Below are 51,795 nucleotides of genomic sequence, written 5' to 3' on the forward strand. Positions count from 1 at the left end.
AATAACCTACATGAGAAAAGAATCGGTAAAAGAAGAGATACGTGTATATGTATAACTGAATTACTATGCTGTACAGCAGAAACTAACACAACATTGTAAATGTTCAACTATATTCCAATATAAAATAAAAATTAAATTTAAAAAAAAAACAGGAAGGGACTTCCCTGGTGGTCCAGTGGTAAAGACTTTGCTCTTCCACTGCAGGGGGCACGGGTTCGATCCCTGGCCGGGGAACTAAGATCCCACATGCCTCACAGGGAGGCCAAAAAAGAAAAAGAAACTTATATTTTTAAGTCTTGAAGACTTTCATGGTAAGTTTCTGTTAAACAGGACTGTCTGGGATGAGAAGCAGCTGCCATCCAGAATCTTACCTGGGTCCCCCGCCAGCCACCTGGGATGACAGAGCTGAGTGCTCCGTGGGGGAAGGGCTCGTGACCCTGGCCTTGGCGAGGGGCCGCCAGGAAGCTGGCTGCACACGGCCTTCCCACAGCTGCCCTGGTTTGCGGTGACAGCGGCTCCCGCTCGTGCAGGGCTGTAAAATTATTCAGAAAAGAGCGGGGACAGTGTGAAGTCACCTCACCTCCTTGAAACTGGTCGACTATTTACTCCTGGGACTTACCAGATTCATTCATAACCTACCCCACCTTCCTCTCCCTTTACCTGCCTCTCGCTGCTCTGTGTAGGGACAGTTGTAGGAAAGGGATTATGGTTCCCTCCCACTGTGTTGGTGACATTCCCGTTCTGAAAATGTGAATCCTCCCCTCTCAACCACCCCCCCTTCCCTCCGTCAGCTCTTGTTCTGCTCCTTGCAGGCTGTTTGAACACGCTGATGAAGGAGCTGAGCCTTTTTTGAGATGAGTCTCCACTTACCAACATATGAAAAGCACACACTCAGGGACCCAAAACGTAAGCGCACGCAAACTATGTACAAAGTGTTCAAGAAAATCCAGCTGTTTGCCGTAACAATTCCATGCAACCAACGATGTAGACGAGCCCTCCTCCGCCGTTCTGTGTGTGCCTTGCAGCCCTGAGAGGCACTCCTCTCGCAAGATGCCACTGAGGTCACTGCGCGCAGCTGAGGAAGAGCAAAACAGGCCCCGTGTTCCCTTTGTCCCAACCCTGCCCCTGAGACGGCCATGGTGAGACATGCTCTCTGATGCAGTAAGGAGGCTGTTAGCAACCACCAGCAAACACCTGGTTCCCTGTACGTTCCAGGTATCTCACAGCTGCAGATCCTGAGAGATGTGGGCACTTATCAAAATTAACTTTCTCTTTTTAACACGTTCCTTTTTAGTTTTGGTTAGTCTTTTGGGGTTAAAAAGGAACGTTCTATGTTGCGTGGCTACTGCACAGACACACGGCATAGGAGTTCCTCTTGGCTAGCTCATCCCCTTGTAAGCTGGCAGCTGTCACGGGTCTTTTCACACCTTTTTCTCGGTAAAAAGGGAGAGGAACTGCTGACACACTGTCTGACAGAGCACGTGGAGCAATTTTATTTTCGGTTTGAATATTACTGGTAAGGACATTGCTGGAGTGACGCATTAGTCATTTTTTGCTCCCTGATGATAAGTGAATCAGAGACAAATAGTATTATTTATAATATTATTTACTGAAAAAAGTAAATGAGCTGTCAAGTCATGAAAATACATGGAGGAACCTTAAATGCATATTAGTAAGTCAGAGAAGCCCATCTGAAATGGCTGCATGAGATTCTAACTATATGGCATTCTGGAAAAGGGAAAGCTATGGAGACACTAAAAAGATTAGTGGTGACCAGAGGTCCAGGGGAAGGAAGGGTTGAACAGGTGGTGCACAGGAAAGGTATTTGCAGACAGTGAAACTACTCTGCTTGATACTGTAGTGGCAGACAGATATCATGTCACCATACATTTGTCAAAACCCATACAATGTACAATGCAAAGAGTGAACCCTAATGTAAACTTCAGATTTTAAATAATAATGTTTCTGTATTAGTTTACTGACCGTAACAAATGTACCACACTAATTAATACAAGATATTAATAGCACAGAAGCTGGAGTGCGTAAGGGAATAACATGGGAACCCTCTGTGCTTTCCATTCAATTTCTATGTAAATCTAAAACTGCTCTAAAAAAGTAAATTTTATGGGACTTCCCTTGTGGTCCAGTGGTCGATAATCCACCTTCCAATGCAGGGGACTCTGGTTCGATCCTTGGTCGGGGAGCTAAGATCCCACATGCCATGCGGCAACTAAGCCCGAGCACCACAACTAGAGAAGTCAGCATGCTGCAACTACTGAGCCTGTGTGCTCTAGAGCCTGCACACCACAACAAGAGAGAAGCCCCCATGTGCTGCAACGAAGACCCAGCACAGCCAAAAAAAAATTTTACTGGAGAACGATCAAGGTGGCCGAGGAGTAGGATGTAGAGCTCACCACCTCCCATAAATACATCAAAACTACATCCACACGTGGAACGGCTCTCACAGAACATCTACTGAGACCTGGCAGAAGACCTCAGGCTTCAGAAAGGGCAAGAAAACCTCCACGCAACTGGGTAGGACAGAAGAAAAAAGAAAAAGAAAGAGAGAAAAGTAAATTTCATTAACTAAAAATATCTGAATGACAATCATGAGTATAGTGTTTACCTATCTGAATACTATGCAGCAATTAAAATGGTTAATCTGGATGTTAAATGTATCCTCATAGTGGTAACCACAAAAAAAAAAAAAAGAAAAAAGCAAGTAAACACAGAAGAAGATAGTAATTCAGGAAATGTGAGACAAAAAAGCTAACAGGCATATAGAAAACAAACAGCAAAATGACAGAAGTCCCTCCATATCAGTGATTACTGTAAACGGACTTTAACTAATAGATTTAAAAACATGACTTAACTATATGCTGTCTACAAGAGACTCACTTCAGATCAAAAGACACAAAATTGGCTGAAAATTAAAGAATGGAAAAAGACAATCAATGCAAATCAAAAGCAAAAGAGAGCAGGAGTAACGGTACTGATATCAGACAAAATGATTTTAACTCAAAAAGGTTTAAAAGAGCAAAATAAAAGCATTATATTAATAAATGGCTCACACAGCAGGAACATATAACAATTATAAACATTTATGTACCTAATCACAAACACTCAAAATACGCAAAGCAAAAAATGACAGAACTGAAGGATAGTTCTACAATGATGGTTGGAGATTTCTACACCCAACTTTCAATAATGGACAGAAAACCAGACAGAATATAGGTGAGGGAATAGAGGACTTAATATAATAAATCCACTAGACCAACGATACAGGGGAACACTCTACTCAGCAACAGAACGCACACTTTTCAAGAGGACATGGGACACTCCCCAAGACAGTCCACATCTTACGCCATGAATTAAGTCTCAATGGAGTTTAAAAGATAAATATCATAGAAAGTACCCTCTCTGAATGCAACAGATGAAGTTAGAATTCATTAGCAGAAGGAAAAATGGAAAATTCACAAATATACAGAAATTATCCCACACACTCTAGAACAACCAGGTCAGAGGACAAATCAAGAGAAACTAGACTCCCACCCCACCTGGACCACAGCAAAGTGGGCAGCTGACCTGTGGCACCTAGGTCTCTGAAAGATGAATTTGGGTGAGATTTGTGACAATGCAAAGAAAGGAAGAGACTACGCAGTTCTTGGAAATTATGACTCATCAGTGGTATATTACTAGGGGTGATAACAGCACATTCAGAGACTCTGCTAGTCAATCGGAGACCCAGCTGTCACAGGCCAATGGCAGCAGGTTCAACAGGAATTCCTGGAAGAATATGAACAAGTTAAAAGTATTGTCAGCACTTTGGAAAGTTTTAAAATCGACAGGCCCCAGATTTCCCTGTGTCCTGTCAAGATGAACCATTTAGAGATCCTGCTGCTTGGCCGCCCCCTGTACATGCAGAACACAGAGCTCCACCTCAGATAAGGCGTCCCAATCGAGAAGACCTCTGAGCAAAGAAAGGCCAGGAGGAGGAGCCCAGGGAGCTGCAGGCCGAGCACATCCTGTATCAAAGAGTGGAAAACCCTCTACAAGTAGGGGCAAGGATTGTAGACAAGAGGGAGAGATGACAAGGGAAGGAAAAATATGCCAGATGGTGCAAGTGATGGTGAAATTCCAAAATTCGACGGTGCTGCATATGACAAGGATCTGGTGGAAGTCCTCGGCGAGACATCATCTCCAGGAATCCTAGCAGGAACCCTGTGGGATGACACAGCAGTTATGGAAGAAGTGAAGAGGCTGCTAAGGGAAGCTGCTGTTCTTCCCGTGTGGATGCCTGACTTTTTCAAAGGACCAGAAGGCCATGGAAGGGTGTACTGACGGTCGGTCCCCCAGGCACTGGCAAGACCATGCTGGCTGCAGCTGCACCACTGAATGTGACACAACACCCTTCAACAGCGCCCTGCTCCACACCGACCTCTAAACCCACAGGGGGGCCTGAGAAGCTAGTCTGTCTGTTGTTTGAAATGGCTAGATTGTATGTCCCCACCACGGTCTTCACTGATGAGACAGATTCCATCCGCAGTCGAAGAGGAGCCTCTGATGAACACGAGGCAATCTGCAGTCACGTCTGAGCTACTCATTCAGATGGATGGAGTTGCAGGAGCTTTAGTGAATGGCAGTCCTTCCAAAATGGTTATGGTATTGGCTGCTACTATGTTCCCACGGGACACTGATGAAGCTTTGCGAAGGAAATTAGGAAAAAGGATATATATATACCTCTCCCAACAGTAAAAGGAAGAACTGAGCTTCTGAAAATCAATCTTCGTGAGGTTGATTGGATCCTGATATTTACCTGGAAGATACAGCAGAGAAGACTGAGGGCTATTCTGGTGCTGATATAACTAAGGTTTGCAGGGCCGCCTCTTTAATGGCAACGAGATGGTGAATTAATGGCCGAAGTCCAGAAGAGATCTCTGCCCTTTCTAAAGAGGAACTTCAGATGCCTGTTACCAAAGGAGATTTTGAATTGGCTCTTAAGAAAATTGCTACACCTGTCTCTGCTGCAGAATTTGGAGAAGTATGAAAAGTGGATGGTTGAGTTTGGACCTGCTTGAATTTGTCAGCTTTCATTTCTGGTATTTTTGTTTATAAAAGGTGAAGAAATTCCAGCATTTTTTTTAAAAAAGCAGGTTTGGAACTTTTCCTTGGAGAGATTTTCTCTTAAAGGGGAAACATTTTAAACCACAAAGAATATAACCATAAAGCTAGTAAGAAAAGCTTACACAGAGAGCCTCATATCCACATACCCATGCATTACAATTGCACATCCAAACCAGAGCATCAAGGCCTGAAGAAAGCGACCAGTGTGCTACTGCAGAAACTTGTTTACAGAAGATTTAGAAGAACCTCTGTTTCTCCCTGGCATTTGTTGGTTTTGGGTATTTTTTTCTATTCTTTGCTCTAAACACGAGGGACCTATATCTGTTGACTTTTAACATCAGAACCGGGTTGGTGTCCGATCCATGATTTGTTAAGAACGATGGTTCTGGATTAACTAATGAATCCGCTAGTTACACCTTTAGAATCAACGCTTACAGTCTATCATGTAATTCCTACCTTCCCTTCCCTCACCATATGTTCGATTAGCTATTTAATCATTTATTGAGCTTTATGGGGGAATAGCCTCATGCTTTGTGGTTTCTGAATCATTTTGCCGGGTGGCTTTCTCTGGTCTTTAGCATTTTTCGCTGGCAATATTTCATATTGGAAGGATGGGAAGAATATCGTGTTTGCATAAGATGCTCTTCTTCATTCTAAGACTTCTGAGTTTGCTTTCACTTTTCCTTCAATATGCTCAATGGACAAACCTTTTATTTTTCTCAGCTTCAACACTGTTTTTTCCTGAATTTGCCTTTGGTATGCTAAATAAATGCTTTCGTATTCTAAAAAAAGGGGGGGGGGGTAAAGAGAAACTAGAAAATACTTGGAAATGAACGACAATGAAAACACTACGTACCAAAACTTAGGGGATGCAGAAAAAGCAGTGCTGAGGGAAATGTATAGCTTTAAATGCCTACATTAAAAAACAAAAAAAAAAGATATCAAATTAACACTTAACAACTTAAGGAATTAGAAAAACCAAACCCACATCTAAAGCCACACCAAATACATTATTTGATGTAACTAATAGCATAAAATATGAATAAAATCATCTCTAGAAACCTTCGCATTTAAATCAATCGAACCACGTGATGCAAGTCAAACACTGCGTTTGTCGTGCAGACTCAGGATGAGGCCACGGTCCCCGGCAGGTGACCGGAGCTGAAATCGAGCCATCGGTTTCCGGGTCACTTCGGACGCGCCCGGTGTGAAGGGACGTCGGCCTGCGGCATTAGGAACACCCCACATCACGCTGAGCATGACGTCCTTGATTTGGGAGGTGTGCTTGCTGCAGAAACGGTGAAGCCCTGAGGTACGGCTGCTGCGGAAGCCTGCACAGAAGGGGCTCGGCCCCCTGGGGTCAGGGTGCGTGAGGCCCTGCACCCCGCCTCCTCCTGCCCCTCTGCCGGACTTACTCAAGCAGGGAGGAAGGAACAGAAGACAGCACAGCTCACGAGGGAGCCCCAGGGCCAGTCGGGGCGTCACTGTCTGCTCCTTGGCTTCTCTTCCACCCAGAAAGCCTGACCTGGGGTTCCTCGCCTTATGGAAGGTTTCCCTCCCTAAGGAAGGCTCCTAGGTGCTTTCCAAGCGCCTAAATGTTGAAGCCTTTTAAAACACAGGGCTGGGCAGCAGCAGACTGACAGGAACAGTCCCGTTTCTCTTGTTCTGACCAGACCCCCAGTTTAGGTAAGTGCCGAGAGCTGCACTTCCTCTACACGCCACCGGGGGGAGCGCGTCAGTCACTGCTCCAGAGGCTGTTCTCTAGTAAGCCCAGGATGCGGATGCCGAGAAGGGCCGGGGTCTCCCTCAGGTCCGGGCTGTGGCTACAGGGCTCCCTCTGTGCTGAGCATGGACAGAACACGGCTCGCTCCGGGGACAGCGACAACGGAGAGGCCCGGCTCTCAGCAGGGTGGCTCCTATTCCCCTGCTATCCCTGGGGTCTTCCTTCATGTCATCAGGAGACTGTCTCCCCAAATCCCCTGGCCTGGAACTTGAACTGTCTTACAAAGACTTTCTTACATACACTGACTCAGCCTCATGCGTGATGGGCCCACGATAAGAAATTATTCTGTGATGCGATCTTACCGTATTGATCCAGACTCAGTATTTCAAACCCGTGGTAATTTCAACATGACAAAGAAAAGTTTAGTTTTCTACTTGTGAATAAGGACGTGCCGTGAAAATTAAGTCTAAAGTCCAATATTCAGGAAACTGTAACTGCCAGTTGATTATGCACTGCATTCAAATAATAAATATTATTACTCAGTCCCTAAAAATGTTTTTGTCACAAAGCAGATTATAAAGGTTTTAGAAAATACTTAATTTACAAAAGTTGAAATAAAACATCCAGAAATAACCAAGTTTAAATACTGGTGCCTATCTTCCCAATCTTTTTCTCATACATATACATGTACATTGTTATTCTTCAAACTGGGTCAGATGGTACACACTAACGCCTGGTCTGCTTTTGTAACTTTAAGTCATAAACATTTTGCCATATCAGTATATTTTCTTCTTTAACATTACTTTTATTTTTTTGGTCACACCGCGTGGCATGTGGGATCTTAGTTCCCGACCATGGGTCAAGCCTATGTCCCCAGCATTGGACGTGCAGAGTCTTAACCACCTGACCACCAGTTAAGTCCCTGTAACATTACTTTCCGAGTATGAAATAGAGACTGTTTAACCAATCCCCTATTTCATGTTTTTTTCAGTGTAAGAGTATAAACCACACCTTTGACTATGTATGTAAATTCCTGTAAGGAGTATTTACTGAGTATTTAATCACATGGTACATATACCATTTTGAGGCTTCCATACATAGTAAATATGCCAAACTGGACTCCAAAAAAAGTGCCATCAAGTCACACTCCCACAGCAGTGTCTGAGGGGATGACGTCTCTCCCTGATCACCTCACAACAGGTGGTTCTTACCCCCTGCACTGAGAAGAAGCTGTAAAAACACAGAAACGCCCAAGCTTCCTTTCGAACCCCCACTAGAGTCCACATAAAGGGACACAACCGCATCTCTTCAAAACGATGCTCTGCTCATTGGACAGCATCCGCCAAGGACACGAAGCCATCAAACACCTCCCGCTCCTGGGGCAGAGCCAGAATTCCAGCCCAGGACTGGTGCTGAGGCCACGTTCCAGGCCACCTCCACCAGGCCCTGGGGATCACGGTGGGCAGGTGGTCCCCGCAGGGAGGAGGGCGAGGTGCTTGGATTCTTAGACATCCCGGACCCAGTACAGGATGGCCCCCAAACTTAGCCCAGACATGTTCCCAAAGCAACATGGGCCTGAGCAGGACCACCCAGGTCAGCCCTCCACACGGCAGCTCCTTCCACAATCACAGCCAGCCAAAGCATGTCTCTAAAACCCAGAGAGCAGTTTAAAAAGAGACCTCAACATCTGGAGATGTCAGTCTTGAAATAAGTTAATTTCTCAAATTATATTCTTTCCTCTAAACAGACTAAATTGCTATTTCCTGACCTAGCGAAATTCTGCCCTGGGATACTTGTTCAGTACAGCAGCACCGTTGTCTCCCCAGGTCGCCACGTCTGCTACCTCCCCCATGGGAGGAAGGGCCACCCCCACTCAGCAGCTCTGCGGGAGCACCGGCCGAGGCAGACACTGAGCTGCCAGACGTGCTGACAGTCAGTAGGAGACCCGGCTTCGCCACTCCAAGGAAGGGCTCCTTCGGCCACATCTATGCAGAGAAAACCTGAGCCGTCCATAAAACCGTCCAAATCAGGTCTCCCTAAATGAACACTATGCAGAGCTGAGGTAAATTATACCTGGTTTTATGACATTTTAAAAATTGCATGTAAACTTACTTTATCATAGCAGATTTAAAACTAAGACATTCTTCACTATATGACATAAATCACAGCAAGATCCTTTTTGACCCACCTCCTAGAGAAATGGAAATAAAAGCAAAAATAAACAAATGGGACCTAATGAAACTTAAAAGCTTTTGCCCAACAAAGGAAACCATAAACAAGACAAAAAGACAACCCTCAAAATGGAAGAAAATATTTGCAAATGAAGCAACTGACAAAGGATTAATCTCCAAAATATACAAACAGCTCATGCAGCTCAATATCAAAAAAACAAACAACACAATCCAAAAATGGGCAGCTGACCTAAATGGACATTTCTCCAAAGAAGATATACAGATTGCCAACAAACACATGAAAGGATGCTCAACATCACTAATCATTAGAGAAATGCAAATCAAAACTACAATGAGGTATCACCTCACACCAGTCAGAATGGCCATCATCAAAAAATCTAGAAACAGGGCTTCCCTGGTGGCGCAGTGGTTGAGAGTCCGCCTGCCGATGCAGAGGAACCGGGTTCGTGCCCCGGTCTGGGAAGATCCCACATGCCGCGGAGCGGCTGGGCCCGTGAGCCATGGCCGCTGGGCCTGTGCGTCCGGAGCCTGTGCTCCGCAACGGGAGAGGCCACAACAGTGAGAGGCCCACATACCACAAAAAAAAAAAAAAAAAAATCTAGAAACAATAAATGCTGGAGAGGGTGTAGAGAAAAGGGAACCCTCTTGCACTGCTGGTGGGAATGTAAATTGGTACAGCCACTATGGAGAACAGTACGGAGGCTCCTTAAAAATCTAAAAATAGAACTACCATATGACCCAGCAATCCTACTACTGGGCATATACCCTGAGAAAACCATAATTCAAAAAAAGTCATGTACCACAATGTTCATTGCAGCTTTATTTACAATACCCAGGACATGGAAGCAACCTAAGTGTCCATCGACAGATGAATGGATAAAGAAGATGTGGCACATATATACAATGGAATATTACTCAGTCATAAAAAGAAACGAAATTGAGTTATCTATAGTGAGGTGGATGGACCTACAGTCTGTCAGAGTGAAGTAAGTCAGAAAGAGAAAAACAAATACCGTATGCTAACACATATATATGGAATCTAAGACAAAAAAGAAAAAAAAAAGGTCATGAAGAACCTAGGGGCAAGATTGGAATAAAGACACACACCTACTAGAGCATGGACTTGAGGACACGGGGAAGGGGAAAGGGTAAGCTGTGAGAAAGTGAGAGAGTGGCATGGACATATATACACTACCAAACGTAAAATAGATAGCTAGTGGGAAACAGCTGCATAGCACAGGGAGATCAGCTCGATGCTTTGTGACCACCTAGAGGGGTGGGATAGGGAGGGTGGGAGGGAGACGCAAGAGGGACGGGATATAGGGATATATGTATATGTATAGCTGATTCACTTTGTTATAAAGCAGAAACTAACACAACAATGTAAAGCAACTAGACTCCAATAAAGATGTTTAAAAACAAAAAATAAACTAAGACGTTCTTTCCAGATTCCCCAAATGGTTGGTTACTGTTAACTCTGAAACGTATTATTCTCTATTCTGGTCACGTAGCAGAAGTGAGGGAAAGGGAAATCAGAATTCGTGTGTTCGAATCCCATCCCTACCACCAGCGTTGTGGTGCAGGGCAGGTAGCTCGAGCTCCTCAGGGTCCATACTGCTCTGATCGCGACAGGTCCTGCCCACGCATCCTCCTCAGGACCACCGTGATATCTGATCCCGGACAGTAGGAGGCCAAAGGATGCATGTTAAACTCTTGAGAGACAAAACTTGAAGGCATGTTGTGTAATGCAGATGAGGAGATGTGCTCCGTTACTATTAACTTACACTAAAGAGCCCTAGATTATCTTCATTATACGTTAGAAATCATCATTTAAACAATCAGAAATAGCTAGTTTTGCAGATTGGTGAGTCGCTACCACATTTTTTTTTTTTTTTTTGCGGTACGCAGGCCTCTCACTGTTGTGGTCTCTCCCGTTGAGGAGCACAGGCTCCGGACGCGCAGGCCCTGCGGCCATGGCTCACGGGCCCAGCCGCTCTGCGGCATGTGGGATCTTCCTGGACCGGGGCACGAACCCGCGTCCCCTGCATCGGCAGGCGGACTCTCAACCACTGCGCCACCAGGGGAGCCCCACTACCACATTTTAACAGAAATCTACGTTTTATAAAACTATTTTCAAGTGTTGCTTCATTGTACATAATGAGTTTTAAACTTTATCACTGCAGCTGGAATTAATTTGCTATAAGCCACAGACAGGAGAGAGGCTTCAAAATTCAAATAATATCCTGATTCTGATTTTAAAGTGTTAGCTTAACAAAATATTACATCCCATTGGAACTAACATTAGTAAGCATTGGAAGGGTCATTCAAATACATTGGTTTTTACCAAACAATAGGAAAAAGACATAAAATAATTCTTCAATTTCGCTGATGTTCCATTTCTTCCTCTTATCCTAAGCAACTGCCTCATTTCTCAGTTCTGCAGTGTGATGCTGAAATAGCGTTTATGATGTCCACCCACACAGGACAAGTGCAACTCAATCATGAAAGCAATTATGATGCAGGATGCCTTTGGGAGGAGGAGAATGCAGGCCTGCCAGGACCTGCACCAGCTGTGACGTCCAAACAGAAATGTGGGTCCTCACTGACTACTGACCCTGACCGAAGTCTCGTTTGCTTCTCCCCTTTCCAGAATGGCAGACCCAATGCACTGTGGAAGAAAGAGCTGTGAGATGACAATTGGGACCACACCGGCCTCAGGGAGACACTGGGAGCTGGGGCAGCTGGACCACCTCACAGCACCACAGGGGCCAACTCCAGTCTCCATGGGCGTCATGACAAGGCCGCACGCACTGCAGCCCGACCCCAAGATGCTCTGCGGGGTCCGTTCTGGGGGACAGAGGTGGCAGGAGGGCCGTCCTCACCTTCTTGAGCTCCAAGCACATGGAAACTTAAGTGCCCCAGGCCTGCTCCCACAGTGATATGCTGAGCTGGAGACAGTGCCTTGGGGAAAAGTGCCAGGCTCAGCAAACATTATCTTTGCCAATTTTGATTACTACACTAATTCGAAACACAGGAGGATTTTTACAACTTTAATAAGAAAGTCTAAAATCTGAATAAATATTAACTTTTATTTTCAACGTCTTAAAGGCAAAACAAAGCAGACAGAATAAAGAAATAATATGAAGAAATGTTTATCCAACTGTGTTTCATTAATTCATTAATTCAATTTCTAGTTAAAATATTATAAAAGGGAAAAAAAAGTAAAAATACATAGGATTTCACTGCTGTGGGGACAGAGACAAATGACTTAAAACACAACGCCCTACGGCCTCTTCAGGTCCAGACCAAGGTCCCTGAGCTCCCCGATCCCGTAGGTGGGGTTACGACAACGCTGGGATGAAATACTGCAGGGAGACGTCTTCATGGAGCAGGTCAAAATGAACAATCTTGTTCTTCACAATATCTAGACAGAGAGGAAATCCATTACCGTAGAGACCCATTCCGCACACATACTTTCAACCCTGAACACTGCAGCAGATTCTCCCCCAAGCCTCTCCTGGAGCACCCAGGCCCTCCCAAGGTGACTGGTCTCCACTGTCCCAGCCGATACCAAACCAGGGGCCTGGCCCAGGCCGGCTCACCTGCTGCCAAGGAACAGGCCAAGGTCTCCAAGGAAAAACCCGCAGGGCAGACTTCCCAGAAGCCACATGTACCCAAGTCACGATCCTTCCAGGAGAAAAGCAGCTTCCCATCAGCAAGTGCCCTGGGTGTGCTGAGAAGAGCCAAGCATGCAGGGCCTTGTTAGAGAGCAGGAGGCAGCCTGCAAGGGCAGGCACCATGCAGCCTAAGGTGAGCACCAAGGCACAGGGCCCAAGACCAAAAAGAGAAGCCAGACAAGAGGAAGAGGAGTGGCCACATCATGAAAGCAGCCCAGCTGCCAGGGCCACACCACCAAGGGCAGGAGCTGCAGCGGGAGCCATGGGGAAGGCCACACCTGAGGAAAGCTGGCTAAAGCTAGAACAAGCCAGGCAGCAGGAGAAAGGCAAACAAAGAGCACATGCCCAGGCTGCTGAGAGACCAGTCCCAAGAGAATGGGAGGTTGGGAACGGACACAGGGGACCAGCAGGACATTTCAGGAGACGTGCTGTACACACGGAGGTGGCGGTGGAGACTGAGTGGGGGCAGGGAGAGCTCCCCAGAGGCGGGCAGCAGAGCCAACCAGTGTTAAAAGTCAGGAGTCAAGAGGAAGCACAGATGACAAGACACCGGACTACTGCAATAAGTCAGGCTCAGACACAGGAAGGAAAGAAATGCTTTGAGATGGAAACTTAAATCCAAGCCCAGCGGTATCAAAGACTCCACATATGTAAGGTTAGAGGAACACAGCAAGACTGGGCTGGACGCCCCTGCCCACATGCAGCTTCTCTCCAGGTGCAGACTCACACATGACACCAGGCAAAGCAGCCCAGACCCATCGGCCAGGAAAATCCAAATACCCGACTACCCCAGAAAACTGGAGTCCACCAGCAACCAAGCTGTTTCCTGCATTTACGAAACTGCACACAACGCCTAAGACTACGGATGATTAAAGTACTTGAAGTGTGAAAAACGAATCAAAATGCAAACTTACTGCATGTGGCCTTTGTAGGATTTACTTGTTGTCCAGCAAGGAACTGTAGGAGCTTCCTAATGTCTATGTGCACTTCAGCCATTTGTTCTGAGTTTCCATCTTGAGAAGCATTTTCAGAAGCTAAAATGACAGAATATTTTAAGATACAATTATGTTCAAGCGGAACAGGGAACCCAGAGATTGTACGATGACTGTTTATGTAAATAAATGATTTACATGACCACGCACTTTAGCAGCCTAGAGAAATACTGCATGATATAAATGCAATCACTCACTAAGCAAACATTTATTAAGTACTGACTCTTTTAAGATGCTATGCTACAGGAATTCCCTGGCGGTCCAGTGGTTAGGACTCTGTGCTTTCACTGCTGAGGGCCAGGGTTCGATCCCCGGTCAGGGAACTAAGATCCCACAAGACTCACAGCCCCACAAAAATACTACGCTAATGAACAGGGAATCTTCGATTATAGGGACCTGAAATATGACCCAATCTCCTCCTTAAGGTCAAAGAAAACAGTTTCTCTTAGAAACATATACAGGACTTCCCGGGTGGTCCAGTGATTAGGACTCTGCATTTTCACTGCTGAGGGCCCATGTTCAATCCCTGGTCGGGGAACTAAGATCCCGCATACCTCATGGCATGGCCAAAAAAAAAACCCCGAAAAGAAAAAAGACCATATACACCTAAAGCAAGGCCTCTCATTATAAAGTGGAATGAATGGGAAGAAAACATCCTTTCATCTCTGGGAAGGTACCCTCTTTGTTACTTACTAAAATAAACAAAATGAGGAACACCAAAATAAGTCATTTCATACAACTGTTGTCAAAGCTTCATTCACATGGATTTCACTTTGCTCCAGAAGCATGCCCGTCACTATACAGTAAAATTCCCTCGCAATGGTAAGCTGCAACGTGTCTCTAATAAGCAAACTTGTAGTAATGAATTTTAATTCTAAAAGCGGCAGGAGCCTTATTAGATCTACTTTGGAACACATGAGTGACTAAAACGGCCTTCACAGAGCGAGCACCGTCCCCAGGGCCTCTGCCTCGCTCCCTGCTGGAGCTTCCGCCACCATGAGCTCCACAGCACAGGACTCTGATTCCTGAGCCAATCTGCTCAACCACCCCCTCATCCACTGCTTCCTGAACTGATTCCTAGTCCCTTACCACCTTGTATGAGACAAGAAATGTGATGATGCGTGAAAAGCTAATATTTGCTAATATAATTCTGTAAGTACCAGAGAGTAAAGTAGGAAAAGTGGGTGGGGTTGGAGACAAGATAGTGGAGTAGGACTTGAGCTCACCTCTTTACCTCCTCTCACGAAAACATCAAAATCACAACTAACTGCTGAAAAACCATCAACAGAAAAAGAACAGAACCTACCAAAATGATATTCTACATCCAAAGACAAAGAAAAAGATGCAAGGAGATGGTAGGAGGGGCACATTCACAATACAATCAAATCCTACACCAGCTGGGTGGGTGACACACAAACTGGAAAATAACTATTATTGCAGAGGTTCTCCCAGAGGAGGGGAATTCTGAGCCCCACATCAGGCTCCCCAGCCTCGGGGCCCAGCATTGGGAGGAGGAGCCCTTAGAGCACCTGGCTTTGAAGGCCAGCGGGGCTTGAGTGCAAAAGCTCCACAGGACTGGGGAAACAGAGACACCATCCTGGAAGGGTGCACACAAAGTCTCATGCACACCAGGACCCAGGGAAAAATGCAGTGACTTCATATCAGCCTGGGCCAGACCTACCCGCTGGTCTTGGAGGGTCTCCCGAGGAAGTGGGGGCGGCTGTGGCTCACTTTTGTGGAGAAAAGGACACTGGTGGCAGAGGTAACACCAAGTACTCATCGGCGTGAGCTCTCCTGGAGGCAGCCATCTTGACACCAAGACCTGGCCCCACCCAACAGCCAGTAGGCTCCAGTGCTGGGACACCTCAGCACAAACAAGCAACAGGATGGGGGAACGGCCCTGCCCATCAGCAGACAGGCTGCCTAGTCATCTTAAGTCAACAGCCGCCTCAAAACACACCCCTCCACAAGTCCCTGAGCACCAGATGGACAAGACCCAGCTCCACCTGATAGTGGGCAGGCACCAATCCCTCCCACCAGGAAACCTGCACAAGCCTCTAGACCAGCTTCACCCACCAGGGGGCAGAAATCAGAAGCAAGAGGAACTACAATCCTGCAGCCTGTGGGATCGCAAACACAAAAAGTTAGACAAAATGGGACAGCAGAGGAAAATGTGCCAGACGATAAAACCCCAGATAAAACCCCAGAAGAACAACTACGTGAAGTGGAGATAGACAATCTACCTGAAAAAGAAATCAGAGTAATGACAGTAAAGATGTTTCAAGATCTCTGAAAAAGAATGGTGGCACAGACCGAGGAGAGACAAGAAATGTTTAACAAACAGCTAAAAGATATAAAGAACAAAGTGGAACAATTCAATAACTGAAATGAAAAATACACTAGAAGGAATCAATAGCTGAATAAATGAGGCAGAAGAACAGATAAGTGAACTGGGAGACAGAATGGTGGGAAATCACTGCTGCACAAGAGAACAAAGAAAAAAGAATGAAAGGAAATGAGGACAGTTTAAGAGACCTCTGGGACAACGTTAAAAACACCAACATTCCCATTATAAGGGTCCCAGAAGGAGAAGAGAGAAAGGGCCTGAGAAAGTACTTGAAGAGATAATAGCTGAAAACTTCCCTGACCTGGAAAAGGAAAGTCACCCAAGTCCAGGAAGCACAGAGTCCCATACAAGACAAACCCAAGGAGGAACTTGCCGAGACACATGGTAATCAAATTGACAGAAATAAAAGACAAAGAAAAAAATATTAAAAGCAACAGGGGAAAAGCAACAAATAACATACAAGGGAATCCCCATAAGGTTATCAGTTTATTTCTCACCAGCAACTCTGCAGGCCAGAAGGGAGTGGCACAATATATTTCAAGTGATGAAAGGGAAAACCTATAACCAAGAATACCCAGCAAGGCTCTCATTCAGATTCAATGGAGAAGTCAAAAGCTTTACAGACAAGCAAAAGCTAAAAGAATTCAGCATCACCAAACCAGCTTTACAACAAATGCTAAATGAAGTTCTCCAGGAGAAAAAGAAAAGGCCACAACTAGAAACAAGAAAATGAGAAATGGTAAAGCTCGCTGGTAAAGGCAAGCATACAGTAAAAGTAGGAAATCATCCACACACAAATATAACATGAAAACCAGCAATCGTGAGAAGACAAGAATACAGTTTTGTATATATATAGCCTGCCATATAAAAACATCACGGGAACCGCAAACCAAAAATCTACGATACATATACACATGAAAAAGAAAAAGGAATCCAAACACAACACTAAGGGCGGTCATCAAATCACATGAGAACAAAAGAGGAAGGTAAGAAAAAAGATCTACAAAAACAAATACAAAACAATTAACAAAATGGCAATAAGAACACACATACTGGTAATTACCTTGAATGGAAATGGATTAAATGATCCAAGTAAAAGACACAGACTGGCTGAATGGATATGAAAACAAGCAAATAGAGAAAGAACAAACAAAACCCAAAGTTACTAGAAGGAAAGAAATCATAAAGATCACAGCACAAATAAATGAACTATAGATGAAGGAAGTAGAAAAGATCAATGAAACTAAAAGCTGGTTCTTTGAAAAGATAAACAAAATTGATAAAACTTTAGCCAGACTCATCAAGAAAAAAAGGGAGAGGATCCAAATCAATAATACTAGAAATGGAAAAGAAGTTACAACAGACACCAAAGGATCATAAGAGACTACTACAAGCAACTATATGCCAATAAAATGGACAACCTAGAAGAAAAATTCTTAGAAAGGTACAATCTCCCAAGACTGAACCAGGAAGAAATAGAAAATATGAACAGAATAATCACGAGTACTAAAATTGAAACTGTGATTAAAAATCTTCCAACAAACAAAAGTCCAAGACCACAGGTGTGTTCTATCAAGCATAGAGAGGAGAGTTAACACCTATTCTTCTGAAACTCTTCCAAAAATTTGCAAAGGAAGGAACACTCCCAAGCTCATTCTATGAGGCCACCATTACCTTGATGCCAAAACCAAAGGTACCACAAAAAAAGAAAATTACAGGCCAATATCACTGATGAACATAGACACAAAAATACTCAACAAAATACTAGCAAAAAGAATCCAACAACACATTAAAAGGATCATACACTATGATCAAGTGGGATTTATCCCAGGGATGCAAAGAATTTTCAATATCTGCAAATCAATCAGTGTGATACACCACATTAATAACAACAACAAAAAACATATGATTATCCCAACATGCATCAACAGATGCAGAAAAAGCTTCTGACAAAATTCACCACCATTTATGATAAAAACTCTCCAGAAAGTGGGCACAGAGGAAACCTACCTTAACATAATAAAGGCCATATATGACAAACCCACAGCTAACATCATAGTCAACGGTGAAAAGCTGACAGCATTTCCTCTAAGATCAGGAACAAGATAAGGATGTCCACTTCCGCCACGTTTTTCCAACACAGTTTTGGAAGACCTAGCCAGAACAATCAGAGAAGAAAAAGAAATAAAAGGAATCCAAATTGGAAAAAAAGTAAAACTGTCACTGTTCGCATATGACATGATTCTATACATAGAAAATCCTAAAGATGCTACCAGAAAACTACTAGAGCTCATCAATGAATTCAGTAAAGTTGAAGGACACAAGATTAATACACAGAAATCTGTTGCATTTCTACACATTAACAACGAAAGATCAGAAAGAGAAATTAAGGGAACAATCCCATTTACCACTGCATCAAAAAGAATAAAATACCTAGGAATAAACCTACCTAAGGAGGCAAAGACCTGCACTCTAAAAACTATAAGACATTTATGAAAGAAATCAGAGATGACACAAACAGATGGAAAAATATACCATGCTCCGGGATTGGAAGAATCAAAATGACTATACCACCTAAGGCAATCTACAGATTCAATGCAATCCCCATCAAATTACCAATGACATTTTTAACAGAACTAGAACAAAACATTTTAAAATTTGGATGGGAACAAATAAGACCCCAAATAGCCAAAGCAATCTTGAGAAAGAAAAATGGACCTGGAGGAATCAGGCTCTCTGACTTCAGATTATAGTACAAAGCTACGGTCATCAAAACAGTATGGCACTGGCACAAAAACAGAAATACAGATCAATGGAAGAGGATGAAAAGGCCAGAAATAAACCCACGTACCTATGGTTAATTAATCTTTTATAAAGAATCCCAGAATATACAATGGAGAAAAAACAGTCTCTTCAATAAGTGCTGCTGGGAAAACTGGACAACCACATGTAAAAGAGTGAAATTAGGACATTCTCTAACACAATACACCAAAATAAACTCAAAATGTATTAAACACCTAAATGTAAGACCAGACACTATAAAATTCTTAGAGAAAAACATAGGCAGAACACTCTTTGACATAAATCGCAGCAATATCTTTGTGGAGCTAACCTCCTCGAGCAATGAATCAAAAATAAACAAATAATTAAACTTAAAAGCTTTTGCACAGCAAAGGAATCCATCAAGAAAATGAAAAGAAAACCCAAAAATAGGAGAAAATATTTGCAAACGATACAACCGACAAGAGATTAATCTCCAAAATAAGCAAACAGCTCAAGCATCTCAGTCTCAAAAAACCAAACAATTCAATCAAAAAAATGGGTAGAAGGGACTTCCCTGGTGGGGCAGTAGTCAGGAATCCACCTGCCAGCGCAGGGGATGAGGGTTCGAGCCCTGGTCCAGGAAGATCTCACATTCCCCAGAGCAACTAACCCTGTGCGCCACAACTGAGCCTGCGCTCTACAGCCCACGAGCCACAAGTACAGAGCCTGTGTGCCACAACTACTGAAGCCTGCTCTCCCTAGAGCCTTGTGCTCTGCAACAAGAGAAGCCACTGCAATGCAAAGCCCGCGTACTGCCACAAAGAGTAGCCCCCACTCGCTGCAACTAGAGAAAGCCCACACACAGCAATGAAGACCCAACACGGCCAAAAATTAATTTTTAAAAAAAATGGGCAGATGATCTAAAAAGACATTTCTCCAAAGATAACATACAGACGGCCAAAAAGCACATGAAAAGATACTTAACATTGTTAACTACTAGACAAATGCAAATCAAAACTACAATGAGGTATCACCTCAAACCAGTCAGAAAAGTCTACAAACAATTAAATGCTGGAGAGGGTGTGGAAAAAAGGGAACCCTCCTACACTGTTGGTGGCAATGTATATTACCATAGTGGTGCAGCCACTATGAAGAACAGTATGGAGGTTCCTTAAAAAACTAAAAATAGAGCCACCATATGATCTAGCAATCCCACTCCTGGGGGTATATCTGGACAAAACCGTAATTCGAAAAGATACATGCACCCCAATGTCCATTCCAGCACTATTTACAACAGCCTAGACACGGAAGCAATCTGAATATTCATAGACAGACGAATGGATAAAGGAGTGGTACATACATACAAAGTAAAATTACTCAGCCATAAAAAAGAATGAAATACTGCCATTTGCAGCAACATGGATGGAAACAGACATTATCATACTAAGTGAAGTAAGTCAGACAGAGAAAGACAAACATCATATGATATCTTTACATGCAGAATCTAAAAAAATGATACAAATGAACTTATTTACCAAACAGAAACAAATTCACAGACTTAGAAAACAAACTTATGGTTACCAAAGGGAATAGGTGTAGGGGAGGGATAAACCAGGAGTTTGGGATTAATGTGTATAAACCAGTATATATAAAATAAACGACAAGGACCTACTGTATAGCACAGGAAACTACACTCAGTACTCTGTAATAACCTATATGGGAAAAGAATCAGAAAAATAATATATATATATATATATATATATACACACATACACACACATACACATATACATATACATATATATGTGTGTATATATACATATACATATATACATATATACATATATACATATATACATATATATATATATATATATGTATATATATATATATATATATAAGTATTACTGAATCACTCTGCCTTACACCTGAAACTAACACAACATTGTAAGGCAACTATATTCCAACAATTAAAAGAAAAATGAGGGCTTCCCTGGTGGCGCAGTGGTTGAGAAACCGCCTGCCGATGCAGGGGATACAGGTTCATGCTCCGGTCTGGGAAGATCCCACATGCCGCGGAGCGGCTGGGCCAGTGAGACATGGCTGCTGAGCCTCCGTGTCCGGAGCCTGTGCTCCGCAACAGGAGAGGCCACAACACTGAGAGGCTTGCGTACCGCAAAAAAAAAAAAAGAAAGAAAAATGAGAGGGCTCACGCCACGGAGTACTTCCCAGAACTTCTCCTCTCAGTGTCCTTGTCCCCACGGTGAGCCACAGCCACCCCTCGCCTCTGCAGGAGACCCTCCAACACTAGCAGGTGATTTGCTATTATAAATAACGTGACAGGGAGAGGACTGGGGTTGCCAGCATGAACACAGCCTGCATGGGGTTAGTGCACCACGGCTAACCGGGAGGGAGTCCAGGGAGAAGTCTGGACCTGCCGAAGAGGCAAGAGACTTTTTCTTCCCTCTTTGTTTCCTGGTGCGTGAGGAGGGGATTAAGAGCGCTGCTTAAAGGAGCTCCACAGATGGGCGCGAACCGTGGTTAAAAGCGCAGACCCCAGAGACGGGCGTGGGATGCTGGGGCTGTTGCTGCCGCCACCAAGAAGCCTGTGTGCGAGCACAGGTCACTATCCACACCTCCCCTCCCGGGGAGCCTGTGCAGCTCGCCACTGCCAGGGTCCCGGGATCCAGGGACAACATCCCCGGAAGAACGCACGGCGCGCCTCAGGCTGGTGAAACGTCTTGCTGGCCTGTGCCGCCGCAGGCTTGCCACGCATCCGTACCCCTCCCTCCCCCTGGTCTGAGTGAGCCAGAGCCCCTGAATCAGCTGCTCCTTTAATCCAGTCCTGTCTGAGCAAAGAACAGACACCCTCCAGCGACCTACACGCAGAGGTGGGGCCAAATCCAAAGCTGAGCCCTGGAGCTGTGCGAACAAAGAAGAGAAAGGGGAATCTCTCCCAGCAGCCTCAGGAGCAGCGGATTAAAGCTCCACAATCAACTTGATGTACCCTGCATCTGTGGAATACCTGAATAGACAATGAATCATCCGAATAGACAATGAATCATCCCAAATTGAGGAGGTGGACTTTGAGAGCAAGATTTATTATTTTTTCCCCTTTTCCTCTTTTTGTGAGTGTGTATGCGTATGCTTCTGTGTGAGATTTTCTCCGTATAGCTTTGTTTTCACCATTTGTCCTAGGGTTCTATCCGTGTGGGGCTTTTTGTTTTGTTTTGTTTTTTACTTAAAAAAAATTTTTTTTCTTAATAATAATTTTTTATTTTAATAACTTTATATTATTTTATCTTACTTTATTTTCTTTTATACCCTTCCACCCTTCCTTCCTTCCTTCCTTCTTTCTTTCTTTCTACTTTTTCTCCCTTTTATTCTGAACCGTATGAATGAAAGCTTCTTGGTGCTCCAGCCAGGCACCAGTGCTGTGCCACTGAGGTGGGAGAGCCAACTTCAGGACACTGGTCCACAAAAGATCTCCCAGATCCACATAATATCAAATGGCGAAAATCTCCCAGAGATCTCCATCTCAACACCAGCACCCAGCTTCACTCAACGACCAGCAAGCTACAGTGCTGGACACCCTATGCCAAACAACTAGCAAGACAGGAACACAACCCCACCCATTAGCAGAGAGGCTGCCTAAAATCATAATAAGTCCACAGACACCCCAAAACATACCACCAGACGTGGACCTGCCCACCAGAAAGACAAGATCCAGCCTCATTCACCAGAACACAGGAACTAGTCCCCTACACCACGAAGCCTACACAACCCACTGAACCAACTTCAGACACAGAGGACAGACACCAAAACCAACGGGAACTACGAACCTGCAGCCTGGAAAAAGGAGACCCCCAAACACAGTAAGATAAGCAAAATGAGAAGACAGAAAAACACACAGTAGATGAAGGAGCAAGGTAAAAACCCACGAGACCTAACAAATAAAGAGGAAATAGGCAGTCTACCTGAAAAAGAATTCAGAATAGTGATAGTAAAGATGATCCAAAATCTTGGAAACAGAATAGAGAAAATGCAAGAAACATTTAACAAGGACCTAGAAGAACTAAAGAGGAAACAAGCAATGATGAACACAATAAATGAAATTTAAAATACTCTAGAAGGGTTCAATAGCAGAATAACTGAGGCAGAAGAACGGATGAGTGACGTGGAAGATAAAATAGTGGAAATAACTACTGCAGAGCAGAATAAAGAAAAAAGAATGAAAAGAACTGAGGACAGTCTCAGAGACTTCTGAGACAACATTAAACGTGCCAACATTCGAATTATAGGGGTTCCAGAAGAAGAAGAGAAAAAGAAAGGGACTGAGAAAATATTTGAAGAGATTTTCGCTGAAAACTTCCCTAATATGGGAAAGAAAATAGTTACTCAAGTCCAGGAAGCACAAAGAGTCCCATACAGGATAAATCCAAGAAGAAACACGCCAAGACACTTATTAATCAAACTGTCAAAAATTAAATACAAAGAAAACATATTAAAAGCAGCAAGGGAAAAACAACAAATAACACACAAGGGAATCTCCATAAGGTTAACAGCTGATCTTTCAGCAGAAACTCTGTGAGCCAGAAGGGACTGGCAGGACATATTTAAAGTGATAAAGGAGAAAAACCTACAACCAATATCATTCCACGCAGCAAGGATCTCACTCAGATTTGATGGAGAAATTAAAACCTTTACAGACAAGCAAAAGCTGAGAGAGTTCAGCACCACCAAACCAGCTTTATAACAAATGTTAAAGGATCTTCTCTAGGCAAGAAACACAAGAGAAGGAAAAGACCTAGAATAACAAACCCAAAACAATTTAAAAAATGGGAATAGGAACAGACATATCGATAATTACCTTAAATGTAAAAGGATTAAATGCTCCCACCAAAAGACACAGACTGGCTGAATGGATACAAAAACAAGACCCATGTATATGCTGTCTACAAGAGACCCACTACAGACCTAGAAACACATACAGACTGAAAGTGAGGGGATGGAAAAAGATACTCCACACAAATGGAAATCAAAAGAAAGCTGCAGTAGCAATTCTCATATCAGACAAAATAGACTTTAAAATAAAGACTATTAGAAGACACAAAGAAGGACACTACATAATGATCAAGGGATCAATACAAGAAGATATAACAATTTTAAATATTTATGCACCCAACATAGGAGCACCTCAATACATAAGGCAAATACTAACAGCCATAAAGGGGAAATAGACAGTAACACAATCATAGTAGGGGACTTTAACACCCCACTTTCACCAATGGACAGATCATCCAAAATGAAAATAAACAAGGAAACAAGCTTTAAATGATACATTAAACAAAATGGACTTAACTGATATTTATAGGACATTCCATCCAAAAACAACAGAATACACATTTTTCTCAAGTGCTCATGGAACATTCTCCAGGATAGATCATATCTTGGGTCACAAATCAAGCCTTGGTAAATTTAAAAAAATTGAAATTGTATCAAGTATCTCTTCCGACCACAACACTATGAGACTAGATATCAATTACAGGAAAAGATCTTTAAAAAATACAAACACACGGAGGCTAAACAATACACTACTTAGTAACGAAGTGATCACTGAAGAAATCAAAGAGGAAATCAAAAAATACCTAGAAACAAATGACAATGGAGAAAGGACGAACGAAAACCTACGGAAGGCAGCAAAAGCAGTTTTAACACGGTGGTTTACAGCAATACAATCCTACCTTAAGAAACAGGAAACATCTCGAATAAACAACCTAAACTTGCACCTAAAGCAATTAGAGAAAGAAGAACAAAAACACCCCAAAGTTAGCAGAAGTAAAGAAATCATAAAGATAAGATCAGACATAAATGAAAAAGAAATGAAGGAAACGATAGCAAAGATCAATAAAACTAAAAGCTGGTTCTTTGAGAAGATAAACAAAATTGATAAACCATTAGCCAGACTCATCAAGAAAAAAAGGAAGAAGACTCAAATCAATAGAATTCGAAATGAAAAAGGAGAAGTAACAACTGACACTGCAGAAATACAAAAGATCATGAGAAATTACTACAAGCAACTCTATGCCAATAAAATGGACAACCTGGAAGAAATCGACAAATTCTTAGAAATGCACAACCTGCCAAGACTGAATCAGGAAGAAATAGAAAATATGAACAAACCGATCACAAGCACTGAAATTGAAATTGTGATTAAAAATCTTCGAACAAACAAAATCCCAGAACCAGATGGCTTCACAGGCGAATTCTATCAAACATTTAGAGAAGAGCTAACACCTATCCTCAAACCCTTCCAACATATAGCAGAGGGAGGAACACTCCCAAACTCATTCTACGAGGCCACCATCACCTTGATACCAAAACCAGGCAAGGATGTCACAAAGAAAGAAAACTACAGGCCAATATCACTGATGAACATAGATGCAAAAATCCTCAACAAAATACTAGCAAACAGAATCCAAAAGCACATTAAAAGGATCATACACCATGATCAAGTGGGGTTTATTCCAGGAATGCAAGGATTCTTCAATATACGCAAATCAATCAATGTGATACACCATATTAACAAGTTGAAGGAGAAAAACCATATGATCATCTCAATAGATGCAGAGAAAGCTTTTGACAAAATTCAACACCCATTTATGATAAAAACCCTGCAGAAAGTAGGCATAGAGGGAACTTTCTTCAACATAATAAAGGCCATATATGACAAACCCACAGCCAACATTGTCCTCAATGGTGAAAAACTGAAACCATTTCCACTAAGATCAGGAACAAGACAAGGCTGCCCACTCTCACCACTCTTATTCAACCTAGTTTTGGAAGTTTTAGCCACAGCAATCAGAAGAAAAGGAAATAAAAGGAATTCAAATTGGAAAAGAAGAAGTAAAGCTGCCACTGTTTGCAGATGACATGATACTATACATAGAGAAGCCTAAAGATGCTACCAGAAAACTACTAGAGCTAATCAATGAATTTGGTAAAGTAGCAGGATACAAAATTAATGCACAGAAATCTCTGGCATTCCTGTACACTAATGATGAAAAATCTGAAAATGAAATCAAGAAAACACTCCCATTTACCATTGCAACAAAAAGAATAAAATATCTAGGAATAAACCTACCTAAGGAGACAAAAGACCTTTATGCAGAAAATTATAAGACACTGATGAAAGAAATTAAAGATGATACAAATAGATGGAGAGATATACCATGCTCCTGGATTGGAAGAATCAATATTGTGAAAATGACTCTACTACCCAAAGCAATCTACAGATTCAATGCAATCCCTATCAAACTACCACTGGCATTTTTCACAGAACTAGAACAAAAAATTTCAAAATTTATTTGGAAAAATAAAAGACCCCGAATAGCCAAAGCAATCTTGAGAATGAAAAACGGAGCTGGAGGAATCAGGCTCCCTGACTTCAGACGATACTACAAAGCTACAGTAATCAAGACAGTGTGGTACTGGCACAAAAACAGAAAGATAGATCCATGGAACAGGATAGAAAACCCAGAGATAAACCCACGCACATATGGTCAACTTATCTTTGATAAAGGAGGCAGGAATGTACAGTGGAGAAAGGACAGCCTCTTCAATAAGTGGTGCTGGGAAAACTGGACAGGGACATGAAAAAGTATGAGATTAGATCATTCCCTAACACCATACACAAAAATAAGCTCAAAATGGATTAAAGACCTAAATGTAAGGCCAGAAACTATCAAACTCTTAGAGGAAAACATAGGCAGAACACTCTATGACATAAATCACAGCAAGATCCTTTCTGACCCACCTCCTAGAGAAATGGAAATAAAAACAAAAATAAACACATGGGACCTAATGAAACTTAAAAGCTTTTGCACAGCAAAGGAAAACATAAACAAGACCAAAAGACAACCCTCCGAATGGGAGAAAATATTTGCAAATGAAGCAACTGACAAAGGATTAATCTCCAAAATTTATAAACAGCTCATGCAGCTCAATAGCAGAAGAACAAACAACCCAATCCACAAATGGGCAGAAGACCTAAATAGACATTTCTCCACAGAAGATATACAGACTGCCAACAAACTCATGAAAGGATGCTCAACATCTTTACTCATTAGAGAAATGCAAATCAAAACTACAATGAGATATCATCTCACACCAGTCAGAATGGCCATCATCAAGAAATCTAGAAACAATAAATGCTGGAGAGGGTGTGGAGAAAAGGGAACACTCTTGCACTGCTGGTGGGAATGTGAATTGGTACAGCCACTATGGAGAACAGTATGGAGGTTCCTTAAAAAACTAAAAATAGAACTACCATATGACCCAGCAAACCCACTACTAGGCATATACCCTGAGAAAACCATAATTCAAAAAGAGACATGTACCAAAATGTTCATTGCAGCTCTATTTACAATAGCCCGGAGCTGGAAACAACCTAAGTGTCCATCATCGGATGAATGGATAAAGAAGATGTGGCACATATATTCAATGGAATATTACTCAGCCATAAAAAGAAATGAAACTGAGCTATTTGTAATGAGGTGGATAGACCTAGAGTCTGTCATACAGAGTGAAGTAAGTCAGAAAGAGAAAGACAAATACCGTATGCTAACACATATAAATGGAATTTAAAAAAAAAATGTCATGAAGAACCTAGGGCTAAAATGGGAATAAAGACACAGACCTACTTGAGAATGGACTTGAGAATATGGGGAGGGGGAAGGGTAAGCTGTGACAAAGCGAAAGAGAGGCATGGACATATATATACTACCAAACGTAAGGTAGATAGCTAGTGGGAAGCAGCCGCAGAGCACAGGGAGATCAGCTCGGTGCTTTGTGACCACCTGGAGGGGTGGGATGGGGAGGGTGGGAGGGAGGGAGATGCATGAGGGAAGGGATGTTGGAACAGATGTATATGTATGACTGGTTCACTTTGTTATAAAGCAGAAACTAATTAAAAAAAAAAAAGAAAACTACAGGCCGATATCACTGATGAACACAGATGCAAAAATCCTCAACAAAATACTAGCAAACAGACTCCAACAGCACATTAAAAGGATCATACACCATGATCAAGTGGGGTTTATTCCAAGAATGCAAGGATTCTTCAATATACGCAAATCAATCAATGTGATACACCATATTAACAAATTGAAGGAGAAAAAACATATGATCATCTCAATAGATACAGAGAAAGCTTTCAACAAAATTCAACACCCATTTATGATAAAAACCCTGCAGAAAGTAGGCATAGAGGGAACTTCCCTCAACATAATAAAGGCCATATATGACAAACTCACAACCAACATCGTCCTCAATGGTGAAAAACTGAAAGCATTTCCACTAAGATCAGGAACAAGACAAGGTTGCCCACTCTCACCACTCTTATTCAACATAGTTTTGGAAGTTTTAGCCACAGCAATCAGAGACAAAAAGGAAATAAAAGGAATCCAAATCAGAAAACAAGAAGTAAAGCTGTCACTGTTTACAGATGATACTATACATAGAGAATCCTAAAGATGCTACCAGAAAACTACTAGAGCTAATCAATGAATTTGGTAAAGTAGCAGGATACAAAATTTATGCACAGAAATCTCTGGTATTCCTATATACTAATGATGAAAAATCTGAAAGTGAAATCAAGAAAACACTCCCATTTACCATTGCAGCAAAAAGAATAAAATATCTAGGAATAAACCTACCTAAGGAGACAAAAGACCTGTATGCAGAAAATTATAAGATACTGATGAAAGAAACTAAGATGATACAAACAGATGGAGAGATATACCGTGTTCTTGGATTGTAAGAATCAACATTGTGAAAGTGACTCTACTACCCAAAGCAATCTACAGATTTGATGCAATCCCTATCAAACTACCACTGGCATTTTTCACAGAACTAGAACAAAAAATTTCAAAATTTATTTGGAAAAATAAAAGACCCCGAATAGCCAAAGCAATCTTGAGAACGAAAAACGGAGCTGGAGGAATCAAGCTCCCTGACTTCGGACTATACTACAAAGCTACAGTAATCAAGACAGTATGGTACTGGCACAAAACCAGAAATATAGATCAATGGAACAGGATAGAAAGCCCAGAGATAAACCCACGCACATATGGTCACCTTATCTTTGATAAAGGAGGCAGGAATATACAGTGGAGAAAGGAGAGACTCTTCAATAAGTGGTGCTAGGAATACTGGACAGGTACATTTAAAAGTATGAGATTAGAACACTCCCTAACACCATACACAAAAATAAGCTCAAACTGGATTAAAGACTAAATGTAAGGCCAGAAACTATCAAACTCTTAGAGGAAAACATAGGCAGAAGACTCTATGACATAAATCACAGCAAGATCCTTTTTGATCTACCTCCTAGAGAAATGGAGATAAAAACAAAAATAAACAAATGGGACCTAATGAAACTTAAAGGCTTTTGCACAGCAAAGGAAACCATAAACAAGACCAAAAGACAGCCCTCAGAATGGGAGAAAATATTTGCAAATGAAGCAACTGACAAAGGATTAATCTCCAAAATTTACAAGCAGCTCATGCAGCTCAATAACAAAAAAGCAAACAACCCAATCCAAAAATGGGCAGAAGACCTAAATAGACATTTCTCCACAGAAGATATACAGACTGCCAACAAACACATGAAAGAATGCTCAACATCACTAATCATTAGAGAAATGCAAATCAAAACTACAATGAGATATCACCTCACACCAGTCGGAATGGCCATCATCAAAAAATCTAGAAACAATAAATGCTGGAGAGGGTGTGGAGAAAAAGGAACCCTCTTGCACTGCTGGTGGGAATGTGAATTGGTACAGCCACTATGTAGAACAGTATGGAGGTTCTTTAAAAAACTACAAATAGAACTACCATATGACCCAGCAATCCCAGTACTGGGTATAGACCCTGAGAAAACCATAATTCAAAAAGAGTCATGTACCAAAATGTTCACTGCAGCTCTATTTACAAATAGCCAGGAGATGGAAACAACCTAAGTGTCCATCATCGGATGAATGGATAAAGAAGATGTGGCACATATATACAACGGAATATTACTCAGCCATAAAAAGAGATGAAATTGAGTTATTTGTAGTGAGGTGGATGGACCTAGAGTCTGTCACACAGAGTTCAGTATGTCAGAAAGAGAAAGACAAATACCGTATGCTAACACATATAAATATGGAATCTAAGGAAAAACAAAACGTCATGAAGAAGCTAGGGGTAAGAAAGGAATAAAGACGCAGACCTACTAGAGAATGGACTTGAGGATATGGGGAGGGGGAAGGGTAAGCTGTGACAAAGCAAGAGAGTGGCATGGACATATATACACTACCAAATGTAAAATAGATAGCTAGTGGGAAGCAGCCGCATAGCACAGGGAGATCAGCTCGGTGCTTTGTGACCACCTAGATGGGTGGGATAGGGAGGGTGGGAGGGAGGGAGATGCAAGAGGGAAGAGATATGGGAACAGATGTATATGTATAACTGATTCACTCTGTTATAAGGCAGAAACTAACACACCATTGTAAATCAATTATACTCCCGTAAATATGTAAAAAAATGAAAGAAAAACTTTTTATTTTTAATACACACACAAAAATGTAGGAGAAAATGAGTGTCATCTACATTTCTGACTCCACCTCGCATAAGAAAGTACAATCTTTCGGAGAAGTCACAGGATGTGAAGAGCTGGAAGGGCTCTTGGAGACTGAGCCCAAGCCCAGGTTTTATGGATGAGGAACGAGGGAGCCCCATGGCTCAGCCTTCAGCCACTGGTGGAGGCACAGCTCCTCATGCCCAGGAGGCTCACCTGCCCACCAAAGCGCAGTAACAAGTGATCCAGCTCCATTATTTGTTCCCTTCCCGAGCATGAAACACAGGCCCTCAATGTTCAACCATTTTCCATCTAGAGACCTCGGTATGGTATGTCATCTGAAACAATTTATCAAAAGCAAAACATAACCCAGCAGGAAACTTACCTAACGGAGGATTTCCAAGATCTTTAAAATGAGTCGTAACACATACTAGTTCAGTTTCTATTTTCAAGTTCAATTCTCCATTTAGGTTTGCTTCAATAATCTGAAAATTGAGTATTTTACAGTGTTAAGAAAAGGAAAAAGGAAAAAAAAAGACATCAGCTTCCAACAAACCAGGTGACAATGTAGCCCCCCAAAACCCAGGGCACTCCTGACAGCACCAAGCTCCGCATGGCATCAGCAAGAAGACAAGGCCTGAGAGCCAGGGACTTAGAAATCCCTGGAGAGCAGCCCCGCCACGTGCAGAGCGCCGTGGGAAGACCTGAGAACAGGGGGGGTTAGGGGTCCCTGCTGGCAGCTTGACAACACAGACACTGTGCGACTCCTGCAAAACAGAGGGAGGAGAACCGGAAGAGAACGTGAGGTTAGAAGCTCACCACCTGCCTTATCTTTCTAAACGGACCAAACCATCTATTACAACTGCCAATTCCACATAATGAGAAAGCCTTCAGAATATCAGGAGAACATAACCATCTACCTGAAAAATACACTCAGACATTGGGAAGTGAGATTTCCAAATTCAGAAAGGCCCGGAGATGCTGTCAGGTGTCCAGGACTCCAACAAGCCGCGGGGCCCCATGGCCGCTGTGCTTTCCACACTCAGAGGACAGCTGGGCTTGGTGACCAACTGCCATGGCCCCTACTGGCCACACCTCTCCCCGCCCCAACAGTGCCTGGAACTTCTCCCAAGATCAGAGGGGCCCTTTCCTTTCAAGCTCTGCCCTCCACCAACCAACAGGGTCTCTAAACTGGACAGAATCTAGAAATGAAGTTCAGAGAAAGAGACAGGTACCATGACACTATACAGGTACAAAGATTTGGGTCATCTGCCCAGCGCACGCTGCATTTCGCCTTTTACCATCGGTATCTGGCCATCTCTAAAGCCTGGCAGGTCTTCGGAAAGCCCGTGCAGCAGTGTGCAAGTCAGCCTTTTGCTCAAACAACAATGCAGGATGGCCACCGAGCCCCCGCAGGTGATGGTAGTCGTCTCACCGAGAAGCCATCCCAGAGGCGCAGCAAGAGGGGCAGAGACCATGGGCGTGTGGAGCACGGCCTGCTCCGCAGGGCTCAGCTGCAGCTAAATCTCACACAGATTTACTTCGGAGCGTCACCACTTAGTAGACCTCATTCTTGTTCCTTAAAATTAGTGAACTCTGAATAGTTTCCATCCTAGTAACAAAATCAAAAAATGTTTTTAACTTGAGTGAGCTCTCATTTCCAAGGCTTTGACGTTACATAGAAAACAGCCTCTACATTTCCCTGCTGCATCATCTAGTAAACGTACCTCTGAATGGGAAGAATTCATTATTCTTTCACTACCCAGAAACACACGGTGACGTTTCTAAGCCCGCTCTCTTATCCGGACACAATACTTGACTGAAATAAAATATGTAAAACAATCCTTGTGCTTACCGGGACTCTAAAGCTAACACATAACACAGGCCAGTCTGCTTTGAGTAAGCACACACTCAGTATCTACCTGTAAATTCTCCCCGCTTTTGAAAAACAGGTTTTATATAAATACAGATTTACTCCAGAAGGCAGCTTGCAAGGTTCTAGATTCACTCCAGACTTCAAACACTCTCGAAACTTTCTTCACATCCCCACCGCCTGAGTGATCAAACAGTAGCTCCACAACTCTGACCACACCCGGTGCCTGGTGTGGGGCAGCGTTCACACAGAACTTGCCAAGGGAGTTCACGAGCGGCTCCCTGAACACTGGTCGCCGTGTTTATTTTGTGAGCGATGGCCAGAGTATTAGCCACATCAACATACTCTGCTTCTCAGGGACCTGGACAAGGTCTTACCTCTTTCGGAGATTCCTCAAGTGATGATTACCTACCATTTACGGAACAGTGGCTGAACGCACTGGGAACCTAACATAAATGATCTCGATTCAGAAAAAGTCACAGAGCCCCTGTGACCGTTAGGCTGCCATTGCCGTGCTGGGTAACACCCAGCACCGGGGCGCACCGCTCAGCGGGGGGCCCGGGGTGGCTGCAAGGACTCGGCTCCTGTGAGGCTGAGACAACGTGCGAGGTGTAAGCAACAGAGCACTGCTCCGACCACCAAGCACCGCCGACCCACATGTCCACCACAGCAACAGCATCCCTGCGTGCTCGTCAGAAACTCAGCCCGATCCCACCGCAGACCTCCTGAACCAGAACTGGCATTTGGTCGGAGGGGATGCCAATGCCTTAAAACCTGGCGGAGACTCCTGTCAGTCCATGCCTGTTTCTTCTGCTCCTACCTGAGTCGCACACGCAACCCACCCCCACTGGCCACGTCTCTCATTAAAGGAAGTAAGGCAAGGATGGCATCTCAACAAGGGCCGCTGGGGCGTCTGACGGGATAGGGATATTTTTAATGTGTTAAGTCCTACTCATTTTCCTTAGTTCTCTTGCCTGTAATCTTCAGACACAGAATTCTGGTTACTCAAGTAGATCTTGTTATGCATTTGACTACTCCAACTTTCCATATGCTTGATACCTTTCCACTTAGTATGTCACAGTGCAGTAGCCGCTTCCACAAAATTCTCACGTTTAAACACTCCAGGGAAGAGAAAAACACCTCTGATGATTTTATCTAAGTGACTTTGCTGACTCATTTCCCTTGGACCAAAAGAACAAACAATCGGATCCTTGACTTACTCGCCCTGCCTGTTCTCTCCTGGGGCTCTCGAACCTCTCGATACCCTGGAGGTCCCCAGGGTATCCTCAGAGGAAGCTCCCAGCCTGACAACTGGATCAACATCAAGGCAGGAACAGCAGAACACCCATGTCTGCCCAGGACACGCTGCTTCATCCGAAGCCATCGTAAATTAAAGTGAAATCTATAAAGATTAAGTCACGAAAGAAAATTACTCTCAAGCAAGCACACCTGTGGCGATAAAACAGCCCATCAACGTTTTCTAGGCTTCAGGAAACTTTTGTAATTCCAAAGATCTCCTGAAGCTACGTTTCATTCCAGGTCCGTACGCAAACACCTATTACCCGCGTGCTGACTGGCAACCCCACGGTGGGTGGCTGTCACGCCGAGACAGTTACGACAATCTCCCTTTTCAGGAAGCTGCCCCTTGAGGAGGGGTTCCCGGGTGCTAGCAGGTAACTGAGGCGGTGCTAGCAGGTAACTGAGGCAGTGCTGAGCAGAGCAGCTCGGCAGAGGAGGGGCTCACAGCCAGTGTGGTGGGAGAAGGGCTGCGAATTCTGATGAGCAGTGAGAAGGGCTCAGTGCTTTCCAGGGGACAACGGGAGAGAAGCAGCCAAGTGTGAACGGCAGAGACGGGGCCTGGGAAGAACCAGTGCTGTGGGGATGGATAAGGGTCTAGAGGGGTCCTGCAGGGAGGGGGCGGACACCGAAGAGCAAAGGTCTCACCAGGTGGACAGGGGTTTCTATTATGAAACATCCAGGGACACAATCGAATGAGTTTTGGGGGTGAGTTAAGAACTCAGGAGAACCCCGGGAGGGAAGGAGAATGACCCACACAATCCCCCAACACTGTCACTGTCACATACAGCGTTTCACGACATTGGCAGAAAACCTTCACAGAAGTAAACAGGGAAGTAAACATGACCCTCGACCTGACCTAAGAGCTGCCTACAGGAAGAGGGGTGTGTCCTGGGGGATCTCTGTCCTGGGCTCACGGAGACATCTGGCAGGTACAGAGGCCAGCATCAGTGATCATAAGAAGATATGTACATTATCAGATAAAACATGTAATATGCTGTCCAGACATACGGAAAGAAAGCCAGAACCGCTGAATATATCCTCAACGTACTATTAATATAGATATGACGGACTAGGGCAAACGCGAGGGAGGAGGGTTGAGAGGACCCAGAGCAGGCTCTCAACAACCAGCCAGGCCCCCAGGGCCGGGGCGCGAGGGAGGCCCCACGCGGATGGCACATGGTGAACGGCGGGGCCCCAAGCCTCCATCACACGAGGCTGCTCCCAGGACACGCAGCCGAAACCACACGCTGGGAGCTCTTTCCCAAGAAGTCAGGACTTACGAGGTGATTGCTGATGTTTCTCATCCTCTCCACAATGCTCTTCATCGTCTTCAAGACGGGTAAATAAATACTGACCTATAAAGCACATGAGAAACATCCGAAGTACTAAAACATTAACATAACACAGTCAAGTACTGACAGGTGCTCAGTACCTGTTTGCAATGTGCGTACGCTTAAAAGCTCTGGCATCTTGTTTTTAAATTGCCTGAATACAGGTCCTTCTTAAAATAAAAGAAAAACAATTTTACAACTTCACTCACTCATGCCTGCCTCTGGTGGCATCAGTGACCATGTTCCTGTAGACATTCCCTGGTTCCAAGACTGCAGCCCTGCAGCCAAGATGCCCTGCACATGCCCCAGGGGACTAAGACTCAGCACCGGTGGAGGCCGTCCTCCAGGGGTTCAGACCCAGGCTCAAGGTCCACCTCCTACTCTGTGCAGAAACACTGGGGGCCAGTCTCTGCAGCAGTGCCCAGACTCGGTTACAGCAGTACTTGGTACGATGCTGGCTTTTTCCCAGCAAAGATGTCTTCTAGTAAAAGCCAAGTAAATATTCCATTCGCTGTATTTTCACGGTCTCTTCTTCAATAAATCGTGAGCAAGAGTTTGACCCCTGGGCATCGCCTTTATTTCCAGTGGCCCTGGGACGCCTGTCAGGAGAACTAAAGCAGGCTCTCCCACACATCCTGGGCATCACTCCTTACGAGACAAAGGAAAAAGCCACGTTCTGTGAAACCCAAGCTGGTGCCTAGGACCGTTACTCCTGATAAATGCGACGGTCCTCCAAAATACTACCTTAGTTTTACTTAAGCGTTATTATTGGGCAAGATTTTCTCTCTCCTAACTGTAAAGAACGTGGCATTCCTATTATGTAAAACGCTACTTTAGGATGTTTTATGTAAACAACTAAAGACAAATACTGCAATTTTTTTTTTCCTGGAGTGTCCTTTAAAAATGAATATCTCTTTTCAGGCACTACACAACTTTCAAATAAAACCTACGGCAAGACTTTATCTAAAGTCAGAGAATTCAAATCACACCATGTAATACGTGGTGAGTGACAGGACGCCGGGCATCACTCACGTCAGCGTCTGGGACCGTCGGTTCTTGCAAGTCCTTCCACAGTTTTTGAGGAATAACCTTTACAGGGATGTCATGTGTCACAACACGACTACTGCTTGACACGGATAACTGCCAATAGGAAAATTAAAAATTATTTGTATCACGTCAACACTTAAAAAAAAAAAAGAACTGAGAGACTAAAAAAGTTGATACCAAATCTAAGTGGAATGTTCTCAACTCAACAAATATTGATGGTGTGTCTATCCAGCATGGGGTCCTGTTAGGAGCTGGGGAGTGTGGTGAATAAGATAAGGCTCCCTCTGTTCCAGAGGTACAGGTGGGTAAGGAAGGAAACACAAACTATACAAGCTGGGTGCACTACGTATAATCACTATAGATTTGAAGAAAGCAAAACAGCGACCAGGTGAGCGTGTGAGGAGGGTCTCAGAGTGGGAAGTCAGGAAAAGCTTCTCCAAGAGGTGACATTTCAGACAGGACCAGAACAAGGACGAGCTGCCAGTCGTGGGAAAACAGAGACGAGGGGGACAGCGTTCTCCCAGGCAGGGAGAAGAGCATGTGTAACGTCGTGAAGCACAAGCTGACCCGCTACGCAGAAGGGACCAAGAGACCGCTCTGTGTGCACAGGACACTCGTGTGCTGCTGGAAGGATACAACTCGACCTGTCTATGTGCAGGGGCTCCTCTGAGACTCCACAGACCAAAATATTCCACACTTTAAGAAAGAAGAGCATGCTATGGTACTCTCTTACTTTTCCCTAAGTAACTTTAGAACCACACCATACTTACACTGTGAGGTGAAATACAGATTAGCTCTGAGAACGGCCTGACTGCAAAGAGCTGAGAAAAAGGAAGGAAGGTTGAGGAAGAGAGTGATTAAGACGGTGGAGGAGCAGCACGCCGGCTCACCACCCCCCACAGATGCATCACAACTACATCCACACGCAGAACGGTGCTCACAGGACACCTACTGAGACCTGGCAGAACACCTCAGGCTTCAGAAAGGGCGAGAAAACCTCCACACAACTGGGTAGGACAAAAGAAAAAAGAACAAAACAGAGAGGGGAATTGGGATGGGGCCTGCACCCCAGGCAGGGAGCTGTGAAAGAGGAAAGGTGCCCACACCCTGGATGTCCCCTCACAGGCAGGGAGATCAGCCTGGACAGACGGGGAGCTGTAGAACCCTGGAGGAGAATCCAGCAACCAGTTTACAGAAGGCAGAATGGAGAGAGACCTGCACAGACAGGAGATGCCACCACCCTGCACTGCCCAGCCTGAGACACGTGTCCACCGGGGCGGGTGGGGGCTGGGTGCTGAAGCGCAGGCTTCGGAGCTCAGACCCGGGGAGAGGACTGGGGTGGGCTGCCTGAAGGGGCTGGAGTGTGGTGTGGCCATGACCAAGGGCATACCTGGGCCCGCCAGAGAGGCAACATGCCACCATTGGAGGACGTGTGAACGGAGGGGCGGGGCCGCCACAGGAGCTTCCTTCCACGTGCACGTGCACTTTCAGGCAACACAACACCACCTATATGAGCCCCTGGGGCGGGCATGAGCCACCGCTGCCGCTGAGCGTGTCGGGAGCGGGCGCCAGCTGCCACTGCCATCGCAGGCTCCAGGAGCACGTGCAAGCCACTGCAGGCTCTGGGAAGACACACAAGCTGCTGTTGTGGGCTCTGGGTGGGCAGGTGCCAGCCGCCGCCACTGCTGAGAGCTCCAGGAGGGGGGCCCAGCTGCCCTCACTGTTGCAGCTCCGGGAACATGCAAAAGCCGCCGCATCTGCACACCCCCTTTCCAGGGGAGAGTGGCCAACACATGCTGAGGAGAGGCAAAAGGCATCCATGCTAAAAGCAGCCCTCACACCAAAAATGTTAAACCTACACAAGCTACACAGGGATGCTCCTGCATATAAAAGCCTTCTAAGACCACAGTTGGTAACTGTTTCTCCTAAACTCAGAGAAAGAGAAATACAAGTAAAATGAAGAAGCGGAGGAACCACTCCCAGTTAAAATACCAAGAGAGAATTCCCTGAAGGAACAAACAATGACACAGACTTCTTCAGTCCAACAGAGAAAAAGTTCAAAAAGGTGGTAATGATAATAGTGAAAGTATTAAGAAAAGCTTTTGACAGAACTGCAGAGTACTGTAAAAAGGAACTAGAGACAACAAGGAGGAGCCAAGAAAAATTACAAAATTAATTTGCCAAGATGAAAGCTGAACTCAAGACAACAAATAACAGAATGAATAACATAGAAGAACGAATAAGTGAGCTGGAAGACAGAATAATGGAAATCACTCAATCAGAACAGCAGACAGAAAGCCAAAAGAAAAAAAAATGAAAGCAAGATAAGAGATCTACGGGATAATATAAAGCAGGCCAATCAATGCATAATATGGATTCCAGAAGGAGAAGAAAGAGAAAAGTGGATTGAAAATGTTTTTGAAGAAATTATGGCTGAAAGCTTCCCAAACCTAATGAAGGAAACATATATCCAGGTACAGGAAGCACAGAGGGTCCCAAGTAAGGTGAACCCAAACAGACGTACACCAAGACACAATTAAAATGGCAAAAGTTGGGTTTCCCTGGTGGCGCAGTGGTTGAGAGTCTACCTGCCGATTCAGGGGACACGGGTTTGTGCCCTGGTCCAGGAGGATCCCACATGCTGCGGAGCAGCTAGGCCCGTGAGCCATGGCCGCTGAGCCTGCTCGTCCGGAGCCTGTGCTCCTCAACAAGAGAGGCCACAACAGTGAGAGGCCCGCAGACCACAAAAAAAAACAAAAAAAAATGGCAGAAGTTAAAGAGAGGATTCTAAAGACAGCAAGAGAAAAACAAGGAGTTAAACCCCCATAAGGCTATCAGCTGATTTCACTATGGAAATGTTGCAGGCCAGAAGGGAGTGGCAAAATATAGTCAAAGTCTTGAAAGGGAAAAAAATCTGCAACCTAGAATACTCTACCCAGCAAGATTATCATTTAGAATAGGAGGAGAAAAAATTTCTCAGACAAGCGAAATCTAAAAGAATACAGTGATACTAAACCTATTCTAAAAGAAATATTGAAAGGTCTTCTCTAAATAGAAAAGAAGCAACAAGCTATAGGAAAGTGGGAATAACAAATGGAAAGTAAATCATTTAAGCCAATATACAAATTAAAAAGAAAAAAAAATTTTTTTAATCTATTTGTGAAAGCGATGATAACCACAACAAACTACAAAAGAATAAACATGAAGATGTAAAAGAGGACATCAAAATCATAAAACGTAGGGGAGGAGAATTAGAAAATGTAGATTTTTTTTAAATGTGTTTGAGCCTACAATGACTATCAGTCTAAAGAAAGTAGATATAGAAAGGGGTTAACATACTTGAAAAACAGGGTAACCACAAATCAACAACATACGATAGATTCACAAAAACCAAAAAGAACAGAACACAAGCACAAAATAAAAGGAATCAAACCACAAAGAAGAGAACAAGAAGAGAAATAAAGGAACAAAGAAGAAACACAAAATCAATTGGAAAACTGGGTTTAAAATGGCAATAAATACATATTTATCAATAATTTCCTCAAATGTCAATGGACTAAATGCTCCAATCAAAAGACAGAGTGGCAGACTGGATAAAAAAGAAGAGCCTGCAATATGCTGCCTACAAGAGACCCACTTCAGGGACTTCCCTAGCAGTCCAGTGGTTAAGGCTCTGTGCTTCCACTACAGAGGGCACAGGTTCGATCCCTGGTTAGGAACTAAGATCCCGCACACAGCATGGCATGGTGTGGCCAAAAAAAACCCCACTAGAGACCCACTTCAGGGCAAAAGAAACACAAAGATTGAAAGTGAGGGAATGGAAAAAGATATTTCATGGAAACGGAATTGACAAGAAAGTGGCAGTCACACTACTCCTATCAGACAAAACAGACTTTAAAACAAAGGCCATAAAGAAGGATAAATAAGGACAGTATATAATGATAAAAGGATCAAGAGGAGGATTTTATACTCGTCAACATATATGCAACTAATATCAGAGCACCCAAATACATAAAACAAATACTAACAAACATAAAGGAAGAAATTGACAATACAATAAGAGTAGGAGACTTTAACACCCGACTTGCATCAGTGGACAGCTCTTTGAGACAGAAAATCAATAAGGCAACAGAGATCCTAAATGACACAACAGAACAGTTAGACTTAATTGTTGTTTTGGGGACATTACATTAAAAAAAAAAAGACTACACATTCTTTTCAAGTGCACATGGAACATTCTTTAGGACTGACCACATACTAGGGCACAAAACAAACCTCAACAAATTTAAGAGTATAGACATTATTTCAAGCATCTTTTCTGACCACAGTGGCATGAAAACAGAAATCAACCACAGCAAAAGAAATGAGAAAAAAACAATTACATGGAGACTAAACAACATGCTACTACGAAACCAATGGTTCAAGAAGGAAATCAAGAATGAAATTTAAAAATACCTTGAGACAAATGACAATGAAAACACAACCATACAAAATCTAAGGATGCAGCAAAAGCAGTTCTTGGAAGTTCATAGCAACACAGGCCTTCCTCAAAAAACAAGAAAAATCTCAAATAAACAACCTAACCTACTGCCTAAAAGAATCAAAAAAAGAATACCACCTAAAGTCAGCAGAAAGAAGGAAATAATAAAGATCACAGGGGAAATAAATAAAATAGAGATTAAAAAAATAGAAAAAATCAATAAAGCCAAGAGTTGGCTCTTTGAAAGGGTAAACAAAATTGACAAATGTCTGGCCAGGATCACCAAGAAGAAAAGAGAGAGAAACCAAACAAAATAAGAAATGAAAAAGGAGAACTGGGCTTCCCTGGTGGCGCAGTGGTTGAGAGTCCGCCTGCCGACGCAGGGGACGCGGGTTCGTGCCCCGGTCTGGGAGGATCCCACGTGCCGCGGAGCGGCTGGGCCCGTGGGCCATGGCTGCTGGGCCTGCGCGTCCGGAGCCTGTGCTCTGCAGGGGGAGAGGCCGCAACAGTGAGAGGCCCGCCTACCGCAAAAAAAAAAAAAAAAAAAAAAAGGAGAACTATCAACTAATACTGCAGAAAAAACCATAAGAGACTGCTATGAACAATTATATTTGAACAAATTGGACAACCTAGAGGAAATGGACAAGTTTCAGGAAACATACAGCCCACCAAAAGTTGAATCAAGAAGAAATTGAGGGCCTCCCTGGTGGCGCAGTGGTTGAGAGTCCGCCTACCGATGCAGGGGACACGGGTTCGTGCCCCGGTCGGGGAAGATTCCACATGCCGTGGAGCGGCTGGGCCCGTGAGCCATGACCGCTGAGCCTGCACGTCCAGAGCCTGTGCTCCGCAACGGGAGAGGCCACAACAGTGAGAGGCCCGTGTACCGCGAAAAAAAGAAAAAAAAGAAAAAGAAATCGATAATTTGAACAGACTGATCACTAGAAGTGAAATAAAATCTGTAATAAAAAAAAAAATTCCCTACAAACAAAAGTCAAGGACCAGATGGCTTCACAGGCAAATTCTACCAAACATATAAAGAAGAACTTTTACAGATCCTTCTCAAACTCTTCCAAAAGATTGAAGAGGAGGGAACATTCCCAAAGACATTCTATTAAGCCACCATCAACCCAATACCAAAACCAGACAAAGATACCAGCAAAAGTGAAATTTACAGGCCAATATCTTTGTTGAACATATATGCAAAAATTCTCAACAAAATATTAGCAAACCGAAAAAATAAAAATAAAAAAATAAAAAATAAAAAAATATTAGCAAACCGAATCCAACAACATGTAAAAAAATCTGACACCATGACCAAGTGGGATTCATCCCAAGTTAACAAGGATGGTTCAACATACGCAAACTGATGCTTTACACCGCATCAACAAAAGAAAAAACTGGGACTTCCCTGATGGTCCAGTGGTTAAGACTCCGTGCTTCCACTGTAGGGGCATGGGTTTGATCCTGGTCAGGGAACTAAGTACCGCATGCCACGCAGCGCAGCCAAAAAATAAAAAAATTTAAAGAATTTAAAAAATTAAAAAAACAACAAAAGAAAAGACAAAAACCACATGATCATCTCAATGGATGCAGAAAAAGCATTTGACAAAATTCAACATCCATTCATAATAAAAACTCTTACCAAAGTGGGTATAGAGGGAACATACCTCAACATAACAAAAGCTATTTATGACACACCCATAGCCAATATAATAACTGTGAAAAGCTGAAAGCCTATCCACTAAAATCTGGATAAATACAAGGATGCCCACTCTCACCACTTCTATTCAACATATTACTGGAAGTGTTAGCCACAGCAATCAAACAAGAAAAAGAAATAAAAGGCATCCAAATTGGAAGGGAAAAGGCAAAACTGTCATCATATGTAGATGACATGATGCTACACATAGAAAATCCTAAAGACTTGACACAAAAACTACTAAAACTGATAAATGAATTCAGCAAGGTAGCAGGATACAAGATTAACACACAGAAATTTGTTGCATTTCTATATACTAACAATGAAATATCAGAAAAAGTAAAAAAGAAAAAAAAAACCTTTTAAAATCGCATCAAAGAAAAATACAATAAAATACTTAGGAATAAACCTGACCAAGGAGGTGAAAGACTTACATGCTGAGAACTATAAAACATTAATAAAGGTAATTAAAGATGATTCAAAGAAATGGAAAGATATCTCATGCTCTTGGATTGGAAGAATTAATATTGTTAAAATGGCCATACTAAGTAAAGCAATCTACAGATTCAATGCAATCCCTATCAAATTACCCATGACATTTTTCACAGAACTAGAATAAATAACCCTAAAATTCATATGGAACCAAAAAAGACCCAGAATTGCCAAATCAATCCTGAGGAAGAAGAACGAAGCAGGAGGCATAACCCTCCCAGCCTGCAGACAATAATACAAAGCTACAGTAATCAAAACAGCATGGTACTGACACAAAAAAACAGCCATATGGATCAATGGAACAGAATAAAGAGCCCAGAAATAAACCCACACACCTACAGTCAATCAATCTTTGCGACAAAGGAGGCAAAAATATACCACGGGAAAAAGGCAGCTCCTTCAGCAAGTGGTGCTGGGAAACTTGGACAGCTGCATGTAAATCAATGAGGTTAGAATACACCCTCACGGCATACACAAAAATAAACCCCAAATGGCTTAAAGACTTAAATGTAAGACATGACACCATAAAACTCCTAGGAAAGAGCATATGCAAAACATTCTCCGACATAAATCGTAGCAACACTTTCTTAGGTCAGTCTCCCAAGGCAATAGAAATAGAAACAAAACAAACAAATGGGGCTTCCCTGGTGGCGCAGTGGTTGAGAGTCCTCCTGCCAATGCAGGGGACGAGGGTTCGTGCCCCGGTCCGGGAAGATCCCACATGCCGCGGAGCGGCTGGGCCCGTGAGCCATGGCCACTGAGCCTGCGCGTCCGGAGCCTGTGCTCCGCAACGGGAGAGGCCGCAGCAGTGAGAGGCCCGCGTAACGCAAAAAAAAAAAACAAACAAACAAATGGGACCTAATCAAACTTACAAGCTTTTGCACAGCAAAGGAAACCATAAACAAAACAAAAAGACAACCCACAGAATAGGATAAAATATAGGCAAATGATGTGATGGACAAGGGATTAATTTTCAAAATATACTACAATGAGGTACCACCTCATACCAGTCAGAGTGGCCATCATTAAAAAATCTACAAATCACAAATGCTGGAGAGGGTGGGGAGAAAAGGGAACCCTCCTGTACTGTTGGTGGGGATGTAAGTTGGTGCAGCCACTATGGAGAACAGTATGGAGGTTCCTCACAATACTAAAAATAGAATTACCATATGACCCAGCAATCCCACCCCCGGACATATATCCAGACAAAACTATAATCCAAAAAGATGCATGCACCCATATGTTCATAGCAGCACTATTTACGATAGCCAGGACATGGAAACAACCTAAATGTCCATCGACAAATGAATGGATAAAGAACATGTGGTATATATAAACATACAATGTTATAATACTCGGCCATAAAAAAAGAATGAAATAATGCCATTGCAGCAGCATGGATGGACCTAGAGATTATCATAGTAAGTGACTGAAGTCAGAAAGAGGAAGACAAATACCATATGGTATCACTTATATGTGGAATCTAAAACATAACACAAATGAACCTACCTTCGAAACAGAAACAGACTCACAGACATAGAGAATAGGCTTGTGGTTGCCAAGGGGGAGAGTGGGTGGGGTAGGGATGGACTGGGAGTTTGGGGTTAGCAGATGCAAACTATTACATACAGAATGGATAAACAACAAGGTCCTACTGTATAGCACAGGGAACCATATTCAATACCCTGAGATAAACCATAATGGAAAAGAATATTAAAAAAAAGAATGCATACATATGTATAACTGAGTCACTCTGCTGTATGGCAGAAATGAACACAACATTGTAAATCAACTATACTTCAATTGAAAAAAAGTTGAGAAATCCTCTTCCATAAAGAGCATTAAACTGAATACAACACTCACCCGAAAAATAAAGTCCACAAATCACATAAGGAAGAGAGGTGCCAGGATGAGGGAAGGCCAGGGAGGCAGCACTGATGCTAAAGGGAGTTAAGGCTTCAAAGAGTAAGAGGAGAGACTCCAAGGAGAAGACCCAGCATCACCAAAGCCTGGGAATTGGGAAAGAATGGGACACACCTGGGGAACCACTCTGAGGGCAGGTGTTTGCAAGTTGGCTCTACAATGGGCTGGGCCACACGTCAAGGGCTTCGGACAGTAAGTTGGAAATGTGAACTTCAATCTGTGAGCAGTGACAGCCTGTGGGGTACATGTGTCCTGAAGACAGCTGCGCATTGGATTCATCTGGTAGTAGCGTGGAAGAAAGATATATTCCTCGAGAACCAGAGGTCATTTGAAAGGTGTCAGCAGCAGAGGTGTGGGAGAAGGGAGGGACACACAAATGCTTCAAAAGTGAAAACGGAGAGAAACCATGGTTTCTAGACTAGGTGACAAAACCAGTAAAAGAAATGGAGATGCTGGGATACGCAGATAGAGAAGAACGATGCAGAAGTGCTATTTCATAGGAAAAGCAGTATCGTCGTTGAATATTATGGGATCACAAGGCTATTTAAACATGAGGAGGACCTGACTCCAAGGGAAAACAAATACTGATGTGCAGATCTTTCATTTTAATAAAACCAATTAGCTTTCCACATACTGTTAGAAAGCCTAGGCTTATAACTACTTTTGAATCCTCTGGGAAGTTTCAGAAACTCTCCCGTCATACTCACCAGCTCTATAGAAACTGTGAGGCAAGGAAAGTGTTTATTAGTCAGCTTGATTTTCAAGGTTCGGGCATTCTGGGCAGTTTTCAAGGCTCGAGATAAATTTTCCGATGTTAGCTCTAAATAAATCGCATTGTTTTCTGCGGAGACACCTTCCATTTGAAATTCGCTGAAGAAGTTCTCCTAAGGGAAGAAAAAGGGGGGACATCTGTGCTCTTTCCGGCGGCATTCGTGGAGGGCGGGGGCGGGGGCGGTTTGCAGGCCTCTGAGAGCCTCCGCTCACCTGCTCCAGTTCACACCACATGCTCACCCCTCCATTGGCCACCTTGTCAGAGAGGACGAAGTTCAACTTATCCGGGCTGATACGCAGAGTGCAGGTTTTGGCAAGCTTGGCTATCATGTTACTAACTCCTACAGCGAAGGATTCGAGTAAGGAATTACTAAGAAGCACGCCAAGTATCCCAGACGCTAACTTAGCTCGCAGAACTCCCAGTTCGGCCCGACGAGCTTGCCGCTGGGAAAATCACGTTTACGCCGGTACCCACCGGGAAGCCTTTAATGGCGCTGAGGTCACGCCAGTCTCCCAACAACCCTGCGCGGTTCACATCACCAGCCATCAGGGCTGGAATAAGGAAACCGAGATTCGGAAGTGAACTGGCGCGAACTGGCGCCTACTGGCCGCCTTCATCTCTCCCACGTCCACTCGGGACCGTCGGGTGCTGCAGGGATCGGGGCAGGGCCAGGCGCCGCAGGGGGCGGGGGAACCAACGGGGCCGGGATATGAAGGGCAGTCTGCGCCAGATAAAGGTGTCTGTGCCGCCAGCGGCCGGGTTAAGAAAAGACACGATAGGACTCAAGCTACAGGGACAACCCTCGGCACCTGCGCCCGCCCCAACCTCCAGCGGCCCGCCAGCCCAGCGCGCCCCCATCCTCCTCGCGGGGCCCCAGCCGCTTGCGCTGCCCCTTCCGGGCCTTCCGCCCTCCCCTCTGCCCTCCTTCCAGCCGCCCGGGGCCGTCGGCCCTCCGCCCCGCCGCCCGGGGCCGACGCGGCCGCCACTCACGCGTGAAGTTGTTCAGACAGGCTGCATCCACGAGCTTAGCCCGAAACTTCATGGCGGAACGCAGCCCGTGCGGGGCGCCCGTAGGCGGCCGACTCCAGGGACCCCAGCCTTACGCTGCCCGCCGGAAACGCCACCGCGGGCCTGGGTTCCGCCTGACTCGGCCGGACGCCCGCCCGCGGAGGGTAGGAGGGCTTTCGGGTCGCGCCCCTGGGGTGACGCGACCTCTGCCGGAAGTGACGCGTCCTCCGCCCGCAGGTACCGGAAGTGGTTCTAACGATTGGAAGTTTGAGCTCCGTTATCCCTATTTCCAATTCTCTTTTACAACATGAGAAATAAAATCAATCCCTTACTTATAAAGTATTGAGTAGAGTTACCGCTTAAATACACACCTCTCTGGGGTAGGGGAGCTTTAGAACCCCCCTCGGCTCAGACGTTCGCACTAGTACCTCAGCGGTGCAGGACCACGTTGGATGATGCTGTGAAATTGTTTCAAATTTAAACTTTTAAACTGTGCAAAACACAGGATGTTTAAAGAACACTGATGTTAAGTGGTAATTTTGTAGTCATATCTCAAGATGAACTTCACCAGAGCCTGTTAAAAAAGTCTCACAGCAGAGGGGCTTCCCTGGTGGTGCAGTGGTTAAGAATCTGCCTGCCAATGCAGGGGCCATGGGTTCGAGCTCTAGTCCGGGAAGATCCCACATGCCATAGAGCAACTAAGCCCGTGCGCCACAACTACTGAGCCTGCGCTCTAGAGCCTGTGAGCCACAACTACTGAGCCCATGCGCCTGGAGCCCATTGCACTGCAACTACTGAGACCGCGTGCCTCACTACTGAAGCCCTCATGCCTAGAGCCGGTGCTCCGCAACAAGAGAAGCCAGCACAGTGAGAAGCCCGTGAGCACCACACCAAAAGCCCCCGTGCAGCAAGAAAGACCCAACGCAGCCACAAAATAATTAATTAATTAATTTAAAAAAAAATCTCACAGCACAAATGATATAAATGATGTGGTAGAATTTTGAAAAACAAAACGAGAAATAGAACAATTGTCTCCAACTTGGTTTTTCAGAGACAAGATTGTCCATGTTAAGAATGTTCTATTTTTAATGTGCTTTGCAAATAGAAACCTACAACCTTGTTTTTACCTTGGTGTATAGAATCAAGAAACAGTAATAACAGATCCTTTTAAAAGTGCAAAATATGAAAATTACAGGCAGTTCTGCCTATTTTAAGACTATAACATGAAGGTAGACTCCAATCTATATTGTTACAAGTGTTTTCCAAGCCAAACGTGATTAATGTCACATTTAAATTTTTTAGTAACAAAACATGCTTTTTAGTACTTCACAAGTTAATTTTAAAATAGATAAATCGTTAAATGAGGTGGTTGCTATGGAGGTCATGAATATGATTAAATACTAAGTAAGCTTTGTAAACAATGTTTCATAGTATATTGATATTTACTTCAAATCACTTATTTTTTTGCCATAAAATAAAAAACCCGATTTGTTTAGTCCTAACAACATCAGTGGTGTTCGGTGTTGTGGGGAAAATTGTCTAACGATGGATGATGAGTTGTTTTGTTCAAGAGGAAAAAAATTAAAGCTCTTTGGCAATATTAACCCAAAAAAAAGATTTTTTTAAAACTTCCTAAGAAGATAAGTGAGTATACATTCTTCACAAAGGCCCAAATAATATAGGGAATTTTGACCCAACAAATATAAAATTAAGTTGCAATGATCTTTTCTTGAAAGATAATAGGAATCTTATGTTTTCTTGCAGTTTTCTTAAATAGGTTTGGCAAATTAATAATTCAGTCTAAGCCTGTCATTAGGACTCAAGTGCTATTGTTACTTGGTTCCCATTCTTGAAAGAGTAGCAAAGATTGGTGGTCCAGGAACTAGATAACAGTCTTTGGTACAGGGAGAATGGGCAAGCTTAAAGCATTTGAAATGATTAGAAATGTATTTGGATCAATTTTACCAAAGTAAACTAATTTATATTTTGATATCTCTCTAATTATAGGTATTAGTTGATAATCAGTACATACTTAATGAACTGAGTTGAATTTCATTACACTAATGAGGCTGTGTCTTGCTTCAGTCTTTTGGACCTTTTTGCTGTGGTTTGCTCTGTGCCATACCATCTCTCAGAGAGGCATGCCATCCTGGATCCATCTTTATTTATGAAGGTCATAATCCATATGATATCATGATTATAAATCAATAAAAATGGACTTTTTGCATGCTTCTTAGAAAAAAATAATAATTCAATAATTTCAGTATTGATAATTAAATATATTGACACTACTTCCCTACATTTCTTCCAAACGTTTTGAAGGCAAGAAATGAGGTCACCAGAGCTCTCTAGAAGCCTGTGTGGTACTGAGTTTTCTAATGCAATGTGTAGTCATATTATTGTCTGTCTAGCTAATACATAGTCTTCTAATGTATATGATTATAAGATCCGGGGAGCAGTGTTGATGTTATTCATTATGTTTGTTTATTGTGCAAGGAAATGCCCTCATCTTGAAAACGGAAACACAATGAGTGAAGCATACAAAACATCAGTCAGGGTGTGGAGTTGTAAGTAAGGAACTAACCTTTTTATAGCTGCAGAGATGGTAAACTGCACCTAGCTAAGTATAATGCATTTAGTAGCTGTCACCCAAAGCTGCATCTGCCAGTGTCTGTCAGGTGCCTGCTTTCCCCTACAGTCCCAGTGGGAGGCTATTTGCAGTCCTGTTGTTACCAGTTAATGTTGGAAAAATTACCCAAGGGGAAAGATACTGGCATAGCTCAGAGGTTCTACATCAGTCCTGATGGGCAATATTTGTCTTTTTTTTTTTCTTTTACATGGGAAAACTGTAAAATGAGGGAAAGCATACTGCAGAGGTGGCATGAGTGAATGTCTTTCGAGAATTATACTAGTTTAAGGGTGGGTTTTACTAAAACAGTTCTTCAAAGACTCTTCTCATCTTTTAGATGTTAACAGAAAAATACTTCAATACATTTCATAATTTAAAAAACTGACATCTGTGGAGCCTGTTAGAAGTGTCAGGTACAGTGCTTGGGGCTGGGGCTCCGAGGAGGGGGCTCCTCCACCCACAAGGGGGAAGACCGACGTTTGTCAGGTGGCTCCTGTGTTTCGTTTTGATGTAGTAGAACTTTTTTTTTTCTTTTGTGACTCCTGAAGTCTGAGTCATATTCAGAAAGGTGTTCCTCTATCCAATGCCATATGGGAGTTTTTCCTAGTTTTCTTGTTTTATTTTTAAGTTTTTTTATGGTTTTGTTACACCTGTAAATCTTTTCCAATATTGGGAATTCATCATGTTTCAAACTGAGAGGTATGAATGCAATGTTCTTTTCTTAATGAGGAGGTAATTGTTCCAAGCCATTTGTTTTTTCCCATCCCTTTTGAGATGCCACCTTTATCATATATACTATGTTCCGACATAGATATTAATCTATTTCTGAATATCAGAAACAGAATTTTTTGTTTGTTCCGTTGGTCTGTCAATGTTCCAGTGTCACACAGTTTAAATTATTTATATCTATGTGATTAATAATTCTGGGACACCAATTCCAATGTGTGGGGCTTTTTTCCCCACCCCAAGAAATTCTCCAAGACCAGCTGGGTGTCCTATGATTCAAGTCTGACACTACCTACCTGGAGATAGCGTCAGACCCCACCGGTCCCACAAGACTGCCCCCCCCCATTCAGATGACAGTCGCAGTCCAGATGTCACCTGTGCTTCTGATCAACTGGCTGTAAATTGGGGTACCATGATCCCCTCCTTGGATTTGAATGTTTTGCCAGAGCCACTCACAGAACTCAAGAGCATCATTACTAGTTACATTACTTACTAGTTACAAGAGAAACATTTTACTCACTGGGTTATTGTAAAAGGATATAACTCAGGAACAGCCAAATGGAAGCAATGAATAGAGCGAGGCATGATGAAGGGGCTCAAAGCTTCCCCACTGCCTCAGAGCTGGCCATTGTTCCCTGATCTCCATGGGTTCACCAAACCGGAAGCTCTCCAAACCCCATCCTTTTGGATTTTCATGAAGGTGTCTTACATAAGCGTGATTGATTTGATTTAATCACTGGCCTTTGGCATTTGATTCAGCATCCAGCTCCTCTCCTGTCCCCAGATGTCAAGGGTTGAGACTGAAATTTCCAGCCCTCTAATCAGTGGTTGGTTCTCCTGGCAACCAGCCCCCATCCTTCCCAAAGGTCACCTCACTGACACAACAAAAGACACCTTGATCACTCTTATGCTCAGGAAATTCCAAGGGTTTTAGGAGCTCTGCACCATAAACTGGGGAGAAAAACAAATGTATATTTCTTACTGTAAGTCACAGTGTAACAGTCTTACAGCTATTTCCCTTTGTTGATTGTCTTTATTTCAGGGGTTTCCTAGCTTCTCGCTAAGTTTATATTTCCATGGAAACTTTAGAGTCAGTTGGTTGAAAACACAACCCTTTGGTTTCTTATGCATATGTGTTTTAATATTTTTAAACCTTTCTAAAACTGAATGTCAAACATATATAAATGTAGACAGAATAGTATTAAGTGAAACCTTCTGGACCAACACCTGACTTCAATGATCATTTCACGACCAATCTTTTTCATCGATCCTCCCACCCATTTCCTCCTATATTATGTTGAAACATATCCGAGGTATATCATTTGATTTGTAAATTTTAAAATATATATTATAAGTCTAAGTGATAAGAATTCTTTGTTGTAACAAAATCATAATACTGTAATAACCTAAATATTGTTTTTAAAAACAATTCCTTAATATTCCATAATTGTCTCATAAATACCGTAATTTTTTTCTGGCTTTTAATTGAGATCAAATTGAATTTGTAGATCAATTTAGAGAGAACTGACTTCTTGACAGTGAAGTTTTTGTATCCACAGATGAGTTATGTCTTTCCATTTATTGAAGTCAGTTTTTCATTATCCACTTCTCTTTCATTGGCTTTTCATACAGTTTAATTCTTTCATTTGATTTTTTAAAATCTTTGTTGTGGCTTTTGTAAATTATATCCTCTTACTGGTTGTGGTTTGCATTTATGAATGATTTTGATTTATATGTGATAATTTTGTCTCCATCTGTGTTTAATGTATTTTTTAATCGAATTTATTGCATTTCAAGGAATTCATCAAGTCATCTGCAAATTAGTCATGGTCGGACTTCCTCACTAATTTTTACCTCGAATTTTATTAGCTTCTCTAATTGCACTGACAGTGTATCCAGATCAGTGTTAAATAACAGTGGTAATAGCAAACATCCATTCCTGATATGGATGAATAATAAATGAAGGCAAAGATGCTATTATGTGAAAGACTGTTGAAAAATACCATCTTCTTCTAAATGCAAGCTCATTTTTCAGTGCTTCAACAACATGATTCATCCTCAGAAGCTACACTAAC

The 51,795-nt window shown here is 43.2% G+C and overlaps 1 protein-coding gene and 1 pseudogene across 3 annotated transcripts; one reads left to right on the forward strand and one right to left on the reverse strand.

Moving 5' to 3' along the window:
- The first annotated feature begins 3,583 nt into the window (after window positions 1-3,583).
- Window positions 3,584-5,078, forward strand: LOC308622733 (katanin p60 ATPase-containing subunit A-like 1; annotated as a pseudogene). The gene has a single exon. The product of its transcript is annotated as a katanin p60 ATPase-containing subunit A-like 1 (transcript).
- Window positions 5,079-12,075: 6,997 nt separating this feature from the next.
- Window positions 12,076-46,546, reverse strand: HUS1 (HUS1 checkpoint clamp component). Of its 2 annotated transcripts, XM_081244246.1 has the most exons (8): window positions 46,348-46,544; window positions 45,570-45,697; window positions 45,293-45,469; window positions 35,977-36,084; window positions 34,894-34,968; window positions 30,827-30,926; window positions 13,631-13,750; window positions 12,076-12,463 (listed from the first exon to the last, which is right to left on the reverse strand). In XM_081244246.1, exons 1-8 carry the CDS (start codon window positions 46,397-46,399, stop codon window positions 12,381-12,383), a joined length of 843 nt encoding a protein of 280 aa, XP_081100372.1. In that variant the 5' UTR covers window positions 46,400-46,544; the 3' UTR covers window positions 12,076-12,380. The 2 variants fall into 2 exon arrangements, with proteins under 2 accessions (XP_081100372.1, XP_081100373.1); XM_081244247.1 differs by lacking the exons at window positions 34,894-34,968; window positions 35,977-36,084 and having other exon boundaries at window positions 46,348-46,546.
- Window positions 46,547-51,795: the final 5,249 nt, after the last annotated feature.

Source organism: Mesoplodon bidens (genome assembly GCF_964165515.1).
Source record: "Mesoplodon bidens genome assembly, chromosome: 9".
Lineage (NCBI taxonomy): Eukaryota > Metazoa > Chordata > Mammalia > Artiodactyla > Ziphiidae > Mesoplodon > Mesoplodon bidens.

What these genes read in the sequence shown, in the direction of transcription:
- HUS1 (XM_081244246.1), bottom strand. Translation starts at nt 46,399, where the DNA reads ATGAAGTTTCGGGCTAAGCTCGTGGATGCAGCCTGTCTGAACAACTTC. An exon ending in TGTGGTGTGAACTGGAGCAG is followed by an intron (nt 45,470 to 45,569) that starts GTGAGCGGAGGC and finishes TTCTTCCCTTAG; the next exon opens with GAGAACTTCTTCAGCGAATT. An exon ending in GAAACATCAGCAATCACCTC is followed by an intron (nt 30,927 to 34,893) that starts GTAAGTCCTGAC and finishes CTCAATTTTCAG; the next exon opens with ATTATTGAAGCAAACCTAAA.